Genomic DNA, 72,089 nt, shown 5'->3' on the forward strand with positions numbered 1-72,089 from the left:
ATATTAAAGTGGTACATACTTACTGAAATGCAGGCAAATCATAAGCAAATAGCTTATGAATTTTACAGAGTGAACCTACTCGTGTAGCCAACATCTAGATTGCAAAATGGCTTATTACCAGAAACCTAGGAGGTCAATTCTCTACCTTCCAGACACAAACCTCCCTCCCTCACCCAAGAGTAAATGGTATAGAATGATCCATTTGTTAAACCACTACAAATGGAATTATTTGGTAGATTCTCTTCTGTGTAGGGTTATTTCATTGCTTATGATGCTTGGAAGATTCATACACGCTATTTAAATATAATTGTAGTTCATTCATTTTTTTTTTAAAGATTTTATTTTTTTCCTTTTTCTCCCCAAAGCCCCCCAGTACATAGTTGTATATTCTTCTTTGTGGGTCCTTCTAGTTGTGGCATGTGGGACGCTGCCTCAGCGTGGTCTGATGAGCAGTGCCATGTCCGCGCCCAGGATTCGAACCAACGAAACACTGGGCCGCCTGCAGCGGAGCGCGTGAACTTAACCACTCGGCCACAGGGCCAGCCCCGTAGTTCATTCATTTTTGTCGATGCACTGTACTCCATTCTACTGTTAATGAGCGTATTTGTTGTCTCTGGTTTGGGGCTGTTACAGATGTGCTGCTAAGAAATCCTTGTACATGTCTTTTATTGAGTGCATTTACTTTATGCATATCTGTTGGGCATATATCTAGAACTTCAGTTTCTGGATGGCAGTGTTTGTATATTTTCAATTTTAGTGGATACTGCCAATCAGCTTTCCAAAGTGGTTGTGCAAATCTACACTCCCTCCACAGTATACGGGATTTCCAGTTCCTCCACATACTCTTCAACACTTTGCATTGACTGTTTCTTTCATTTTCGCCATTGTGATGGATGTGTCATGGTTTTACTCTTCTTTGCCCTGATGGCCAGTGCAGATAAGTACCCTTTCACATGTGTATTGGCCATTTGGATATTCTCTCTTGCAAGGCACCTGTTCAAGTCTTTTGCCCAATTGTTGATTGCATTGACCGTCTCTTCTTATTGACTTGTGGGAATTCTTTATATATTTTGGATATGAGGTCTTTCTCACATATATAAACAAAAAGTCTTAATTTAATGTAGTCCAGTTTATCAATTGTTTTCTTTTATAATTAACACTTTTCTGTCCTATTTAAGGGATCTCTGTCTACCCCAAAGTCATGAAAATATTCTTTTTTGTTTTCTCCTGAAAACTTTATTTTACTTTTAACATTTCTTTCTATAATTCATCTGGAATTGATTGGTGCATATAGTATAAGCTAAGAGGTCAAGAATTTTCATCTTGCTCTTAGCTAGTTGATGTTCTTTTGATGCTATTAAATTATATATTTTTTAAAATTTTATTTTCTAATTTTGTTGCTGAAGTATAGAAATATATTTTTTGTTTGTTCCTGGTATATGAAAATGAAATTAACTTTTCTTATTCTTTGTCTTTTGCATTTTAATATAAAATTTTAGAATCAATTTACTGATTTCAAAAAACTAATTAAAACACTACCGGAAGCTTGATTGTGATTGCACTTGATCTATATATCACTTTGGGGAAATGAACATCTTTAAGATGGAAAGTCTTTGAATCCGTAAACATGATCTATCCCTCCAGTTATCTAAGTCTGCATTACATTTTCAATAATATTTTGTAATTTCTGTGCAGAGGTCCTAAACATCTTTTGTTACACTTATTCCTAAGCAGTTGATGCTTTGAATGCAGTTTAATGGTTTGGCAGACAAACTTTAAGGAGCTGTCATGATACCCACCTTCTAGTGCTCAGCCCTTGTATAATCCCCTCACCTCGAGTGTGCGCATGACCTGTGACTTACTTTTAACCAACAGATTATGGCAAAGGTGTTGGAATGTCACTTTGATGAATATGTTACATTTTATAAGTCTTCATTATATAAGTCTCCATCTTGCTGGCAGACTAGCACCAGAGTCTCTCTTGATGCATTGCTGGCTTTGAAGAAGCAAGCTTCCATGAGTTCTATAGCCTCAAAGAAATGAGATCTTCCCGTAAGTTGAGTGAGCTTGAAAGTGGACGCTTCCCCAGTTGGGCCTCCAGATGAGAGCCCAGCCCCGGCTGACACCTTGATTGCAGTCTGCTGAGGATCCAGCTAAGTCATATCCAGACTCTGACTCACAGAAAGTGTGAGATAATAAATGTGTGTTGCTTTAAGCTACTAAATTTGTGATAATCTGTGACCCAGCATAGAAAACTTTTACAAATTATACGCATTTTAAATTTTGTTTTCTATTGTGGGTTGCTGGTGTGTATGAAAATAAATTAATTTGTGTATATTGTTAGAATCCTGATAGCACCTTTCTAAATCCACTTATTAATTCTAATTAGTAGTAAATTATTTTGGATTTTGCACACACACAATCATATCATCTTCAAGTAATGTCAGTTTTACTTCTTCCTTTCTAATCCTTAGGCTTTTCTTTAATGTTTCTTCTTTATATTATTTATTTATATTTATTTTTTATTTTATAATTTACTATAAATTATTTTTTATATTTTATATTTTAAATTATAAATTATCTCATAATTTATATTATATTTATTTTACACTATTATTTTTATTCTTTATGCTGTAGCACTAATTAGGACTTCTAACACAGTGTTAAATACAAGTAGTGCTAGCAGACATCCTAGTCTTGATCCCTACTCTCAATGGAAAGGTTTTTAACAATTTACCATTAAGCAGTTTTTTGTAGATACTTGATATCAGATTAAGGCAGCACATTTTGATCATTTTTCATGTATGCCTTGTTTACTTCTGACACTTTACTAAGGACGTATAAGTAAGAGCAAAGTGGTTGGTCCACAATATATAATTTAATAGAGTGCTAAATAATTAATTCTGATTGACCATAATGGCAGAGACTGTTAATGGTCACCTTTGTCCACGTGCTCCTCTAAAACTCTAAGCTTCCTTTGCAACTGGAATAAGCAGGTAACTAGTTCCGGTCAGTGGAACATGAGTATCAGTAAGGTCTTTCACCTCTGGACCAAAGGAGTTAAAAACACAATGTGCCTTCCCCACTCACTCTTCTCCTGATCTGCCCCTTCCCACTCACTTCTTCTTCCCACCTCTTTTCCCCATCTGCTAATGGATGATACCAAGGCAGCTATGATATGAAGGATCCATAAAATCAAAGCCTCCTGGGTCCCTGAGTCACCATTTGCAGGAGAGCTGTTGGAAGAGATGACGAACCACATCAGATTGTGACCTGAGAAAGAAATCGACTTCATTCTATTAATCCACTGACAGTTTGGGGATGCTTGCTACAGCAGATAGCATTACTTATCCTGACATAGAAGTTTCTCTCTTATGTAAGAGTGGTACATGAAGAAAAGGAGCTAAGCCTGATAGGAATACCCAAAGTCCTCAGTGCTGCAATAGTAGACCATTTTTAATAAATGAGGAAAATGCTCAGTCTTCCACACTGATAAAAATCATTCAAGTGACCAGCAGACCCTGCCGTTGATCATCTTTCTTGTGGTCAGTACAGATTACTCTTTATGTCTCATCTCATCCTCCTTCTCTAGTTTTCAGTTGCCTCATTTTGCCATATTATGTTCTCAGAAATGCCAACATATAACCTGGCTCTCCCACTAGATATTAACCTGAGAATGCTCCACAGAGCCCACCTTGCGACCACTGGCTATGGAAAAACTAGACACCAGTGCCATCATCTTACCATGCTAATGAATCATACTGAATGATCTTGTGAAATTGTTTCCCCAGAGAAACAACAGCAGAAATATTATTGGCAAAAGTTTGTTTGTCAAAGAGATTCCAGATTATTTCTAAAGGCCAACTATATACCCAGCGACCAAAAACTCTTAAGGCAACTTAAAAATTGTAGAGCTAAGGGAATTTGTATACCTCAACCAACTGTTTTGACTGCTTTTAATTAAATACAAATGAAATAATTGACATAAAGTGCCACTAGGCAATTACTTTGCTGGTATTTTGTCTCTTTTGAGACATAACTGCTTACTGCATTGATCATCTAGAAAATTCATTAACTCAGTTGAAGCTGGTTGTAACATAGCTAAAGAGTTAACATCAACTTAGAGTTATCAAGAACTTTTACGTGAATATCACATTTGTATTAATAGTATGCACTTTAGAGCCCAGAGTATTGCTATTTTATTCTTTTTTATCCCTGGGCCATCACTGTAGAGATGTGGGATGTTAAGTTTTTTTTTTCTGATTAAATATTTTAAGTAAATGAATAAATTAACAGGGAAAACGATGTTTATCTGAGAGTTTACCAACTTAATGGTTGTTCTCATTTTCAGAATAATCAGAATTTTTATTCTTTTTCCCAAACTGTACATAAATCTAACAAGAGTGCATCTGCTTCATTGGCAAGACCTTAAAATATGTTTCCATCCATAAAGTCATCAGAGAATGTTCTCATGGACCCATCCAAGTTTTTTCATTTTCTCACAGGATGGAGTCAATATTGGCTTTTCATCTTATAATAAACATTTAAAATATTAGGCTAACTTAGATCCATTATTAAATTTATCACAGCCACTATGCACATTCATTGGCATTCAAATAATTTCTCAAGGTAGAAGGTAAATGTTCAAGTGAGATGAAGAATTCATTTGGGTCTAAAAAGATCAGCCATTCTGGATTTTTCCTCAGAGCATAGCCAAAGGTCATGCAAGTGTTCCACTGGCTTCTAGGAAGAGCCAACACATTGCTGTGCGCTTCAGAAATAGAGCCCTTCTCCCAGGGTGCTCAGGAGGATTTGTCTGTATATATTTATATAGAGATGTAATAGGAAAAAGTTCTCTGGCTTAGACAAAAGTTTTGTGGTCATTAGTCAACTTGAATTAAATTCTTATTTAGAAACTCCAGGGCTGTCATTTGAAAGGGCTCATATGAGTGCAGTCTGAAATAAGTAGGAAGGTGTCATGACCAGGGGACTCCACAGAGACATCTATCTACTAGCTTAGCCCTTTGCAGTGGTTGGTCTAATAATCAGATCAAAAGCCAGCTTTGAAAACTTAATATTTTTTATTGTGGTTCTGGCTTGATAAATTATCTTGATGAATTACCTGACTGCTCCAAATTCAAACCTCTTAGAAAGAAATGGCGCAGGCTCCAGGCCAATATATTCAGAACAAAACCAAAGTGTTTGCCAGCTTCCCAAACTATTGCAATCAAAACCAGACAAAAGAAGAAGATACCTCTTGGAACCTGCCAACATTTTAACCAGCGCGATTCTTTCGCTGGGCGTGCACCTCAGCCAGAAGTCAGAGTGCTGGGCCAAGTGTGCACACTCTGGCTTCGCCACCGTGCTGACTCTTCAAATGGTTGTCGTTTTCTCCTCTCCTGCTGCCAACTGCTCCCGGAGCTCTCCAGCCTGTGTTCTGAAGCCAAGAGTTCATAGTAAACCTTGCAATATCTCATGCAATCGTAATGCAATTAGTGAGGCCCACACTCCTGCTGGGCCTCTCCCCTGCACGCTCTGAGCCCCCAAAGAAGTCAATCACTGCGCCAAGTTCAAGGGCCTCCATGCCAGGCTGCAGAGGCTCAGGCTGCCCTGCACTTTGTCATTTCTGATGCCTCCCCTGGGCTCCTCCATCCAGCAGCACAGAAGGTGGGTCTAGTGTAGTGCCTTTCCAAATAGCACCGGGGCAAAACTCCCAGGTCAAGCTATCTCCAAGTCAACACTACAGAGAAACAGCACAACCGGCTTCTCCAGATTGTGTGCACCGCAAAGCAAGCCCTGATGGTGAACAAATTCCCATCAGACAAGTCATCAAGCAAATCTGAGAAATAACCAGTTTCCAAAACATCTTCCCTCCCTCCATCGTTGAATCCTATATTTTCTTTCTGATGATTTATATTGGAGGCATTCCCTAAGCTTTTGCTTGAGTATATTTAAAATTACCAGTTTCCACACCAAGCACCCAGGTGGGAGTTTTCAAATGTTCTCCCCACTAAAAGGAATCAAGACTCTGGAGAAATGGTTGACTCCAGGGCTGGAGCAAGGAAAGAAAAGCCTAAAACATATTTTGTGCCAGAAGGTCAGGAAGTGTTCTGAAAATGATGGAGGTGTGTCCATATAACCCAGAGGCAGCTTGGAGGGGCTCCCATTGGCCAATTCTGGGCAATTTGAGCCTCAGAATAAATAGTGATAGGAATAGATTAAAACCCATTGCTTAAAATAAGAATTCGTAAGTCCATGCTGATATAAATGAATGAATAAATAAATGGAGGAAAAGGACAGCTCTTCCTCATAGTTAAATGCTCAGAAGAAGAAATGCTGGTGTTAGAAATCTCCATTTCCCAGCCATCACTGTACTAATTGGTTAAGGCATGAATTCTCGATGGATGCAAAACTAATGGGTGAAATTTTGAGGAGGAAGAGAATAGAGACATTGTCTCAAAGTATCTTCCCCAAGTTCTTTATTACCAACAGAACAGCAGTAAATTTACAACAGAAAAATCTGGCAGACACCACCCTAACCAAGCGATGGAAGCTAACATCTATATTGACATAAAGTGACCTCATGTGTCTCCTGAAATATTGTACCGAGAAGGACACCACATCACTTGTGCAGTGTTCCTGCCAAAAATGCAAACTCTGAATCTAAGCATAAGAAAATATCAGACAAACCCAAATTGAGAGACATTCTACAAAACAACTGGTCTGTACTCTTCACAAGTGTGAAGGTCAAGAAGACAAAGAAAGTCTGAAGAATCAGCCAGGCTGAAGTCAGGATATTGGACCTGCTTCTGGCAAATGAGGTATAGCTCTAAAGGACTGCAGTAGGACAACTGACGGAGTTTCAAAATGGATTATGTACCAATGTTAAAGTTACTCATTTTAATAACTATATTATGATTGTGTAACAGGATTTTCTTGTTCTTAAGAGATAGACTTTTAAGTACTTTGGAGTAAAGGGAGCTTGCTATCTATCACTTATCTCGATTCATTTAGGAAAAACTGTGTGTGTGTGTGTATGTATGTATATACGTGTACATGTGTGTATGCGTATATATGTATGTATGTGTGTATACATATGAGAGAGAAAGAAAAAACTCAAACGGGGCAAAACGTTAGCAATCAATAACTGGGTAAGTGGCATATGGGAGTTCATTGTACTATTTTTGCAACTTCTCTGTAAATTGGAAATTACATCAAGTAAAAGTTACCCAAAAAAATCACAAAATTATTAGGGTATGTAAACATTTAGGTAAGCCGAGAGTGTCAGAAAAGGCTCTCTACACAGTAAGACCAGGACCTCCGGGCACTGTCTGTGCTCACAGCAGGAGAAAAGGAGGGCATGTGCATTTGTCCCATAGGTAATAAGTCCACGTAAAGCCTCAACAAGTTAACCCAGGGGTGCTCAGCCAGAGGTGATGTTGTCCTGCCAAAGACATTTGACAATGCCTGGTCACATTGTTGTTGCTACACAGGGGCGGGGGTGCTACTGTCATCTAGTGGGTGAGGTCAGGGACGCCGCTCAACATCCTATAACGCACAGGACAACCCCTACAACAAAGAACTCTCCGATCTGAAGTGTCAGTAGTGCCAAGGATGAGAAACCTTGAGCTAAACAGTTGATTTTCAACAACTGCATGGTTAGAAAATTGAATTTAAGAGAAATTTAATTTCATTTAAAAAGTTCGATAAAGCCTCAGAATATATTACAAATTCACAATTCCTGTCATTTTCAAGGCTGGTGATGACAAAGATTAATCGAAAAAAGGCAACACTCCTAATTTAAGAACAAATGAATTTTCCCAGCTACCATCGAAGGTACGTACAAAGTATAAGAGACATATGTCTTTGCCATATTTATGGATTTAATACATATCTACAGCCAGTTAAAAAGGAAAAGGAATAGCCGGAAAGTATGATTCAACATTTTTGTCCTTGAATCTTAGTATCTAAGATTAAAATATATTTAAGCTTTCCAAATATTCTTCTTTACTTTGTGTTGTTATTTGAAGTGACATAAACACATCTATCCTTTGGACAATTACAAGCTCTCTAAAAATAGTTCTTTTTAAGTACATTGGATTTTTAAAAACTGCCAATCCCCGTTATAAAAAAAATTACTAATCTAATTCAAGTTGGTAATAGCGATATGGAGGAAATGCATCTAAATGACGATAATGTGTTTTGAAGAGTTTACTCCAATTTTGATCATGTACTAAAATGCCCTCATCAAGACATGTGATAACACGCTGGGCACATCTGATACCAGGAATCCATTCCTGAAATGAGTTCAGATGTAATTGCAGCTTTTGACATCCTCCACGTTAGCATCCTTCTAAATCATCTTGAAAAATATGTTGGTCTTTCAGGTTCTGTTATTTGGTTGCTTAAATCTTATTATAACCATCAACAACAGTTTGTTAATATAATTTCTTTCCATTCCTCCTCTTACACTGTCATCTGGAGTCATCTGTTACATTGTCATCGGGAATCCCAAAGGGAACTGGTCTCGCTTCCATCCTTTTCTTTATCTAACTGCTACCTTTAAGAACTACAACACCATATCTTTAAAAACATGGATTCTCTTATCGTATTGCAGCTGACAATCGGCCCGCTTACTTTTCTATTCGCAGCACTTACACCCTCGAATGGTATGCTCATCTGTTATTTAGACAAAACTAACTCTGGGTTTTGTTGTCTTGAAACTTTTTGACATTAAAACCTAGAATCATTTGGTTTATTCTCTCCCTTTTGCCTCCTAAAAAATATTATGAAATTATTGTTATTTTTCATGAAGATTTCAGGTTTATTGATCAATTTAGTGTGGCCACATCAAGGGTTTTCTACTATCAATGGAATCACCAGCTGTTGGAATCAGAGTGTGTACCCTGGACTCCTCCACACTCACCAGTACTGATGTCTTCCCAGGATGCTTTGTATTCCCTTCTACCTCTCTAGTTATGAGCATTCAAAAAGGATGCAAAGTCTGCCTTCCTCACATTGAGACAAAAGGAGCGGGGTAGGAAAGAAAATATTTTCTACCTACTATCTATCAGGTGGCGTTCTAGACATTTTAAATATGCCACTATTTTATTCTTCTGATTTCAAATGGCACACCTAGCTAGCAACCCTGATAGAGCCCGTATCTATCTTTAACCATCTTGAAAAGATTATACTCCCAAAACTAGTACATGATGAGTTCTCTAAAAAAATTTGTTAAATAAATAACTTACATCTATGAAGATACTTACAATGTGATTTTCAAATATACTAAAGTCACAACACTACTACTGAAAATTAAGATTGATTAATTGCTTAACAGTAGAATCTGGGCAAAATTTCCACAAAATGTGAGACAAGTGGAGCACTATTTAAAAAGTAAACAATCAAAACCGTCTAATCCAGACTTTGCCTCATGACCAGCTCAGGCTGTGATTCATGAGAGAGACAAGCTGTACAAGGGGGCGGAACATGGAGAGCCCACCCTGTACCCCAACCAGAACACAGGAAGAGAAAACAGCAGCTGTTTTATATAAATTAAAAGACAGGAATTCCCAGAAAATGACAGGACAGAGAGTGTGGGACCTATGGGTGCACACGGTATCCTGGAATACAAAACCCGGGGTAGGACAAGCATGGATAGCAGTGTTAGCTGGGGATCAGGTTTTCCAGTGTACTGTGTCCGTTTAGCACACCAGGTAAGAAGAGGGTGAAAGAAGCAGTAGGTCAGAAGTACATGTCTCCTAGTAGCTAAGAACAGAACTAGACCCTGGTACAACATCCTCCCTCCACCATGGAGGAAGTGATCTGTCCCTACTCGCTTTTCAGGGCAGCTAAAGCATTGAGATTGGGAGCTCTTTCTTTCTTTTCTTTTATCTTTTTTTCAAGAACTAATAAAAAGGAAAGCTACAACATGAGGCAACTTCAAAACACAACACAATAAGACAACATGGATGTTGTTCTCAAGTCAGAGAAAGAACCTCCTGCTGGATGCAAACTGCAGAGGACATCAGACGTAAACTCCTGGAACGTTTTAGCATACTCAAAGAGTTCAAATACGATCCTCACTGAGGAAGGACGGGAAACTGACGGAAGAGAGACTGCAAAACACGAAGATGAAAGGCAGGGATGAACAGAGAGAAATGAGTGAACAGATTCAAAATGCAGCAACAGGATTCAAATCCATGTTGTAGACAGTGAACGAGAGAAAATGTAACCATTAATATGCCATACAAATTTGAGATTCTCTTCTCAACAGAGAGGAAAAAAGACAAAGATAGGAAGATGATTTTTAAAAAAGAACATGAGAAATAAGAGAAAACAGAGTCTAAACACAAAAAAATAAACTGGTAGTCTAGAAGAGATTTCTTGTCCCCGCTCCCCCAAAAGAACAGAACCAATTATCAAATACGTTACCCTCCCGAAGGAAAACAACACAACAATAGCAATGATCTGGATTTGCTGATTGAGAAAGTTCACAGCTTTCCAGTAAAAACCATAGAGGAAAGGCGTATTTATATATTCTGTAGCAAGTGATGAAAAATTGCAAGGAAGAGAAAGAAAGCACAGCCTGCTGTCAGCGAGATAACCCAGAGTTTATCTACACAAGAGAATAATGGAAGACGTCCTCAAGTCTAGCCTTTGGAACATGAAGTGCCAGACCAGGGAGCAGCATCTACGGATGTCAGAGGGGAAAAAAGTTGTGACCTGAAAATATGACCCAGCCAGGTTATTTTTCATTTATGAAGCAATTTCAAGAGCAATTCATAGCCTAATAATTTAATTATTAAACAAAAAATAATAATAAATGATAAATTAAGCCTATAGCTTAGAAACCAGAGGAAATAAGAACAAATACCTAATATGCTAAATAAATCAGATATCAATGAATTAAACACATAAAAACTGATATGATAAACCCAAAATGTAGTTCTTTGTTAAGATTTTTTTTTTATTGTAATCCATCTGATATTTAATTTAAAATGATATGAGGTGGGTAGGTCAGTTTGGCAGTTTCATTTGATAATGAATTGATAAATCAATGTATCCAATATTACACTAAATTTTAAGTTAATATTTGTATAGCAGAGAGGTTGGAAAAACTTTCACAAGAAGCAATAAAGGAAAAGGAGGACAAATTTCACCTTGTGAATATTTTTTAAAACAGTACACCCTATAATTCAACAAACAAAATAAAAGTACAAGTGATTAACATCTTGCCCACCCATGTGATAGACAAATATCAATACTCCTGATCTACGATTTTATAAGTGGAAGGGTGAAGAACAAGCAGAGCAATGGATAACCATCTGGATGGACAATTAATGGAAGAGCGAATTCCACCAACCAGTAAATACATCGTCAAGATAATGTAAACTGAGGTGATGAAGTAATCCTATTCTTCTCACGCCACAGTGGCACAAATCATGAAAATCAGTAACATTCTGTGCTGGCAAGGACACTGGGAAAAGGCCACACTCCTACAATGCTGATGGAGGAATGCATCATTATAAACTTTCGGAAAACAAGCTAGCATTATTTATAAAATGTTAAATTCACATTTCCTTTTAACCAGACATTTTTATTTGTGGAAATTTACCCTACAAAATAAAAATAAATATATATGCATGTATATATTATGGAAATGTAGAGACAGATACATGAAGATAAACAAGGATGTGAACCAAACTGTGAAATGAAATTGATTATCTGATTAGCTACAAGGAGTAATGATGGAATCAAGAGGAAGGAAGAAAAACTATTAACTCTTTCTTCTGATAATTTTAGATTGCCTTACTTGTTCTAGTTTGATAACAAAAATAAAAATACAACAATATAAATATCAAATGGAGAAAACACAAATACATCACTTTTGGAAGAAGAAAGGAGACAACCACAAATAAGGCTATGGAAGAACAGTAAGAGACCATTCTGTGTAGAAACCTATGATAATAGCTTTGAAAATCTAAATGAAATGAAAAATAAACACATTTGAGAAATGACCAAATAGTAGTTATTCCAGGAAGGCAAGGATAGTTTAATTCCAGAAAATCTAGTAATATAATTAATCATATCAATAGATCAAAAGAAAAAACAATGTATTTATTTCAATAGTCTTGAAATGTATGGATAAACATAAATGAAAGGATATTTTCTTGACATCATAAAAATATACATTAGCATTCTTTGTGATAAAATCGTAAAGAAATATTTTTAAAAATTGGAAACATTGATACTTTTGTAGCCAATTCAATAAGTCCAGAAAAAAAATAGTAATAAATGTTGGAAAAGATGAGGCAAAAATATCACTATTAGTGGGTTGTCTGCATTAGGAAAGAAAGTAGTGAATTGCATAACTATTACAACTAACCAGGTAAGTCAGAGATAGTGAGATAGAAATAATTTTAGAAAATTAACATCCTTTCCTATATATGAAGAATAAAAAGAAGAAAATATGATAAAAAGAGTGCATTCACCAAAGAAACAAAAAATATAGAAGACCAAAGAATGACATTAACAAAAGGGTTTAAAATCAACCGCAAAATCTATTGAAGGTCAAACAAGAAGATGTAAATCAAAGGTCACAGCATGCTCATTAAGAGAAAAATTAATAACACAAATACGACAATACGTCCAATCGTCTCAAACTCATTTATAAATTTAATTTAATTCCATTTGTACTCCACATGGGATTTTTCTCCCTCATAAAGTGATTCTAAAATTAATCTAAGAAATGGATAAGGAAGGGCAATCAGAAAATGTTTGTGATAGAATGAGAGGGACTTGTTAAAATGAAGTGTAAACCTACAATAGTTAAAACAATGAGGCCCTGGCAGGAGAACAGAGCAATCAATGGGCACAAATCAACCCCTCAGCCCGCAGGTGTAGGAGAAGGTAGTGTGATGAGGATGGGATTTCAAAGAGAGGATAAAGTCTAACCCCATAAATGCCTTAAGTTCAAATGACTAATTAGAAAAGTTCAGTCAAATCCTCCTTCTCAGAAAACATTGAAATTAATTCCTGATTCATTTTTTATAGTAAAATATAAAAATTGAACCACAAAAGAAGAGGAGAACATAGGCAATACCTGAAACTGAAGGTGGGAGATAGTGTTCATGAACACGTAAGTAGAAGAATATCATAAGAACAGGGATAGTTTCAAACACATATAAGTTTTATACACGAGATAAAATGAATAATAAACAAGCAGAAAGTTCTTGCAAGATATATGTTGAGAGTATATCATTAATCTATAAAAGACTCTTACAAATTAAGAAGAAAAAAATAAACACCCATTCTATAAATAGACCAAAGCCAGAATCAAACAATTCACAAGAGAAGAACGCCAAAGAGCCAATAATGTGTGGTAATAAAAAGTTCTACCTCTAGTAATCAAAGAAATGCAAATTAAAATAACAACAAAGCATCATTTCTATGACACCAAATCCACAAAAATTAAAGAACACAAAATGCCCAGTGTGAGTGAGAATCAAGGGAAATGGGTGATTTCATAAACTACTTATGAGGGTATTTTATGCGCAATCTTTCTGAAATACAATTTTATGAAATGTTTTAAATTGGACACAACCTTTGACCAGGGAATTCCACTTCTAAGATTCTTCCGAAGGGAACATGCAAAGGCAATTGCAACTAATTATGTGCCTTGTCGTTCATCACAATGATATTTATTGTGGCAAAAAATTTTAAGTCACCTAAATGTCCAATTGGGGCTGATTAAATGAATTTGTCGCCTCTCTCAGATAGACTAGAGTCTAGTCCGTGTTTTAGATTAATGTTAGGAATATTTACTCATGTGGAGAAATGGCCACAATCTATTGTGAAGTGCCAATTGCAGGTTACAAAACAGAACAAAACATATGACCCCAATCTGGTAAAGTAATGACCACACCAGTGTTTGAAAAGAGACGAAGAGGACAAGACCAAATCATTCAGAGTGTATCTCGCGGTGGGGTTATTGTCTTCTCTTTGACTTCCAGAAGTTTTAGAATAATATGGTTTACTTTTATGTATAGAAAACAAAAGACATTTTATTTTTGTGGCAAATTTTTGTTATCATTTCCAAATTTTCCTGGCTTAAATAGAACCCTGGGAAACATAAGCAAGATGGAAGCTTTTCAAAGAACAATACTTTGTGTGGCCAGTGTTCCTGGGAGGAAAATGCTCAGCATCCCCCACAGTCGCTTAAGCCAGTCCTTACACGAATTCATACCTGCCCCTTGCAGTTCAGCACACAGTAAAGACCCCACAGCCCACGTGGATCAAGTGCTTGCTCTGTGCTAGTCACTGTGATCAGCACTTTGCCCGTATTAACTCACTGAATCTTCATAACAACATGAGAGGAAGGTACTCCTTCGATTCCCACTTTAAAAATGAAGAAACTGAAGCACAGCGGGGTTCAATAACTTGTCCTGCATCACACAGCTTATAAACTGTGGAGCTGGGAGTCCAGCCTACCAATGGCCCCAGGACTGTTTTCCTACCTCCTGCACACTGTTACCTCGTTCCGTGTGCACATCAGCCCTGCAGAGAATAATTGCTCCTGTCTGCTTTGGATGTGTGATGTTCTTCTTTGTCCCTAGGACTTTGCACAGGCTCTTACTTCTTTCTGAACCATCCTTCTCCTGCCTCCACCGGCCCTCCCTCCACCACCTAAGCTCTGTGCTCGGCCAGCTCCATTCACTTCTTGTGCTTACTCTAGCCTTTGTCTCCTCTTGCCCCACCCAACGTCTGGGCAGGCCTGAGAATTGCCAGCTTGTCAGGAAGTATGCTACCTGCTTATTTACTTGTGCCTCCCTCTATTACAAGCTCCCCGAGGGCTCCAACTTTGCCTATCTTGTTCATTATCCCATCCCCATTGGCACATGCCCCACACACAACACATACACACATACACACTTCAACTGAGCTTGAAAGACAGAATGTCTTGCAAAAATTAAACTGATGCCCATATGCCATCAAAGCACAGCTCTTTCTTTACTTCACCAATCTGCCTGAAAAAATATAAGATTATCCTCAAACCCTGTTTTCATAAGGTGCTACATCAAAGAGGAGAATAAGGAGCTGGATGGGATAGTTCATTTCTCAATGCACATTGTTAGCCGCGTCAGTGGTGGAGGCCCGGCCTCCTTTGCATGAATGAGGGGCCTTGCATAAGGACCCTAAGTCTCACCACCATTTTGATGAGCTGGGCAAAAACTCAAACCAAAACAGCAGTAGGAGATAAAATTGGAAATAAGCCACAAAAATTAGTGGACTGCCATTTACAGAAATGAAGGAAGGGATGTCTTGAAGTGAGACTGGAATGAATAAATGAATGAATAAGTGAATGGTTTAATTTAATTATCATTCCATTTACTAATCTTTAATAATTTATATAGCATAGAGTTTCAAAATATTGAAAGCAATCTATAGCATCAAATACCATATGAAACAGAGCGTTCAAATTAAAGATTCCATGTAGGCATCAGAAGCTTAGGGAGAGGGAGGGATAATTTTACCAGGAAGGTGGAGTGGGAAACCTCCTGCCTGTCATAGACATGATGGCTGTTTAAAAACACTCCTGCTCCATCTCCTTCCAGACACAAGGATTGCACTTCTACCCGTTGAAGTTACGCATGACCACACGGCTTGCTTTAACCAAGGAAATATTAGCAGAAGTGACATGGCACTTCCAATAAAAGCTTTAAGAGTGAGTGCATGCTTCCCCACATTCTCTCTTCCCCTCTACCATGAGAGGAGAGCAGACAATGGCCCAGACAGGAGCTACTGTACCAGCTCGGATCCCAGCCAACCTGGGAGAGGCAAATAACATGAGCAAGAAATACACATTAGCTGTTTCAAGCCTCTGAGATTTGGGGGCTGTTTGTTACTGCAGCACAACCTAGCTTATTGTAACTGTTACATTGTCATTGAGTGATGAATTTAACTCTACAATTTCAGCAGTCAATGAGGAGAGTAAAACAGCATGTACCTATGTGATTCTCCTCTTTCCCGAGAAAAGGAAATACACAAGTCCATTGGGAGCTGGTGCTAAGTCTCAGAATTGCTTTGCCAGGAGTTTTAAACAGGAGACAAGGAGGAACATCATAAGTTATTCACAGAAAGGGGACTCCTCCTGCTCTTCAATATTCTAATCAAGAAGTCGAGGTATTACCTCCTTTGCAGAATTGGGGTAAGGACTGGAGATGATGTGGAGGAGTTTTCCAGCTGTGTGACTGGCCTTCACTAGGCATGATTTCCTGTCTCTTTTATCTACCTGAGCCCACAGCAGCCTGTTGTGCTGGAAGGGGAGAGCAGCTGCACATAAGTTGTCATCAATACAACGACTGAAGCCTGCAAATGCTGTGATTATGTACATAGGCAAGAGCAGATGAAAAGTTATCACTACCATTACTCTCACTCACAATCTGATGTGTTATCCAGAGAGAAGGGGGTATTGTTGTGACTCAAGAGTTATGAACACACAATGACATCATCAACCAGGTACGCCCCTGCAGAAGAAGTTGCCGCGGACGACAGCTCTTACAGATGATTGAGCTGGGTGCAGTGGTGACCTCAGTTTACCATAAATCTCCCAGATTCCCTGACCTGGAACTGGAGTTCACTTATTTGCCTGGCAGGATCTGGTTTGCTCATTTCCTGGAGTTAGGAAACGAGGACCACACAAGTCCTGGCAGACAGCAGGGAAGTCAGGAGAGTCTCCATCAGATTACTTTTATATGATAGAATTTCAGGGAAAAAAAAATCAAATTAAAACATTCATCCAATTAGTAAAATATATGGGTAGAAATGAACCATTTTTGGGTTTTTCTGACTTGCGTGATCCCTTTGGAATTCAATTCATCATCTTCGCCAACGTCAAACCTACCAACCTAGACCCCTGTGCCTAAGTTTCAACTGGAGAATTTGAGAGAATTGTGGAAATTCATAAAAGAGACATTTGAAATTCTTTATAATTATGCCAAGTATATCCAGATTTATCAGAACTGTCTACACTTTGAAATGAGAAAACATAATCTTTAACAGATAAGTTAATTAGCCTGAGCGATGGCCAGGGAGTCAGAAAGTTTAGCCCCATCCTCCTCCCAGAGTCTTCAATTACTGAAATGTGACCACAGCCTCTCCCCTCACCCAGGCCTGCAACAGCCAGCGACTTGGTGACCAGGGAACGCCCTCCAAGAAAAGACCTTGGGAAGAATTACGACACGGATTATCTTGTTAAGGTAAGGCTACCTGCTTCGGGGTTGATGGACCCTTCAAGTGACAAAGGCAGGAGGCTCTCCTGACAGCCAGAAAAGGCAGATCTCAAAGCTTCCATCCAGAGCCTGGTAACCTTCCAAGTGTTGGGCCCGGGGATTTACCCAGACAAACGGCTGCCCTCGGCAGCAACTGTTTCATCCGCTTCATGAATGAATTACAGAAAGTCAGGAACAGCAGATATCAAAGCGCATCTCCCTATAGAAAGTGTTAATAATCATCTTTATTAGGCTTCTGTTTGACGTTATATTTCCCTATCTTCAAAATTTTATCAGACCCACTTTAAGAATTAAAATCCTTTCACATTGGCTATTGTGGGATTTTATCTTAATTTTCAGTTTTTACCTCTTTTCTTTATATGGAATGCTGCAGAGAATGATTTATTGTACTTTAAAATTATAAATTATTTTTGAAATTTAAGGCAGTGTTCTTTCGAGCTTGTATATCATTGCTTTATTATTTATTTAGAGGTATTGAAAAGTCTGTGTTAAAATTAAAAATGTAATATATAAATTCATCTTTCTTTGTTTATTCAAAATGTTTTATTGCACACCTGTTCTGGGACAGTCACTGCACTAGTTTTCAGAAACTGGAGACCAGAAATGCATGTATTTTCTCCAACTTTCTTGCCTCGCAGTTCGAAACTCTTCATAACTTCTTACATTTGAAAAGTTATAAACAGCTCCAAAAACTGTTTCCTCTTCTTTTTCTTCTGTTTTTCTTTTATCCCCAACATCTCAGTCGACACCAGAGACTTCCATGGTTAATATCCCTAATTAATATCTGTTCTCTGAGAACTGCAGACCTCCTTAAACCATCATCTGTAAAGCACATTTATAGGACTAATTTGTTTTTACTTTCACTTAGGTGCACTAATGCAAATTAAAGACATTAACTAATCAGGCATGAGAATAATTTATAAAGAAAAAGAAAGGGGCATGTCTTTTCCAACATAAAGTCTATGGAATTGCTACAGAAATGACCCAAGTGAGCCCTCCTGGCTTATTCAAGAAGAGTCCTCTCAAATTCCATCTGTGAACATTCGGTCAGTCCTTTTATGAAGAGAAGACATTTCTCCAGGTTCATATTAATTTTTGCGCACATCTGTGCGTTCACCTAATCCCCACCCACGTACCACTTCAATTAAAATTAACAGAAGTCAAATCCTTGAGTGGTTTTAATTGCAGTATGTAGATTATAAATGGCGCCCATCTTCAACCACACAAAAATTATTTTCTTCCTTGGCCTCTCTCTCAGGAATAAAATTGAAGCATAGGTTTGGTTATTGTGGAAGAATTTTCGTTTATTGTGTGACTGCTCCAAAGGATACTGAGAACTTAGCAGTGGGCAAAAGGCCAACCAAAATTAATGCAAAAGTACAATTAAGGAGTATTTTAAAGAAACGTCTTTTCATTCTATTCAAGGGCACACAGTGATATGCGTTGCCAGAAAGAGGATAATGTTGGGCCTGCTTTAATGAGGCAAGCATAATTATGTCAGGTCTATAAATGATACAGTAAATGGTTTTTTCTCCTAAGTAGGTTAAATATTGTCCTTATATCTGGTTCACAATAGTCACAAACTACTCGTCTCACAGATTCCTCAAAGATATATTTTAAACAAGACTGTATCCAAATTATCTGCCCTTTAAACTAGCAGAATATGACTTAATGCTCTCTTATTTCACGTACATGCCTACCCCACGTATGCATTTCAGTTTGCTGAACATTTTCAGCCTCACACTGGTCAACTGTCTAACGAATCCTATTTGTATACTCAAATTAGAACAATCGGCAAAACCGCCAGTGAGAGTTCTGCTTTTGTTTGTGTCTTTGTCTCAGCCAGGGCAGAAATTGCTTCCACGTCCACAGCCTCTTAAAAGCAACAAGTAATTTGCTCTTTGTCAACTACGAGCAGCATCGCTACCACACACCATCAGCATTTTTAACTTAAGGAAGCAATTATATTGGCTCAAATAATAAGCTAAGATAAACAGAATTGGCCATTGAAACAGAAAATATTATTAAGAAGGAAAAAGTCAAAGATGGCACCAAGAAATGTCAACCAGGTTAATCACACTTAATTTGAAAAGACGACTATAACTTTAAGAACAGAGCTTAGCTGGAGTTGGAGCTTAGGATTTTATTTTACCACTTTATAGCCTGCTTCACAACTACTTGGACAAATACAAAACAAGAATTACAGTGCACCATAAGTTATTTTAATATCCTGTAGTGGTGCATACTTCCAATGAAATCCCAAGACTATGATTACGGTTCTCTGTTTGTGTGAAAATGTCAAGTTGTTTCGAGTGACTACATACTCTAAATTATATATAACTGTTACTTTATAGCTAATAGGCACTAAAATTACTTTAAAACAGAAATGTAAAGTTATATTTTCATCCTTTTTGACAGATAATAAAACTTATTTATGAGATACAATTTTTCAAGCATTAAAACATCTCATGTTTACAAAAACATTAAAAATATTATTACTTGATATTTAAAGGAACGAAAAGAGCAGAACCATTATGAAAATACTTGTCCTGCTCGATGACTTCTCTATTTTGTCACTGTCATAACTTCGTTTAGGAAAGTTACTGGTTTGTACACTTTTAAAATTAAAAATACTTGTAAGTTCAAATAGAGGCCAGTGATTTAAGATCGGTCTTGTTCCATAATCTGTTGGCATGCACAAAATTCTTTCCTATGTATTTTAGATGAAATAGTGACATGTGATGGATTGTGCCTGTTTATTCTCCTCTGTATCCCAAGAAGACCTGTTACTGGATTGTCCCACAGCTGCATCACTGGGGGAGTTAAACGGTATTTGTTTTTGTTCATAAACAAAGTCTCTTGTTTCTTCTTCTTCAGTGGGACTACATTTTCTGATAATCCCTTAAATTTCTGCTGCCTTCAATCCATCCATCTATCCACAGTGTCCAGCGAGAAGCGCTGGGGAGACCAAGAATGAGGGAGCAATACACTTGCCTGCTCCTGTAAACCCAGCACCCGCTCCGCCCCTGTAAGACCATTCATTTACAGAAGAGGAAACAGCCAAAAAACTCACACAAAGTCACCCAGCTCTCAGTGGCATGTGTTGCTCTTTGAACAGTGGTAAATGTGTTGATAGCTAGCAGGGAGTAGAAGGGGACCTTCATAGAAGGTTCCAGCCTGGAGGAGTTATACTAAAAAGTTACTTTACCAGGAAGCTGATACTGACCTGCTCTGGCTTCTGGGGCCATGGCTGCCTTTTTTCAGTAAAGTCAGCCTGGTTGTGGCAAAGCACAAATAGAGGGGTGTGCCACCTTGAAGAGCCAGGCAGTCATAGCATGCACAACACCAGTGCTGCATTCTTTCAGCAGATGCAAGCCGGCCTAAGGCTCAGAGCCAGCTCCAGGGAAACGCGGGGAAATGCTAAGTGTGCTCTCTGGGCGATGGCTTTGTTCCTGGCACTTCCTGAGGAGTCAGGCCCTCTGGATCTAAGGGCATCCCTACTGTGAGACCGAAGCAAAATGCAAGGGGAAAAGTCCAGCAACAAAGAACCCAAGAAAAGTATCCCTTCCAGAGGGACCTGATGGAAGTCATTTCAAAGGGGAGCTGGGTGGACGCTTGGGGCTCTTGGCTGCCCGCCATCTATGCCCTTCCCAGAAGCACCCACATTTGCTCAGAAGCATCGCCTCCTCCCTGCTGGATAAAGTCAAACCCTCCTTCCCAGGAATCTGAAAGACTGTGGAGTTTTCTCCTGAAGACAGGACGTCTGCGCCATGTTGGAATGTCCTTGCGGGGAGAACGCCCTTGGGCTTCCTGTTTCCAGTGCTCTGGAGAGACTGGTTCACTCTCCAGCCTCCCCACCAGTGCCCAGGCCCCCCACATCCTGCCAGGAAACTCTCTTTCTGTCTAAGGGGGCCAGAGTTCATTTCTCTTTCTTTCAACCAAAGAAGTCACATCCTCTATGGAGCTCTCCTGGGGTCCCTTCCCCACCATAAGCTTCCTGGCAAGATGGCAGCCTGGCATTCTTCGTGTCTGAACTTCCACAGGGAATAGAGAGATCCCCTGATTCTCCTGGGCTCTGGTGTCTGGAAATTGACACACATACCGGCCCCCCACGATCCCCCCGCCCCATGTCCTTTGCAGAGCCCATGTCTCAAGGTGCCCACCATGATGGAGCACTGAGTCCCACAACCTTTCTCCCCAGTAGCTACTGTGAGCAGCAACACGCCCACATCCAACCACTGAATCCTCTCTGAGTTTGTTTTAGGTTGCACATTCCAGGCCCTTTTCACATTGCTTCTAACAACATGCCCTTTGCTAGGAGGATATCAGAGTTCCTGTCCCTGGCAGGTCAACGCTGTCCTCCAAGTGGTCTAACTAACTGTAGTAGCCCCTATATCCACCCCAAGCTCCTCCAGCAACTTTGCGAGCAGAAAGATGTTTTCGTGGCTTCTGTTTCTGACCCTCCTCCTCTGGCAGGCCCATGCCTTCCTTCTCATGGAAGGAAAGTAAAGCACAGCCCCTGAGAGTTACTGGTCAGCAGAAGGCTCCAGCACAGGGAGGCTGCCCACACCAGGCACCATCCATGGCCACCCAGCCACCAGGAATCTCGGTTCCGCTGCCCAGGGCAGGGAGTGGGATCTGTGCTCGAACACCGTGGTCTCTGCAGGAGGCACAGCGGGAGGCCAGCGAGCAGCTAAACCAGGACAAAATGTTTAGCTGTGTTTTAAAAGACTAATCTCTGATCACACCCCACAGACTTTGTTCCTCCTCCCAAGCCTTCATTAATTATTAATCCAGCTCATGGGCAGGGGAAGGGAAACCCATCTCTTCTGTATAAAAGGAGGGAAAAAAGCATAGCATTGCAGAATTTTGAAATGAAAATTTTAGGAAGACACAAACATTGTGAAATCTATGTAGAAGTTCACTGGAACACGTATGCACAGGTGTGTGTGTTTGTGTGTGTCCACATGCACAGGTGTGCGTTCCGGAAGGCAGTGGGCTCCAGGAATACTCACAAATGGAAAAAATTTGCTGCCATTGCTAAAGAATTCTTTGATTTGATATTGAGTTAATACCAGGTGAACCTGAGAAGGCAGGGACATTTTGCCTATTGGGTTAACCTGGGATTGTGTTCAATCTATAAGGGCAGATATAACAACTTCATGTCCCAAGATTTTATGAAGGAAAACACGATTTTCTCAGGAGTTGATGCAACATATGCTATTATGTATCGAGCAGATCAAATGAGGGACCATGAAATGAATCAGCCAAGGTGCAAGGTGGTACAACACAACCACGTGACTTCAGAACTTGGGTAAATAGAGGCACGAATGCAAGTCACAAGATACAAATGATATTCAAATACAGGGTCCTTAAATACATCCATTTACTATAAGAAACATGCAGAGTGGAAACCTTTGTGTTACCCAGGTCTCAGTATTCTCGCTGCTTCTCTTCCGATCTCTGATGTCGAGAGTGTTGTTTGCCCAGTGAGTTTTCCCTTCCTTTCCGCCCTTCTTCTGAGAACAGAACTCCTCACTCTTGCGGGATCTATTCCACGGGACACTGGTAGGGCTGACCCTACCCTCTCCCCAGCACAGGGGTGGCCCCTGACCCAGGCCCAGGCCATCAGAGCACCACGTCTCCCAGCCTGATCACTGGTCCTGGGATGGTCGTGGCACCCAAGTTGGGCTGCTCAGAGCTGTCTCTAAGACATCTGCCATCTTCTCTCTAAGACTGCTAATCTTTGGCCATAGTGTGAGTCACTGTATTTTAGGTCAAATAAGGGGAAAATGCCTGAAAATTAAGCTAACATAAAAGAAAACAGAACCTGAAGATGAAAAGACAGACAAGCTAGATTTCCAACGACGTAGCTTCAATCTCTGATCCAGCCAAATTCCTTTCCAAATTCTACTGAATGTCTGCTTTCGTGTAAGGAGTTATAACAGGGGACTCGGTCACTCGCAACCACAAGGATCCTGGCAGAATGCCATCCTTCCGTAAGAGTTTCTTTCCCCCACTTCAGCTTCTTTCACAATTCCACCAATGTTTCAGTGACCCAGTAGTTAATTCACCTGCTCTTTTAAATGCTGGCTCAATTTGCAGAAATAACCACCAAGAAAAACAAGTGTATTTCTTTCTTAAGTACAGTAAGGGAGAGCTTAACTGTAAATAATAAAAGGTGTTACCTTTCACGATAGTTTATCGAATTCATGTTCATAAAAAATTGAAATTAAAAGTAAATCAAATCTTAACAACCACCACTAACTGTGAGTCAAGGCAGATTTAAGCAGAGAACTTGTGCAAAACTGAAATTCAAGGGGGTGTGTTAGGAGGCCAGCATTTGCTCTTTGGTGATGGGGAAGCGTAGAGCCCACAGATGTGGCACTGGCAGGGACGTGGATGGCAGAGCTTGCCCTCGTCCTTGCAGCACATTGTATCCCCAAAACCAGGCTCCAAGCAGGATGGTGAGCAGCAGCAATGAAGCAAAGGGTGTGATGAGAGGAAGAAATTGGCAGAGGTCAACCCAGACCGGGCGGTATTCAGAAGACCATGCATTCACGGATGGTTTGCCAATCTGCTGGCTGTCCTAGGAGGGACGGTGCAGAGAACCAAATGTACAGGAGAGAGAAATGGAAATCACTCAGAGTTTGGGGTGAGATCAGGAGGACAGATCAGTTAGGTTTATCCTAACCCTTCCCCCAGACAGATGGAGATTCCCCTCCAGAGCTGCCAGGTACTCAGTGTTCATAAGTCAAACGTGGATGGAGAAATGGATGGCTGCCAACCTAATGTTTGATTCAAAACCAGGAAACCACAGGCCGAGGCTGCAGAAGGGAATAACACCTTATTGATCGAAGTGCGGGCGAGAGACTGGAACCAGGCAAGAGCTTTACACGTGAACTTTTGTAAGTGACTCAATCACTTTCACCGAATGGGATGCCTAAGCGGCACTGTTGGGGGAACATGTGGGGTTTGTTTCTACCGGGTAGAAGTGATTTTTCCTTTTGAGAAAATTAAAGCTGGGAAAGCTAGAGAAGCGGACCAGGAGGTTTGACGGAAGTTTACAAGGTGTGACACATGTTATTAATAAGGCTGTGAGTCCGCCACCAAGCTTGGACTTGTAAGTCAGGGTGTGACGGAAGGAGAACAGTATATGGGCTTAGAAGGGGGAAAATGGACAAGTAATTTCTAATAGACATCTTTTGACTACCCACTTATTTTAGAAGAAATACATACCTTCACAGGGCTGAAGAACTTGTGAGAGCAGCATATAACTTTTATTAATAAATTGTTCCTATTTCTACAAAAAATCCTTTAACACACAGGCACTCACACACAAATGCATACACACACTCACGTGCACTCACATGCACACACACATCCCTCCAGCTTGCTCCTGTGGTTCTTCCTGCGTTTGCCTTTCGGCTTGCTTTTCTTCAGGTTACATAACTCCAGTTGCTTTCTCCTGTCCCCTGGGGTTTCTCTCTCCAATTGTCCTCTCAGTTTTGTTGTGTCCTGCTGCCTCCCTGAGTCTGTCCCCTCCTGGATGTCCTGATGCTCTAATCTAAACGCAGCACCAACTCAAGGCCCGTTCTATGCCCTGTACCGTGGGGACAGGAGTTCACGCCTCCTCATTCCTGCTGTTGTCGACACACCGGTGGCTCATGCTCAGATATAAGCCACACAGTGGCCCCTGTGAAGCATGAACAGCCGCTTTAGTGACCAGGACTGTTTCCGACTCTGCTTACTCAGGGGGTGGCATTTCTGACCTTACACTCCATGCTAAAGACCCAAGGTGGGGCAGGCTCCTGTCCCTGAGATGAGAAAAGATCAGAGGTTCGTGCTGAAGGCCCATCTCTCTGTCCCTGACTTCCCCGAAACTGTGCACCAAGGTTCGTCCTTCTTTCGTGCACCATCCTGAGTCCAAGTGTGCACATCTTGGAAGGCCAGAGGGAAAGGGGACAATCGCTCAAACGCTTTCGAACATGTGTGTACTTCGGAAGCCGTGGCCTGCAGCCCACATCCGACCCACAATCGTTCCCATTGCCGTGTGCAGACGCCTATAACAAACCTCCCGGTGGGCCCTATGGACTGCTCGGACTTTCCTTCTGAACATGTGACATCTTCATGCACCCACAGCGTCGGCACCGCCTTCCTCTGAACTTGGTTCTTTTTGTTAGGTGCTGAGTTCTTAGATTTAGTAAAAGCCCAAAAGTTGATGGAAAAGACTGATTGGCTGATTAAAAAGATTAGAACACTTTTAAAGGAGTCCTTCTCATCCAAGTTGCTTTTGCAAATGTCTTTGACAGACAAACCAACATCTTTGACTAGAAACCAGCCACACTTCCTTCCAAACTTATTGGAAACCAAAATGCACACAATCAAGTGGTACCCTTCATCTGAGAAGGTTTAAGTGTGGGGTCAACAAGCAGACTCAGAGGTCTCTTAGTTCACCACAACTATGACCACCTTTGGCATGGAAGTCCATTCTCGGCTTCCTCTGTGTGGTTCGGACACCAATCACAGTTTCCCTGTAGCTATCAGCATAACTCCTACCCAGCCACAGCTTTGTCCCTCTTCCATCTGGGTTGGCCTGATTTCCTCCACTCCACTTCATCTGGTCCTGATACCTCAGTCCTGAATGCTCGCTAAACACAGGCAGATTCTTGATGAAATAGGAAATGGTGTCAGCACTCACAAAGAGCTTAAATTCAGGCCTTTCAGTAAATTTTAAAGATGTATGAATAAAGGTGTTCGCAGCACATCTTGGGCACTTCATCGATCATATGGAAAGCTTTTAAAATAAAGTTACAAATATCTTAAGATGTGAGAATAAGAACCATACTAGTTTGAGACACTGTTTTGGAAACTTTAACAGCTTATCACATTAGCCAAAAATACAGCCTTCACCAGAGAGCCTTTATTGGGTAGGACTGGGGGCACCTGCTGCTTCTTCATACTTTTCCGTATTTGGAGAATTTTCTGTGAGAAGCATGCATTTTCTTTGTAAAGAAAAAGGAACATTAAAATAAATTGCAAAGCTTTCATAAATTATAAAATACTAACAAAGCTAAGCCTCATTCAAGTTGGAAGAAAACTTCTAGCAATACTTAGGTGATGATATAGACCCAAGATACAATCGCTAGGAAAACAATTATTTCATTTGCTTACAAATTGATAAAGTTTAAGAAAGAATGTTTGTCTCTAAATATCGCACTTGCTCTATCTTTAGGAAGCATGTTTCTAGTGTTGTTTTAGTGTGTAATTGCTCCATATTTAAGAAGGTTGACTGCAATCAGAGTGTAGTGTTTAAAATGCATTCAACGCACACCTCGTCCTTGCGGAAGGAAGTTATTCGTCTCTGTCTTCTGAGGAAGCGCATGGCATGATGAACGAAACCCGAGGAGCAATAAAGACGAATGAGGTGCAAATCACAAGACGGATCCAGCTTCATCCCGTCAATTAAACAGATGAGGTACTAAATATCTTGTTCCACGCAGAAATAAGAAAGAGCAGGTAACTCAAAACACATGCTATCCCATGCACACCCGTACCTCACAATGACATGCTTTATATGAAAAGTTGATCAAGTATTTCAGCAGTCATAAGCATCTGTTTTCTCAGCTCTGGAGGCCTGCAGCTAGTAGAATGAGGCTACGATACAAGTGCTGCCATCCTGGCTGATCCTCCTCAGGGAGCTTGGACTGGTTCACACAGGTGAAATATTATTTTAGATCACCAATGACATTCTGATGACGTCACTGGTAACATTCTTCATACACAGTGGTCTTAGTGATGATCATAAAATTCATGGACTCAGTCAACAGACCCCACTGAGGACATCCAGTCTGGAGACTTCATCAGGACCTACTCAATCTGCTCCAATAGGGTTAGTTATTATTCCTGTAAAATATTAACGTATGAAATGAAACAAAATGAATAAGATGCGTCATAACTAAGCCAACTTCCAGGTTTGAGGGAAATATTTAAGGTGCTACGATTGCTAAGGAGACTCTTCAACAGTCATCCTTTGGGCAGGGACTTCCAGGGGAAGTCAGATAAGGCAGAGTCCTTCAAGATCCCTATCAGACTGGGCTCAGAGCCACCTTGCCCCTGGACACCCTCCGGCTCCTGCTCCTGCCTGGGGAGCCACATTTAGAAGAGCCACATTCCTAAGAAACCCAGAACGTGAGCCCCTGTGGAGGTGGGGGCACAGGGGCAGGCTAAAGAGTCCGGGAAGTGGAAATGAGAGGGAAAGAGAGACAAAGTCCAGACCACTGGGGCCTTGTAGGCAGTCGGAAGGAAATGGCTTCTCAGAGAGGCCTGCATCTCTCTGAGGGCGCAGCACAGTTGACACGCCATGACTCCATGACGTGGCAAGAGGTCCTGGGGGAAGCTCAAGGCTGACAGATTTTGCTCCCGACCTTCCGAGTCTGGGCTTGCCCCTCTCCTTCAGCCCAAAGGAGACCTTCGAGAGGCCCCAGAACAAAATTATTTGCAGCGTGAATCACCCCATAAACTTGAGAGATCCAAGACTCCCACTGGCCAGCCAGGAAATGTGGGGCCAAAGAGGGCCAACTGTGGACGCCCTGGTGCAAACTCTTTGTCTGAGGGAGGCCCGAGATTCAGCTTTCCTGATAAGCCCCAGGTGGTGCTACTGTTGCTGGCCACACTTTGAGGACTAAGAGTTTAGAAGCCACTGGATTTTTGAGAAAGTCTAGTGCTTACAGGAGAAGTATTGGGTTTTTTCTTTCTTTTTTGTTTGTTTTTCCTTTAAATCTTTCATTTAATAAATAATCTTCTAGGCAACCAATATGGCACATGCCCTTTTCTGTAGATTGGTGGGAATTTGTCTCAAAGAAACAGAATTTAAATTCATTAATTCTAAACCTATATTCTCTTTACAAAGGACCCTTAGGTACCTAAGCCTAGAATCATCAGTATTGGGTAACTATTTACTGTGTGCTGACAAGTGATAATGGGCAGTTAACACTTAGCTTGAATCCCGTTAATATATGGAAATATAAATTATTTGGGTCCTGAGCCTAAGCAGGACAGGCTTACTGGCAAGGCAGTAGCATCAGAAGCAACTGTTTGAGACCATTTGCTCTGTATGCAATTCACACTTGTCACCACTGTGGCCAGTCACACCAAACATTCAGGCAAGGACTTCTCTTAAGGTCACCTCATTAGTCAAAAGGCCATCGAGCTTCCAGAGGAAGGGACTTGGGGGGTGGGGGACAACAGCTAGGTCTCTGGGAGGGCCATGAGGAGTAGCTATTCATTTGCAGATAGAAACCTTTTCATTTCAGAAGTAAACTAAGAGGCAGGGGAAAATCCCTTAAAATAGCTCAGTCGCCCAAAATCATCTACAAAGGGAAAAGTGGGCTGAACCCTGGGAATGGATGCAACTTTCCAAAGTAGGGATTTATAGTGCAAAATAGAAGGCACGGGCAATCTCTAGAAGTTCACATTCACGTGGTGTGATTTTTTCAAAATTGAAAATGAGATCACTGACCGTGCTCCCTGAGACAGTTTCTTGTCCACAAGCACAGTGCCAATACAGGAGCTTACGGGATGGGAGGGAAGGCGGTATGTCACTTCCCTCCCTGGAAAATGCCAGAAGCAGAGGGGAACCCATTCCATGTCAACCAAAGAACAAGTCATGGGAGACCAATTTGATTGTGCCTCCCTGATAGAATTTCAAGATTCACCAATGCTGAGTGCAATACACATATTCCAGTAAAAGTTTAACAAAGCATTTGACAATAAGATCTATTAGATTGCAGAGCAGACTTCCAAAAGAAGTTGTGGGAGTGCTCTCTCTGGGGACCTTTCAAATACAAGACAACCCATTCGAGGAAGCACATTGCAGAGGACAGTTTTTTTCCTCTAGGTTTCTTGATTTAACTGGCCCACTTAACATTCCTTCGGTGGAAATATGACTGAAATAAGTCTCTTTTCCAAAGGCAAGCATAATCAGAAACATGGGTTTATTGCGCCACTTTTTCTTTTTTTTCTGCTTCCCTAGACATAGAAAAGTGGCCTCTTCTCAGAAGGCCCTTCTTCCTTGAGATACAGGGCACCAGAGAGCCATCACCAGGCCCAGGGAAGGGAGAGGTGAAACTTCCTGATGCCAACAGCACAGGCCTCGCCGTGAGCAACACAGCAAAGGACTCTTAGGCACGCACACACCGCGCCTCCTGCATCCTGCTCCACTGCCAATCCAGCAAGCATGTTAGAGTGTCCAGTAATGTTCTCCACCAGAAAATAAAGAATTGTCGCCAGAGCTCAACAATTCACACAACAGGCACCCGACACAGTTTGAAACCCCTTAAGCCCCCGAAGTCCACTATGATAACATACATAACAGTATGCCATTTCCTATCATTCCTTTCCTTTAACCAGTCAAACAAATATTTATAAGCCAGAAAATTCCAAAACCATGTTTGTCTAGGATATAAACACTAATTGCTTCCCTGGTTGCACTACACTACTTTTGAGGGGGAAAAAATGATTTTTTTTAAACCTTGCTACAAAATGTATGCAGAATTTGTTTTCCAATGAACGCCTAATAAGGCTACCTCTTGAGTCTAGATATGTAAAAAATTGCCCTTTTCACAGCTGATAAAATACAAATTAATCCTTAGAGGATTTCATATGTGCCTATTTATTACTTTCAAATCTGAACGTACCATAGCAATTAATATGGCTCCCATTAGCCTGTGAGAAAATCAGGAACTTTGCCTTTGAAACTAGAAATAAATGCAAAGTTGACCCTGTTTTAAATGCCTCCCACCTGTGTGTGTGCATGAGCCATATTTCCTTTCAAATGTGCTACAAAAGGTGTGATTCGATGCCCTTCAGAAGATCACAATTGCCAGAGCCCCTCTGTAGTTACAGCATTTCTTCTAGAATCAATTTGAGTTCCAAAAGCTTTAAATTGCAGTGTCTTCGGGGTATGAAATAATGTTGTTTGTATGCAACTGCAAGTTCAGTTTATTATGAGAAATGAAAACATTTTAAAAATTAAAGAAACATTTTTCTTTGTGTTCACAGTTCATCATGTTAGTTTAACCCGCACACTTAACCTCCACAGTTCATTTTGTAAACTCGCCTTTCATTTATTTTTGCATGCATGCAAATTTAACCCTTGGCTACCCAGCTTGTTTTTTAGCATGCCAGGTAAATGAAGGCTTCGGAGAGCAAATGCACACATCCCCCATCTCCTGGGCGTGTGCAGCTGGTAGGCTGCAGGACTATGTAACTACATTTGCAGAAATTTGACTATTCCTTACTTCTTAACCCGCTCTTCTTAGAAAGCCACTCATGTCTATTTTTGCCCTCATTTATTTAGCATACGGATTTCAGTTTTCTCAATTGGATTCAAAGCATCTGAGACCATAACAACTTATACCCTAGGCCAGACTGAAGTTTAAATCTGTGTAATAATTTTATCCAATCACATTTCTCATTTTTGATACCAAGCACTTTTCGAAACGAGCTCTGCTTTTTTTTTTTCATCTTGGCCTCAAAATTTTAGTCTAAAACCAAAAGGATCATTTCCTGTTCTTCTTCAAAAATGAGCCCTTCTTAATTACCACAGCACTTATTCTTTAAGTATACATGGCAATCGGGCAGGTATTATTCACTTTTTTTTTTTAAGGCTAGGATGTCTGTTTGATATTCTGCTTTTGTGTATTCATCAGCAAAAGTCTATATAATTTCCTGTAATGGTCATGATTTATTGACAATTTTGGCCGTCGTATTTGTTTAGGCTAAAAGAACGCCTCTGCGGAGTTAAGAAGAGCAGCCCTCTTTGCTCTGAGAATTATGTCACCACTTCTGTCCCATTTCAGCCCATGGAGTTCTTTTGACAGACAGCATGAACAAATCTGCATAAGGAAAAGTAAGTGACAGCTGGGGTCAGGCTCTCTCTGTTTAATGACACTGCCAGTTACACATTTTGAATTGTTTAAATATGAGTCTACCGCTTCCACAATCATCATTTCACTGGTTCCACTTTTCATACCCAACAGCCAGGAAACTGACACGTAATTACACACTTGCTGATGGTATCGCCGGTGCCGATAATTAAAACTGCCACCCGAGGATTGCGATTGCTAGTCTACAGCTGGGATGTTGTCAGGAGGCAGCAACTCCAGCAGCTTTTAACGCCAGCTCCTTACAGGTGGACCTTGGGTCCCAGCGCTGGAGGAACCGGCTGGCCTCTGCACATCATTTGCAACGTCTCGCACAAATGAAGAAAATCTATTAACAATCCAATAAGTGAAATACAAACAGGATGACCCAGGGGTTAAACTGTCTGCTTGGACTCAGGAGTTGGATCTGTTAGGTACTGTTCTTTTTTTCCTCTCTTTTTGCTGCATTTCCCGAAAAGATCACCAAATAGTCTCCCCCCTCTGAGTGTAGCTTCAAGTCTCCTAGTGAAGTTCGAGGTGACACAAAGAATGGACAGCTCAGATAGCTGCTTGGTTTCCTACCTGTACCCGAATAAAGAAATAGGGGAGGCTCTGGGGAAAACAAAAAAACTTTAAACCCTTACAAGTTTATCAACTAAAAGTTGATTTAATCTCTTGGGAGGAAATGAGATTGGAGTAGAAAGAGACTGTGGGTGGGGACACTGGGACCTCCTGGGGTTAAGTGCAATCCCCACACTTCTGCCCAAGAAAGTGGTCATGCTGATGGCATAGCATCTGTGACTTCTGACATCCCACTTTCTCCTTCCTCCATGCAAGGACACACAGAGGGGGCAGAAGTGTGAAGAGTTGCTAAAATAATCTAAATAGGACGGGCAGGGAATGCAAAAAAAGGAGCCATCATGAGTAGGCAAGAGCTATGGATTTATGAATGCTAAACATTAAAATATTAGAAAAAAGTAACTGGAAAAGTTAAAGCTGCCACAGACAAGTGATAATCCAAATTTTAATAGGCCCCGACAGCTTTGCCTAGAATGAACTATATTTATTCAATTCAAAAATCAGCAATTTATTCATTGTATTAGACCCAAACCTATTCATCAGCCTGAGTTTATGTGTCTTTCATGGACTGCCTGCCTTTCAAAATAACCTCCCAGCGCATCTGCACCGGGAAGACGAAACGCGACCTCTGCCTGTGCTCTCAGCTGAGTTTAGCACAGCAGAACTAAATCTGTCTTGTTCACCAGGAGAGATTCTCCCAACACCCTCTGCTAGCCTAACTTGTCATCCTGGTTTGCTGGGATGGAGGGGTCCCCAGGTCTCAGGACCCTCATGCTAAAACTGGAAAGTCCTAGGCCCCCCAAGACAAGCCAGTCAGCTGCCCACTCCACCCCCATAATATTACAGAGAAAGTTGGATTGAGGTTTTTTTTAACCTTTTTAAACCCCAATGCAGAATTAGGGATTTTGGGCTAATAGATCTGGGCACCTTTATCCAGAAGTGGCAGATATATAGTGGGTGGGGGTGACCACAATACATTTTCTAAAAACTCTAATTTTAATCCATGGCAATTTAAAATATCTTAATATTAAAACCACGGTTTCATGGTTTAAGAGGAAAAAGTGACTAAACTGTTTTATGCACATACACCTCGCAACTTTGAAATGTTATGTTGATTATGATTGTCACAGAAATCTCATTAAGTTCTTACTAACTGGTGTTTTCTTAAATCACATGCACCAAAGAATCTCACTGGCTGGTTCTCAGTTAACATTCAGGAGACAGTGCCACACACCTTGCCTAGGATATTTCACGGCACTTGTGTGTTGCTTACATCCATCACATGGATATTTGTCATTACAGCAGTGCTGTGCCATCTCCCCAACACTCAAAATGGATCGATGGCCCAAAAGTCAACATTTTAAAATACTTTTAATAATAAATATTTGGTTTTTAATATTTAATAAAGATAAAAAATAAAAATAAATTAATTTTACTGTAAAAATGAATGGTATTTTTAACTAATCTTTTAAAAAATTTTAATAAGAAAATAATAACCTCCATACTCCAACACGATGATTGTTAATAATGACAGGACTCTAGTACGAACACAAATTATGAGAAGTGAATCTGCCATCAATGATGATTTCCATCAAGAATCCAAAAATAGTCAAGAGCTGTGAGTGGCATAGAGGCATCAAAGGAGGAAAAAAGACCAAAGCCACAGAAACAGCATTCAGGATTACAGCTTTCCCTGCAGAAACAGGTCAAGCCACACATGTACTGAGAAGCTTGTAAATCTGGCCACTAGTTAATGACAAATACGATGGTTGAGGAATGAGAAGAATAAGCTATAGGTGAAATTCCTTTATGATGTCGCTCTTGGATGTCACACAGTATCAGTGGCAGGCACCATCACCAGAGCCCTCTAACAGGTGTCTTGCTGTACGATTAGGCAGAGCCCCTTCATATGCAGAGCTCAAACCAAGTCTTGCATCCATGTGAGAAAGACGAGCTCGACAACGGGCACCAGCAGCACACTGCACACGCCATCGACTACTCAGAGGGACATCTTGAGATCACATGCTGCAAGAGAAGGGATTTTACATTTATTTAATAACTGTCTTGTGGGCAATGACGGAGACCGGAGAAGGAGTGTGGAAGTCGCCCTGCTGGGGCAAATGGGAGGTCGCACCTGAAGCCTGATTTATACACTGTTTCGCTCTTGGGGAATTGGGGGCCTCTGGTCTTGATTTAGGGTTGAGGATATAATAAAAATTGTGAATATTATCAAGTCATGGAAGCAAACTATGTGTGTTATGAAAGAAATGGACAGCAGAGTTCTGTTTCTCACACTGCAGGACAGTGAGCTCCTCACGTGGATTTTTGAAATGAAAGATGAAATAAATTTTTTTCATGATACTAAAATGCCATTAAAGACTATCGTCTGCTTTTAAAAGGCTTATTGAAGTGACCTAACGAGAGACGTATTCAGTATTTTGAATAGCTCAAGCCTATCACTTTAGGACTAAATTACCACATTTGATAGTGAGGAAAAATGGTTAAATCTGTCAGTAAGACCAAACTGTGGGATAAACAGGGTATTTGTCAGAAGTTTGAGTCTTTCTAAACACATGATGCTTTATTGCACTATGAGCAAAAGAAATTAATGACATGCTTTGGGGGCATATTTTAAGACCACATGTAAATATACAAACAGGGCATGATAAAATACTTTTCAGACCCAAAGGCAACCAAATATTGGGTTTCACCACTATTTTCCCAAACTGGAAGGTTCAGTCTTTTACTTGTGAGTGACACAGGCTCGTCCTGCATCCGGGAAACCCGGGAGTCCTTAGTGAGAAAAAGGCGCCTTTCTGCAACTGTCGAAGCCGCATTCCTCCTGATGACCAGAACTGTGATCTGATCTTCGAAGCGCTGGAGGTCACTGGTCCAGGTTACAAATGGAGGTGCTAACACAGCCAGATCCCAACCAGGAACAACACACAGCCCATTCCCAACAACCGTAACTGTAGCTTAGGGTTTTCTAATTTAGAATTTAAGAGGATGAGAAAAGAAACAGTCCGCAGGTTGACCTAACAAAAGGCTTAGTTACCACCTCGCTGATGAATACATAGTAAGTGTTCCTGTTCAAAAGAAAACATGATGTTTTAAAAATTAAATTGGGATGCGTTATCTTCATTAACCAAAAATCGAGTCGCCTTGCTCTATGCATTGAATTGGGGCAATTCTGTGCCCTGGAAATCTGGGCATTTCTGAGTGTTAAACAATCAAAAAGCAAAGACAGGCCCCAGTGCCCATATGTAAGTCACTGTCTGGATGCAGCTGAGCAAAAACCACACGTGTGACTATGCATTTGTGAATTTTATGGGCTTTTTCTTTTTGAATCTGGCAGTCAGAGTAGCCATTCAGCCCAACAGCAGACCTACAGGGAAAAGAGATGCACGTACAGAAGCACAGAGTCAGAATCACGCCGTTAATATCTGTGTTTGATGCGCTGTGAATCGTTCTCCATCAGACACCGAGCTATGCCATCTCTGGGTCCCAGCCAGCCAGCAGGCAACAGGGCCTTCAGAGACGCACGGCGCCCGCAGGCAGCCACCCCGGGTTAATCCTGGAACAGGTCAGCCCCAAACAGGACCTCACATGTGCAAAATTAACAACAGCAATAAACAAACAAACAACAAGGAAAACCCTGTAGGAAAGCAGATGATGAGAAAAGGGGAAGATCCAGGGCCTTTACGCCTTCCACGATCCCTGTGATCAAGAGCAAACTGTGAGGTCAGGGCTCTGGCTCCTGCCGGGGCGCCAGGTGAGGTGTGATGGGTTTAAAAACGGACGTGTTGGTGCTGAGTTCTTGGAGACTTTCTTTTATTTTTCTTGTTATGAGTAGGGGTCCCTGGCAGGAAGTGGGGTAGGACCAGCTTGTATGGCTCCTTCCCCAGGCCCTCCAAGAGACCCCTTCCTGTAGGTATAAACACTTCTTTCCACACTATCCTGGAGCCACCCAACCTTTCAGCCAGGTCCTGCCGGGTGGGGGGTTATGCAGAGGCAGGGTGGGAGAGCTGGGGAGTGGAAAGGAGAAAGCTTGGAAGTCGTGCCAAATGCTCACCTAGTCCCAGCGAAGGAAAGCCAGAGGTGGCAGTAACCAGACAGCCAGGGCTCAGGGACCATGGACATGGTGTCAGGCCAAGGGCTCAGGGTGGGGAGGGAGAATAGAGCAGAGGCAGCTGAGGGCCTGGAGGAGGAGCTGGCCACATGCCACCAGGGAATGCACTGACCAGGGCCTGCTGTGCGCCCAGCTGAAGGGCAGTGGAGTCAGGCTGGACAGGCTGTGGGGACCCACCAGGAGCTCAGGGTCACAGGATGGAGTGGGGGGAACATTACCTTGAGAGCTGCTTATCCATGGGGACTGCAGCCCTCTCCAAGTGCCTCAATATTGGCCAGCTGGCAAAGATCAGGCAGCCCCATTAGAAGTCCCCCAGCAGCCTTCTCACCCCACATGGCATTTCCAGTCGCATTGCTACGCTGTCCAAAACAGTTTCCATATGCAATCAGGTTGTGCCCTCCAGAACTAGAGATTCCAGAGCAGCAGGGAGTTTTCCTCAGAAGGCACTCATTTTAATTACATTAGACAGGATGACTACCATGGCCACTGTCTGTGGGGGTGGAAAGCTGATCAACCCCATTTACCAATGCCGATACGTTGGCAGCAAGTGGGAAGCTGATGGAGGATGGAACAGCTTTCTCTCCATCAAAAACTGTTTTTAGAGAGTTATATAAACAGACAGACAGATTTTTGTGTCCACAAATCCTGGGGCCCCTGCAGGTGTGGGCTGGGGGCTGGAGGTGAAAAAAAGGGGCTGGCTTATTCTCCTCAATCTAAGGAAACCGACAAAGGAACCCCAGTGTCCCATCTGGGATCTGTCTGCATTTCCAGTTATAGACGCGGCGTTTCCCTCTGCCTGTCCGTGCCCTCAGCCCCGACCCAGTAGGAAAAGGCGGCTGACGTGCAGGTGGCCCATCCCCACCGGCCAGCTCCTCAGGGCCCGGGAGCCAGGCGGCTTAGGGGCTGATTCAGGGACATGCATCCCTGTCCAAGACCTTCAAGGCCAAAGTAGGACTTGCATACTTCATGCTTTTTGTAAATTTTTGATCATGTGCATTTCCTCCAATTTTTTATCCTGAAAATTTTCAAATGTAAAGAAAAGTTGACAGAATACTTCAATGAACACCCAAGTACTCATACCCAGATTCACCAGCTTTTAATGGTTTGCCACCCTTGTTAAATCAATTGAGAAGTAGTCACTCCATCCCTAAAACCTCCAGTGTGTCCCCTAGGAACAAGGAAGAACAAAGGAATAGAACTTTCCAGGGCTCTATGCCCACCTCTCGAATACATGCCATTTTTCTCACTGCTTATGGAACTTAGGGCTTTGGTTTACCTGCATTTTGTGGCACTGAAAATGCAGCTTTATACAATGGAGTGATCAGCGACTTGGGGAGCATCAACATCTGCCCCTGGGTGCCAAGGTCAGCCCAAGGTCGTGCCCATTTCCATTTCGGTGAGCAGCCCAAGGCCATGCTCACCGTCTCACAGCCCTCATCCTCCCACAGTGATTAGAACAAAACAAGGACAGAAGCACCCACAGAATTCTGTACCCTGAGCACCGTGTAACAACCTTAGCACCACATAAACTACAGACACAAGTGGACGAGACCCTAACCCCCTCCGTCAGTAAACACGTCCCTTGAATTATTTGCCTGGTGAGAAACATCTTTAAGAACAACACAATATGGACTTTAAGAAGTAGTCATGGACAGCAGTACATGCCAAGAAACAACCTGAAGGACTATGAACTGTTGTCTGCGAGGGATACTGGAGACCTAAGGAAACAGAAGGACAGCATTACTGGAATCAATGTCACTTGCTTTGGGCAATAACTAGTGCAGACAGCAGAAATTTCTGGGCCTGTTCCTCACACCCTTTTCTCCTTCTTCCCTAAAAGGGGGTCTATTTTAGAAGAAACAAGTCAAGGTCCCTTCCATAAAGATCACACACAGAGTCCCAAACATCCCCTCTTCTGGTCCTCTCCCAATGGCTGGTGGCCCCGCCAGGACACTGACTCATGGATGACACCAGGGCAAGCTGTGTCCCGGGGTCTCCAGGCTCGCCAGCCTCCTCCTCCTCCTGCCGTGTCCGCCTCCTTTCTTCCACAGCCTCTGCCCATCAAAAATTGCCCCTGGGAAAAGTTTTGGTGCTCATTCATACTATGGTGTAAACAGCTTAGTGTCATCTTCCCAAATGAACTCACATTTTGGAGGATATCAAAGTCTTAAGCTAAAGAAGTATTTCCCTAAAAATCATGGGAAGAGTCAGACTTTCATTCACATCGCCGACAGACATAATCAGCCCAAATGCCCCCAAATACTCCCTAAAGAAGTAATAAAGGAGAAAGACAGTGGTGGCCATTACAACCCTGGTAGGGACAGAAGAAGGAAGAAGGCATTGGACAGGGCCTTCTGCTCTGCTCCAGGGACCCGTCTGAAAGCCTTCGGCCAGGCAGCCTCCACCCCCACAGACCCACGTGGACACACAAGGCCCTGCCACCGAAGGACACCATTTCAAATGCAAAACAGCAGTCACTTCTGCAGTATTGACTGCCAGCTGCCGGAGTCCGCTTCCCTCTGCCACACACTGAGTGACTCCAGTCACAAGCGGTCACAGCCCAGTAGACGAAGGTGACAGGGCATCTGGCTGCACACAGGAGGCCTGCCTAGACGGTGGCAAGTGCCCATATCCACAGAGTGGGGTGATCATGGCCATGTCACAGTACTGCTGACACTGCTGCCCGCTCCCACAGAGGATGGAGTCTGGGCTCCCCGCAGACTCCTCCACAGGATCTGTTCCCGTCCTAGGCTGGGGCAAAGCTGAGCACACCCTGTGGGGCTCAGGCAGAAGTTGTAGCAACCGCACAAGAAACCAGATCGGGGGACCCCACTCCCACTTGGGTTGGGCGCAGGGAATGAAAGGGCAACTGCTCCTGCCACCCGTCTGCCAGCTCAGGGCTCCTCTGAACGGGATGCCAGCCCAGGGCTGCTGGTGCACTGGGGCCCGTGGGCCAACTCACAGGGCCAGCTCTCACAGCTTCCCCAGGGCCAGCAGTAGGTGATCTGGCTTCTAAAGTACTGATGGAGATGGTTTTCCTCCTGGCTGAACCTCTCTGTGCCTTGCCACCCACAACTACTCCCAAATATTCTGCAGAGAAGCCTGGCTCAGCCCACCCCAGCCCACCCCTGCCTGCAGAGCTTCTCTGACCATCTCCCCAGCTCTTACTTGCCCAGGACGCATGAGGCTTCTTCAAGGCCCAGTAAGGAATATATTTCGGTTGCCTTAAATAAGGTGAGAGATTGAATACACAAATAGACAATGGCCAGACCACAGATGACAGTGGAACTCTGACCTGCAAACTGCAGCCACCAGCTCGGAAAGCCAAACCACAACCTCACAGGACACAACCACAACCACAACTGGTCAGGACGTGGTTGGGACGTGCCAGTTTCCCTCATCTTTGCTCCGGTTTCCAACTCAGGCCCAACCAGAGACAGCCAAATATGCTCCCCAAAGTAATCCCACAGGATGCTCTGCTTCTGGGGAGCTGCCTCTGGCTTCCCCAGGCCACTGCCTCCAGGCGGAGCACACCTGGAGCCTCCCCCTTTTCTACTCTAAAGCTCCCCGCCCCTCCGGCCTCTGAGTCTCTGCCAAATGCAAGTGATGGGGGCTGAGCCCCTTGCCGTGGCAGCTCTGAGCAAGTAGCCTCTGTTTGTTATCACTTGGGTGGTCTTTGTTTATTCCCAAAAAGGACGTGCAAGAACCTCAAACAATTCACTTTACTCTCTATCTTCAAAGCACCAACTCAAAGGAAATATTTGCAAATTACATATCTGATAAAGTACTTATAGCCAGAATATACAAAGACTCTCAAAACACAACAAGAAAACAAACAACTGAATAAAAAATGGGCAAAAACTCAGACACCTGGCCAAAGAAGCCATAAAAGTAGCACTAAACAGATGAAGAGATATTCTACACCATTAGCCACTGAGAAATGCAAATTGAAACTACTACACAGTTATTAAAAGGGTCAAGACAAAACATACTGATAATACCAACTACTGACGAGAAGGTGGGTACCTGGGACTCTCCTATGTTGCCAGTGGGAATGCAAAATGGCACAGTCACTTTGGAGAACAGGTTGGCAGTTTCTTACAAAGTTAAACATACACTTACTGTACGACCCAGCATGCCCAATCCCAGGTTTTTCCTCAAGAAAAATGAAAACTTATGTTCACACAAAAAAATCTGTACCCCAACTGCTTATAGCAATTTTATTGCCAAAAACTGGAAGCCACTCAACTAGAAAACAAACTGTGTTCCATCCATATAATAAAGAGAGCAGCTACTGATGCATGCCACAGCATGGGGACGTCTCAAATGCCAGAGAAAGAAGCCAGACCCAAAGGCCGCATCGTGCAAGAGTCCATTTATATGACATTCTGGAAAAAGCAGGACCATAGGGACGGAGAACAGAACAGTGACTGCCAGGGGTTGGGATTGAGGAAGCAATCCACTACAAAGATGCAGCACACGGAATTCCGGGGCGTGATGGAACAGATCTGGGTCTTAATTGTGGTGGCTGCATCACTCAGCATTTGTCACAACGCACAGAACTGTCCACCACAAGAGAGAACTTTACCCCACGTAAGCTTAAAATAATGACATTTTTAAAAAATCCTCTCTAATAACATAGCTTTTAGAATACTTAACTTCCAGCAAGGTTTGCAGGGCGGTCATATACTCTATAGTCACACGTTGCATTTTTTATGCTAAAATACCAATAGTAACTCAGTCAAACACTAATTGCAAAAAGGGAAAAAACAGCAGAGCATCCACTGCCCATCAGCCTTCTAGCCCTGCTTTACCCACCCAGCCGCCCAGCACACTTTCAAGCCTATTGATTTACTTATGTTTAGAACATGTAACGTTTTCTGATGACAAAGGTAAGATACACTCACTATAGAAAATATTAAAAAGAGGAAGACACTAACAATACCAACAGCACCATTATAGCCTAAACTGACTACAATTTTCTTTTTTAAAATATTCACTTTTTTTTTTTTTTTAATTTTATTTTTTCCTTTTTATCCCCAAAGCCCCCCGGTACATAGTTGTGTATTCTTCGTTGTGGGTTCCTCTAGTTGTGGCATGTGGGATGCTGCCTCAGCGTGGTCTGACGAGCAGTGCCATGTCCGCGCCCAGGATTCGAACCGACGAAACACTGGGCCGCCTGCAGCGGAGCGCGCGAACTTAACCACTCGGCCACGGGGCCAGCCCCGAAAATATTCACTTTTTTATTGAATGAAGTTATTATTACTACCAATAAGGAAACACTAAAGATCACTTATCACAAATAGAAGGTATCTGTAAAATAAGCATAATTAAAATAAAACAGCATAACTATATTTTAAAAGATTAAATTTAAAAAATGAAATACAGGTAATGATAAATCTAACTAGTTTCCCTAAAATACATACTTGAATATAAGCTCCTCAACAAAAAGAATGGACTTCTTTACGATCAGTCATGAACGAGGGTTATTCTGCCTCTCATGGGTTCTCAAAGTGAAGGCTGCAGCTGCACCCCTGAGAGGGCTTGTGAAAACAGATGCAAGGCTGGCACCACCCCATCCCCCTCCCACTCCCATTCCCACCCCCACCTCCCACCCCACCAGAGTTCCAGATTCAGTAGGCCTGGGGAAAGGCTGAAGAATCTGCACTTCTAATAAGTTCTCAGGTGTGGCTCTGCTGCAGATCTGGGGACCCCACTTTGAGAACCTCTGCTTTAAGACGTCTTTCCATCTTCTAGGTGATTCCAGTTCTCAGTCTGAACATAGGTAAGTTCCAAGGAAGCCAATTCACATTGTTGCATTCTCAGAAGTATTTCACCATCTCACCTTAGTAATGGTGGACACACAGAATTAATTCTTAGCCAACATAAGGTAAGTAACTTTGGGTTTAAGGCACAACCTCCAGACTCTGTCCTCCTGAATGAATGATTCGGCCAAGTCCTGGAGGTGATGGAAGTCTGTTCTCTGTCCACTCACCACCCCCATTGTAGTGGGGAAACTCATGAGTACCTCTATCAAGTCTTTCAAAACTGTCTCTTCATAATGTTCAAAATATTTTCAGCAGGTTCTTCAGATGAGTTCATGGCCGGGTCACCTAAACCAGGAAAGGAATCCCGCCCTGCCACCAGTGGCGGGAGCACCCCTGCAGGCTTCCAGTCACCACCTTCTCTGGTCCTGCACGTGGAACACATGTCAGCTTAAGCCGCCTCCTCGGAATGAATGCAGGTTGTTCAAATGAGCTAACATGTCTGCAAGATATGCTAATTTGCAAAGCTGGCTGTAATCATGCATACAATCTCACAGTTTGGAGAATTCATCCAGAAAGTTCTTGAAACATAAATAGAGTGAGGACTTTCTCAAGCAAAAGCCAAAAAGCAGCAGTATTAAAGAGCTGTCTGCAGTCAGTGAGTGTCCGGCCAGTGGCCTCGTCTTACCATGAGTGACAGTTCAACAGCTTTGGTGCGCTCTCCTCTCCAGTCCCCACCCCATCAAGGGTTTCCCTGCGAGTGTGCTTCCCGGTGGAGGTGTGTGTCCAGAGCATCCATTTTGCAGCTGTGCAGTCAGGGAGATGGCAGAGACCTGCACAGGGCAGCTAAAGGGAAACAAGTGACAGTCACCAAAACACCACTGGTTAGACATGCTCCGTGCATATTTTTTTCCTAAATTCATTACAATACTTATGCCCAATAACATATTTTTCAAATTCTTTACATGCTAACAATCCATCTCACACCATCAGTGGTAAGCATCAAGGTCTCATAGCATGACGTTAAAATACACGTGCTTCCTGAATAGGTTCCTGAATAAGTTAAAAAAAAAATAACTGGGAGTGGCCAAGGTCACAGACAAATTAAAGATAAAGATGATCTCAGGAGAAGAAAACCTAATCAAGCCATTATAATCTTACAAGGAAGAATCCACTGGGCCAAGATTCAATAAATATGTTCATTTCCACATTTTTTTTGGATCCACATTTATTTTTGAAGTGTTTGATTCCTGCATTCCTTTGCACATTCTGAGTAATAAATGATGGATGGAAAGAAGGAAGGAGGGAAGGAAAGTAGGAAGGAAGGAAGGAAGGAAGGGAGAAAGGAAGGAAAGAAGGAAGGAAGAGGGATGAAGGATGGCAGATGAAGCAGAATCATTGTCAGGTCTGGAAGCAGATCTGCCTTTCCTGCTTGCTGGTTGTGTAATCTTGGTCAAGTAATTTCAGCTCTGTGAGCTTCAGTTTCCCCAATTTTAACAAAAAATACAATAATTACTGTCCCACTGAGTTTTTGAGGTTCTTGTGAGAACCATGTTAGATAATAAAAAGGAAGGGATTATTACAATATACATTTATCCATTGGCTTAATTTCCCTTTTATTTTGTTTTATTTGAAATTTAATGTGAACTAGGCTTTGTCTAACTATACAATTTATTAGCACACTTAAACCAAGCCACTGACTGACATGACAATTCACAAAGCATCGGCCCTAAGGTGACAACAGCAGCTAATGTTTCATGAGGATGTCCTAGGTGCCACAAATTGTTCAAAACCCGAACTTGCATTGACTCATTTAATCCACAAACAACCGTCTGAGGTAGACATTATTATTATACCCAGTTTCCATCAAGAAACTAGGATATGAGAAGATTAACCAGCATGGCCCCAGTCGTGCAGCTAGTTATCACCAGAGCCAGGGTGCAGACCCAGCTCCCTGGCCATTACAAGCACATCACAACCATGAGCTGGTGTTTGGTGTGACTCAGACGGGCAGTGGGGTACCAGATATGCACAACACGAGCAGCACAACCTTACTGAGACCCCAACCTACTTTCTCATCTGTAAAACGGGCATAGCATCTGTTTTACTCAATTTTATGGATTAAATGAGATGACACAGGCAACTTGATTACACTTCACCTAGCACATAATAAGAACTAAAAAATGTTTGCGGTTTTTTTCTAAGTTTTATAACAGGCCACTCTGAGTCAACAAAATTACCAAGCACAGGCAAACTTACACAGGTGAACATCCACCCAGTTCATCTGTTGCTGAATGGAACATTGGGGAGCTGTTAGAACTGTGTGTGCATATGCGAGTGAGGGTGTGCACGTGTGTGCGCAGGCTCGTAACTTTCCTTCACCTGAGCTGCTATCACTATTAGCTGGTCAGGAAGAAACTCTGAACCCAAAACAAAAATGCTCATATGCTTCTGCAGCTGTGTCAGGAATTTAAGTAGCATGTGTTCTGCGTTCAGAGAAGACTGTAAAACGCCTGCAGACTCTCAAACGGAGGATGGAATGAGGCGTTTTCTGAATCCTCATCCAACGGCTGCTTTGTCAAACTCACCCAGACAGTTCTTGGTGATTTTACTGGAGACGGAATAATCGCAAATGAGCTGAACTGTGTTTTCTTCCCGGCCTTCTCAAAGAGGACCGATGATCTGCCTTCCGAGGCTGCACAATTGATGTTCTCTCCCCACCAGCAGGTGGGATAACAACGAGACCAACTGAGAAGTCTTCCTAAACCCAGATGAAAGCCCAAGTAATTCGCTCACAATGCAGGCCAGCACAGGGACGATCTCAGCTCATCTTTGTTCCAGATGGTGAAGTGGGGCGGGCATTTCCACCGCAATCCCAGCTTTTTCAAACTGCGTCCACTTACCTCTTGGTTTCCTACTGTCGCTGTAATAAATTACACAAACTTAATGGCCTCAAACAACACAAATGTATTATTTTACAGTCTTATAGGTCAGCAGTCTGATATGGTCTCACTGAGCTGAAATCAAGATGTCGGCAGGGCTGCATCCCTCCTGGAGGCTCGGGGGGAGAACCCATTTCCTCGTCTTTTTCAGCTTCTAGAGGCGGCTGAATTCCTTGGCTCATGGTCCCTTCCTCCGTCTTCAAGGCCACCAACAGTGGGTTGAGCCCTTCTGACACTGCATCACTCTCACCAACTTTTCCGCCTCTCTTTTCCACTTTTAAAGACCCTTGCAATTACTGGGCCCACCCAGATAATCCACAATAATCTCCCTATTTTAAGGCCAGCCGATTGACAACCTTAATTCCATCTGCAACTATAACTCCCCTTCACCTTGTAACAGCGTATTCCCAGGTTCCAGGGGTTGGGATGAAGACATTTTTGGGGGCCATTCCACTGAATTTACCCACCTCCTTCAACTCTTTCTCCTCCCATAACTCTTCCTCAAGTAAGAGCTCTTCTCAGAGAGAAAGTCTGACATGGAAGAAACAAATAACCAAGCAGATTTTCGATCTTACCCCTTCACAGAGTACGTGTTCTTCAGAGAGAGACACAGCACCACATCTGTGACGGACACGTGGATCCAAGACATAAGCAAAAGAAATGACTCTCTCACTGTGGAGTTAGGGTGGTAGAGTTATAAGAGGGTAAGTAGGCCTTCAAGGGTGTGGGCGGTGAATTCAGAGCCTCTGCTGACTTCACCTATCATTGACTCATTAATTCATTCAACCAACATTCACTGAGCCCCGTGCCCTGCAGCACACTCTCTGCATGCTGCAGAGGTGAGGGAGTCAGGCAACAAGACAGTTGTCCAAGGTCCCAAAGAATTCACAATGTGGCCTGCGGGGAGACACAGACGAGGACTAGGGGCTCTAGAGGCATGAGGTAGCCCCGCAGCCTTAACTACTCTGTAACAGGCAGGTGAGAACACACCACTTGGTTTTTTTTAACTGCTGTCTTCATCCTTTCCGTCCCACAGCCTTAACCCATAGGTAAGATCACTAGGTAACCTCTGTGTTAAGACGTTCATAAAGATGAACACAATGGCAAACGTTTTATTCACTTAGGCTCCAGTAAGGCCAAATGTTGCTAAGAAGGGCAAGAAATGGTAATGGAGACATCTCAGCACAGAGGACCTCAGGGTTCAATGGAATTAGCACTTGCTGCAGAATCAGATCCCAGTAGGAAGGCAATCTCCAGCAAGGTTCCTGGTGCACTAAATGGGGATAATAGTACCCAGCTAGTAGGCTTGTTGTGAAGATTAAACTGAATGATAACAGATGTAACGCCATCATCACCTAGTAGGTATCCATTAAATGTTAGTTTTCTCTGCCTTCAGCAGTTACTCACAAATTATGAGCATTTGCTGAACCCCGAAATACCAGCGAGTTACTCAAAACAAATCATTAGAAACACTATGCTCGTGCTAGCTGTAATTTCTTTCCAATTTTAGCAAAATCATATAGAAGTACTCAGGGACATATGGATCTAACAAGAGGAGCATTTGAACTGGGCATAGTTCCATCACTGGGTCCCACCGAACAGACGAGTGGATTTCGATCCACCTTTCTCAAAGTTGCTCCCATAAAAAGGGGTGAAAAAGGGGTGATTTCCTTTTCTGAAACCCACGGGAAAAAGCAAAAACAATGGAAAATTAATTCCAGCTTCAGTGAAGGCAGGAAACGATGGCAACCTCAAATAGTAGATTATGAGTAACAGGGACACACGACCACATCTATGATGGATACCCAGAGCCAGGACGTCTCTAACAGAGACATGTGACCACCTCCATGATGGATGCTCAAGGCCACAGCATCTCTAACAGAGACACACAACCACATATCAGGAAGAAGGCCAAGGAAGGACATACTTTCAAAGAATTGCTCTAAAAGCAGGAAAAAAAAAATCTTTCAGGCAATTGTTTCTTTATATTCTTGAGTAAATTTAAAAGAAAATGGAATATGGAAGAAATAGAGAAGAACTATGAGAGATAAAAGAGAGAACATTACAAAATAAAAATAAAGAATAATGAAGGGGATAAAATTTAAGGTAAGAAAATTGTTATGGAAGTGAAAACCTCAATTAAAGCAGCAGGAATTTAAACAGACAATGCTGAGAATATAGGTACATGGATAAGCCTATGGAAAATTCCACAAAGTCACACGGAAAAATGAAGGGTTATAAGGAAAAGGTGACAGAGATGAAAGAAAGACACGGGGTTCCAATTCAGATTCCGTTGCTTCCAACATAGATGTGATTTTTCATTCATTCATTCACTTAGTCAATCATTTTTTCATTCTAAAATTCTTAGAATAATTGAGTCCTGACTACTTTATGTGCAGACGCTGTTCTAGGACCCTGGACATAAGCAGTGAGGAAGCCACCGGCTCACCAAAGCTCACATTATGGTGGGGACAAGACAGGAAGGAGCAAGAAAATGAACGAAGTTCAGATACTGTTAACAGCCATGAAGAAAATCAATCAGAGTAAGGAGAAAGAGAGTGGCTGGGACGAAGGGTGCCCACAGGGAGAGGACATGGAGCAGAAAATGAAATCATTCCAAGATGTAATGGAAGGAATACGTCCCTAAACTAAAGAAAGACCTGATTCCCAAATCCAGGGGGAAAATGACACAAGACTATAAACATTAAGTTTATATCACTTCAGAGGAAGTGACTGAATTTCAAGAATTTTTTAAAAACCCTTAAGGACAGGAACCAGAACAAGGAAATCAACTACCAAGGATAAATTCCTGGCTGGCCCAAGATGTTGTACACACGGTTCAGAGCCAAGACCCACAGAACGCTCCAGGCAGCACTGATTCCATAACCTCAGCTGCAAAAGGGGGTCCTAGGACACCTCTTTCAAAGGGCAGAGTTCTCAAGCCCACATTTGGAACTTCTGAATCACTAGGATGGAGTTGCTGGCCAGGAACTGGCACATGACACAAATGTCTGATAATTCTGAGGCAGGGTGTCCAAAAGACCCATACATTGAGAAACGCTCTTCCCCAAAGCTTTGCGGGAGGACGTAGGACTCAAGGATTTTGTACCCAGCCCATTTGTTTGTGTATACAGTGAATAAAAAAATCTGTCCTCAAATATAGCATACATGAGCTCTTCACAGAAAAAAGAAAGCTAGATGAAATCTGGGAAAACAAATAAGGAAATTAGGAATGAGGATAAACAAACTGGTGGGTGAGCTTTGAATACATTTAAACATGGAATCAAAATAAAGCATTTGCAAGAGTTATGGGGATAAAGGAGAAAGGAAGTTTTTTTTAAAAAATCAACATTAAAATTATAACATAACTAACAACAATCCAGAGACAGGGAGGGAAAAGAAAACGTAAGGCCACACATTTCCCCATCTTTCACAGGCTGGGGCAAATCAATACTATCTGAAGTTGATCAATCAAGAAATAGAAATGCAAGCAATTTTTTAAAAGTAACCACTAGAAGAAATAAAATGAAATTTAATTTTCCCAATACTAGACAGACTCTCTTTCCTCTCCAATTCTCTCTCTTCCCCCACACACACTCAGACTGTGTGAGCAAAAGAAACAAAACAAAAGAAGCGTAAAAAATGGAAACAAGAACCTAAAATTAGGCATACCACATTCTATAAATACGTCTGTCACAATAGATGTAAATTGGAGAAATTCACCCATTAAAAAGTATTTTATACCAAATGAAAACTCTACTATATGCTGTAAGAAGCATTTTTCAAAAGTTATTCAGAAAGGTTAAAAGTAAAAACATGCCAACGAAAAAGAACAATAATGATACACAAGGCAGATTGCAAAGTCAGGAGCCTGCGAGCATTCAGCTCTGTGCTGGACCCTCACACACTTTCTCCAAATGTCCCTGGCCACTCCGTAAGGTCTCTGGCACCTTCCCTTCTCCATTTCCTTCAAAGAGCCATTTACCTCTGCGAATTGTCAAGTGTCTTGTTTATCCGTGATTTCTTGTCTGTTGCACATATAAATGTCAGCCTGGCAAGGGCACATATTTTCCTTTTGCTCACCCCTGTTGCCCAGAACAGCACATGGGGGATGCTCAGAAATATTTTTTCTAAGAATGAACAAAGGATAGCTAATGAATAAGTTTCATTTGGACCAAATACTTAACTTGTGTGTGTGCACTTTACTGAGGTGTAATTGATATACAAAAAAACCCTGGACATATTTAACGCATACAATTTGATGAGTTTGGAGGTAAGCATACACCTGTGAAACCATCACCACAATCCAGGTAATAAATATGTCCATCACCTCAAAAAGTTCCCTCCTGCTCCTTTGGGTTCTGTTGTTGGTTTGGTTTGGGGTTTTTTTGGGGAGGAGCGGGGGGTGGTAAGAGCATTTAACATGAGACCTATCCTCTTAACCAGTTTTTAAGTGTACAGTACTGTTTGTTAATTCAAGAGCAGAATGGTGGTTGCCAGGGCCTGGGAGGAGGGGAAATTGGAGAGTTTCCCAACAGATGTAAAGTTTCAGCTATGCAAGATGAATAAGTTCTAGAGATCTGCCATACTTACTTTTTCAATGAAAGCATGATAGTTCTAAAAGAAAAATGGACTTTCCTAGAAATGGCTAAAATGATTATAATTGTATACCCAAAAAAGCCAGATGAAATAAAGGAAAAGAGTGATAACTCTGACTAAACATAACGTGTAAAATTCTGTAAAGCACAATTTCTGCGCACTAAATGGGTAAAGAAATGAAAATCTGGGGGAAATACTTATAACACCAATGCAGGTGAAAGGGAGGCCTCCACAAGGCAAACCGAATGCTGAGACATCTCGTTTGTTTGTTTAAATTTGATGAAGCCAAAAGGAAAATGTCCAAAGACACGAAGATATATGAAATAATGAAAGTGAATCAATGCAAATCACAGCAAAAAGTACCATTTTCACTTACGGATTTGCAAAGGATGACCAGCATATTAATAATCCTCTTCTGACAACAGTGTGGGAAGGAGGCACTCATGACTTCTCAGTGATAGCATGACTGGGTGCACGTTTGAGGAGGGTAACTTGGCAATATTCCTCAAGGTTTAAAGTGCACGGGTGCCTTGACCCAGCAATTCCACATATGAGACTTAATCTTACAAAGCACTCACTTATTTGTATAAAGATTCTCTCTCTCTCACACACACACACACACGCAAGTGTTTATTCCAGATAAAATACGGAGAAAGCTGTCTGTATGCAAAGCCCTGGTCTTTGCTCTCTATGTGCATTGTTTTAATTCTCTCAACAAATACACGACATAGGTTTGCTTTACTCCAATTTTACAGATGAGGAAACCGTTTCAGCGAGGGTAAGAAGCGTGGCTGACGAGCGCTGAAGCTCGGATCCGAACGGAGTCCCTTTGTATCAGAACTTAGGTATCCTTTTTCTTGGCTTCCTTTTGTTTGTAATAATGGAAAACTGGAAACAACTTCAACATCTATTAGCGCGGGACAAGTTAAATAAATTAGTTTCTGGAATACTAAGCAGGATTAATTTTCATCAGCTTAAACTTATGTACAGAAATGAAAAAAACGCCCAAGACACATCAAGTGAAAAACAGCCAGGCAGCAGGACATAAACTGCGATTCCTCCCGTGTACGTGCGGGGGCTGCTGGTGGTTAACTGCAACTTACCAGATTTTGTACTCTTTGCTTCCTTTAGTAATGAGCATGTCTTTCTGCTATAATTTTTTAAAAAAACTAATTTTGAAATAAAGAATAAACATTTCCTGGACACTTCCCCAGGATATGAGTCTGTTCCAAGAGGTACACACCCAAATCAGGAGGGCCGGTAACACTCTGACAATAGGATTTCTAGAAAGAGAGGAAAAAATGACTTCAAGATGCGATGTTTCCTCATAAACAAGAGGCAGTCGGAGCTGAGTTCCCGGTCTGATATTTGAATGCCCCCATGGCATTTTTTTCTGGCTATTACAAAGAGAGGGCCATTAGGAAGCCCTGCCTTGCGGAGGGCTTCAGCTGTGAGCGCAGGTCCTATTTTTACAGGGTGTTGGCCTTCTTCCCCTCACATCACTCATTTTCAACGTGAACGTGCCCCACAGCTCAAGGAACAGGAGGCAGGGTCACTTTTCTATACCGGGCGCAAGTGTCTCATGTTTTCCTGTTTGGCACGCTCTCCACTCCCTGGGAGAAATTCTACAGCCAAAGACAATCTGTTTTTCCCTTTAAATGAGGGGAGCTTCACAGGGTTTCAAAGGAAAAGGTGCAAAATGATGAGGGATGGTCCATACACCCGGGCACCCCTCGTCAGGGGTGAAGGTTTTCAAAAGAATTAGACTAGAAACTTGTTGGAGGTGAAAGGGCAATGCTTTGGGTAAACCACCCAATCTACTGTGGTGTTTTTACAAAAGAAAATAGAATTTCAACACACAGGGCTTGTGAGAACATCGGCTATGTTTCAACACCATGTTTCTCACATAAACATCAGCGATGTGGTCATTTGCCTGCTTGCGACTTTTCATTACGGATAATTAAAGAACAGACCCCACTTCAGTGGGGGAAGATATACAACTCCTTATCGGAGGACTGTAGATGTTCTTCTTAACAGTGTACAGACACGGAGATTAAATTTCAGAGAGAGATTTATTTTGTGCTATTGTCCCGTTATTCACCAGAGGATTGTGCAATGCAAGTAATCTGATCAGAATAATGCATAGGGACATATTTCAGAAAACCAATAATTGTGGTAACATTGAGCTCTGCCAGGTGCCAAAATAAAGTCCAGAATCACTCTCACCCTTTTCCCCCAATTCCTTCATCATAACTTCATGAGATGGTGCAATGTTGTCCGTTACAGGCACGAGCTGGTGGAAATCACTATTGGACTTTTAGAGATTTACTGTAATTTGAGATCTATAGCACTTCTCTAGACCCAAAATCAAAATGATATTTTATAGATGAGTCCTGGCAAGATTTTACAGCTTTTATATCTTAAGAATTCTTTGTCCTTGGCTGGCTACTGCAGGGGTTTTTTATTATGTTATGAAGCAGTTCAGTCGAACAATAGAAAAATTACTAAAACTGGCTGTATTTAAATTCTGTTTACTTCTTTAACCTTTTGACTTACCTACATAAAAGGTAATCTTTCAAGAACAAGTCCCAAACAGAATCATCGCCTCTTTGCCCTTCTCAAATCCTTATGGGATAAGCAGAATCTGTAACAAGATCCCTTTAACCATTTTTTATTCTGCTCATATTTGCAATGATTTTATAACAGACGGCCGGTTTGCCTCTCACATTATCACAATCAGTGCATCCTGGGATTAAAAACCATTTAGGGCCCAAGTCTTAAACATACTCCCCACACAGCAGTATAATGAACATTATGCATTGTTTCTTTTTATTGTTACTAGCTTTATTGGTTCAACCAAGAAGCTGGGGAGTTTGGTCCTCATTTTTAAGCAGAGGAGCGACCCACTTACCAACATGGAAAGTGGCATCAAATGAGATTGCAAAGGTGGCCGGGAAGTGAATGCATGAGCCCTTGATGGCCACCATCCCCATTTTATCACGAAATGGTCATGCACTAGATGCCTCTCCAGAGACTTTTCTTGGAATATTTTCTTTACAAACATGGGCTGATGTCTAAATTGCTCAAGAACAAATGTGTTGAGTGGCTAAAAAGATTGCATTAAGAAGAGCAAGGTAATCAAACAAGTGGCTTAGAAGCCTAACCATATGGAAAATTCCAGGCAATTCTGGGGAGGTCCGTTCAGCTGCCTGTGGATGGATTCTAGGCGCGAGGGGGCCACAGGAGGACGTGCTGCCCCCACCCATCTCCAGTGCGGTAGTCCAGGGTGGTCCAGGGGCAGGAGGGCCTCTACTCTGGGCACAGCTCCTCCACTAGAAAAATTAAACAGGGAAGGTCAGCTACATCCAACCAGGATCTCCTTTCAGGATCCCACAGCATGAAATAGGGTGGAGACAGTGAATTCAGCCCTGCTCAACCACAATTTCCCAGCCTTAGGTCAAAGATAGAAACTGGTCTACTGAAACTGAACACCAGAGAAGATCCTAAGTGACTTCTTTTGTTGTTACCCACCAAGTAGAATATGCGTCCCAAGATAATCGGACTTGCAATCTAAGGTGAACTTGAATTTGGACAATAAGATCAAAAGATATATTAATGAGCTCTTATGTTTCCTGAGCTGGTTTTCTATGCCAACCTAAGAATGACTCCGCTTGCAAACGGTTAACAGAGAAAGAAAGAACTCCATCTCAGGAATCAGTATTAATCTTTAGTTTATCTGTGAAAACAGGAAAGGGTGGTTTTTAGGGAAATGAATGCCTTCTGATTTTTACATTGTTAAGAATGTTCAGTTAGTCTATCTTAGTAATTAAATAACATTACCACCTTATATTTATATAGGGTTTTACAGTCATTTCATTTTTTCTGGTCCTTAACCCTGTGAACCAGATAGATAGTACAATCATCATTTTAGATGATAAAATGAAGCTATGCAAAAATATTGACTTTATTCCTGTTAAAATTAGAAATAATACAACGATGTCTATTATCACTATCTGTTTAATATTGTTCTGATAGATTTTCCCAATGCAGTGACATGTGAAATATAAAAAAATGAACTATTATAAATGACAAAAATCATTCTTTGCACGTAATATACACATACATAGAAACCCTTAGAACTAATTTAAGTGAAGTATCCAGAAATATGTTAAATATAGGAAAATTAATTCATAGGTTATTAGAAAACAGAATGGGAGAAAATTACTTTCATAATAGCAAACCCAAACATAAAACGCAAGCACGAATCCTAACCAGAATTATACAGAATTTGCAATAGGAAAGCCACAAATATTTCCTGAGCAACATTAAAACATTTTACAGAAATATATGATGGTCACCAAAAGGAAGGCTGAATGCAGTAAAGATGAATATTTTTCCCAATTAATTTAAAAGAGGAATGTAAATGCAATCATAGTCCCAGTGGGTATTGTTATGGCACCTGACAGAATCATTCTAAAATTTATATCAAAAATAAATAACAAAGAAGAGCTAAGAAATTGCTGGGGGAGGGGAAGAGCAAGATGGGGAAAATGTTCCTGCCAAGAAGTCTCATTTAACTAAGGACTTTTTCATTTAAAGGGGAAATTATAAAACACGAGAAGAGGTGTGCATACAAATAGACATATTTAATAAACAGTGTTAAGAAAAACGCCCCTGTGTTTAAAAAACTGGCATACATTATAGGCACACCTCACATGATATAACCAAATAAATTCCAGATGGATAAAAATAACCCAGTAAGTAAATAAAAAATAAATATGCAAAATTTAAAAAATAAGACTAGTTTTTATATTCTTAAGCTGTACATTCCATGAGGGGAGAATCATGTCTGTCTTTTTGAATGAATGAATGAAAAAACACCAAAATAATGGGGGGGAATCACAAAGAAAAAATGGATTGCTGTGATGGTTTAAAATATCTTTTAAAACAAGAGGCAAATAAATCTGGGAAAGGATTGCAAATAGTATGATCAAGGATTAATATTCTTAAGATGTAGAGATTTCATTAGTCAATAAGAAAAAGACAATGGGAGAAAAGTGGAGAATATTGCAAATTGTGGTTTGGGAGTGTCAAGAGAGACGGGACCTAAGACAGCTATGCAGTTCCGAGAGGCTGCTGTGGTGAGCGATATAAATTTCCATCAGCCTCATCTGCAGGGTGCTGGGCCTTCCTCCAGCAGCCCAGACACAGAAGCATCGATCTAAACACACTTTCAATACTTTGACATCATCATTATCTAGGGATGGTGTTGCCTTACTAAGATTCCTTGATAAAGATATTCTTCCAGTCACTTTTGCTAAGCTGAGGTTTGGTAAAAGGATCTTAAAGCTAGAATTTCATGATAACTTGGCTCACAAAAATAAAACAGAATAGTTTGGCTTTTCTGTGAGAACTAATCCATTTATCTTATAAATAAGTTAAAAAATTACTATGTAAAAATGATAAAAAATCTATGACAGTGTTAATTTTTGTGATTTGGGTGCCAAGAAAAACTCTTCTATCTCGAAAGTTTCCAGACGTGAATGTACACACACGCGCGCACACAGCATTAGGAAGGAATATATTGGCCAAACACCCAATCTAACTTCTCAAAACCTTGATACTCAATTCATGGGCGTTCATTACCTTTGTCGTCAATAAAGAAGGAAGATGAAGCCACTCAAGAGTTCATGGAAAATTAAGGATTGAAGGAGGACAGGAGACAACAAAAAATTAAATTGTCTAATTTACAGGCAGAATTTAGGAAAACATGAAATACATAAAGAAATAGATAAGAATGCAAAAACTCAGTCATTTTCCTTTAAAAAGATAATATAATGTAATGACACAGTATAAGGGCAAATGTCTTGAAATTTTGTTCTGTTTTTCTGATTTACTAATGGAATAGATGCTCTTTATTTAAAAAGTAGAAAACAGGATTCTGATATCTATGGCTGACTGAAGATATATTATTCTTTCAGCCCTCTCCAAACCCTGTTGAAATCACTGAAGAAATATTTTTTAATTCATTATGGTTCTGGAAGAAATGGACCCTTATCAATAGATCAAAACAGGAAGGAAATTCTGGAAGATGTGGAACACATGAATATTGATCAATGGCAAATCCCAACAAGCTAAAGTGCCAGCATTACCAAACAGACAAAAAAAGGGCCATCTTGAAAATAAGTTTCCCAGCAGAACCCCGTTACACCCCAAGATCAGAGGAGGGAAAAGATCAAGTCATGGACCGTCAGCCCAGAAATTATTCAAAGGCAGCCTCCAATGTACCCCAATGAGCCACAGTGCCCCCTGTTTACTTCCTTGTGTAGGTACCTCCCTCATCCAGTCTGGGTGGCCTGTGACTTGCGTTATAAAACAGAATGCGGGGGAGCAGCCCTGCACCAGGCACCAGGTCTGAGCCGAGCCCTTAAGAGGACTGGCTGCATCTGCTTCTTCCCTTTTGGAACTTGCACTTTGGGGACATCCTGAGCTGTCCTTGTAAGAAGTCCAGCTCCCCTGCTGAGGAGACCACCTAGAGAAATCACATGAGGAGAGTCCACGTGGAGAGGAAGAAGCCCTGAGATTACATGGAGAAAGAGACAGAGAAGTGCATCCTTTGTAAGTGCAGCCCTGCCAAGGCTCTGGGCATGTGAGTGATCCCTCCTGGGCGTTCCAGCCCAGTGGAGACCCCAGACAACTGCAGACCCCGCCAGCAGCCCCGGGAGCAGAAGGATGGCCCAGCCGAGCTTTGTCATCCTTAGAATCATGAGTAAATAGGATGGCTCTCTTATGTGGGATTTCTGATGAGGAGGTCCTCAGGGTGGGGTCTATGGCCAGAGAAGCTGGTAGCCACCTGGGTAACTTAAGCTGCCGTGAGAATGATATGCCTGGGACCCATGAGGTGCCCTGCTCACCCTCCCTGAGGGAAAGCTCAGCTGGCCGAGTCCCTGAGCCCCATCCCCTGCACAGACACCAGAGCCATGGCTTCTAAGGTCAGAATTTGCATTCACTGCCAAGGTGACACAGCACAGTCATCAGTACCACTTGGCTTACAGTCTCATCTATGATGTGAATAATTACAAATCCTCACACATTGGGGGAAGCAGCTTGAAAGAACAGTGCCCCTCACAGAAGTCGAGAGAAGAGTCAGAATGAAGGCAGAAGAAAATGTTGAAGTCCAATGAATGAGCTCAGAGGAATATGAAAGGATACCTGTTGGCTAATCTCAAAAAGCCTATAATACAACTTAGGAAGATAAAGAATATGATTTCCAGGATGAAAAACTCAATAAAAGAACAAATTGACAAAGCTGAATGTCCAGTTAGGAAAGTGGAAGACTGAGAGAGTTTCCAAAAACTCAAACCAAAAGGACAGAGATGAAAAATAGGACAGAAAATTTAAAAGATAACACGGACTGATTCAGAAATTTCAACAGCTGTCTAATAGAGTTTTCAGGAGAAAAAGATATTGGAGGAGAGAAAAGGAACAAAGCATTAATGAAGTAATTCTCCCTCTTGGAAAAATGCCCTGAGTTTTTTGGTTTGTTTATTTTCTTTTGTTTTGTCTTATTGAAAGGGTTGATCAAGTGCTGTACAAGAAGAATGAAAAATGACCCATTCTTGGGGCCAGCCCAGTGACGTAGTTGTTAAGTTTGTGCACTGCTTTGGTGGCCCGGGGTTTGCGGGTTCAGATCCCAGGTGTAGACCTAGCATCGCTCATCAAGCCATGCTGTGGCAGCATCCCACATAAAATAGAGGAAGACTGGCACAGATGTTAGCTCAGCAATGGTCTTCCTCAAGCAAAAAGAGGAAGATTGGCAACAGATGTTAGCTCAGGGCCAATCTTCCTCACCAAAAAAAAACAAAAACAAAAACAAAAAGGACCCATTCCTAGATTCATCCTGAAAGTGTCCAGAAAGGAAAATATTATCTACATGAAACAAAAAATCAGCTATCTGATCCACAAAAATAGGTCCTAGAAGATAATGGAGCAATGTTGCAAGGATGAGAAAAAAGGAATTTCATACCTAGCCTAAAACCAGTCATGTGTAAGGCAAAATAAGGATAAGTACAGACATTCAGTGACTCCAAAAGTTTGTCAATCTTTTTAGAAGTTACTTGAACATTTGTATTGGCAAATTTGAAAAATGAATCTAATAAAGAAGTTAGTGGATATAAGAAATAATGGTGAGAAAAATACCAAAAAGATACAACTTTAAAAAAGAATTATCTTTATAATATGGCCATAGTTGGTATGATTTTAAAAGGTAAAAGTATAAGGCAAAAAATAATAATTTTTTGGTATTTTTTGGTATTTTGGAACTAAAACTCTAAATTACATCAACAGAGTACAGGAGGAGAAATAGAGATGACGAAAGAGGCTTATCATACTTGCGGGAGCTTAAACTTAATATTAGACCCAAAAATCAAGACAAAAAGGACATTTAACACAAGGAATTATGTTTTATATAAAATATAAAAGTACAGGCCTTTTTGTTTAATAGTATAAGCTCCTATACATTGAACAGCAAAACATCAGACTATATCAAGCAAAATATATAAAACAGTTATATACAATATATAAAGCAGAAACTGGAAAACCAGAAGAAACTAGCTTGTTCGCAGACATAGAGTGAGATTTTAAGTTACCTCTTGAAAAATTACATACGCGACAACTGAATAAAGAGGCAAGATTAAAATATCTTGATAAAAGCTTGATTGAAATGATCTAAAGAAAGCATTGCCCACAACAGATGGAGAATCCATGTGTTTTTCAAACACTTTTGGAATATTTACTTTACAAATGTGCCCAAGTTTTGGTGCATAAAGAAAATTAAACAGACTCCACAAAAGTAGAAATCACAGAAACAGCTCTCTCTGAGTCCAAAGCAATAAAACTAGAAACTAATAACCAAAAGATGGCCTCAAAATGTCAAGCTACTCAAACACGTGAATCAGAACCTCTGAATAACTTATGAATGTAAGAGAAAATAAAAACTGAAATTAAAAATGTGTAGTAATGAAAATGTTCCATATTAAAACCCATGGGCACAGGCAAAGCAGTCCTCAGAGGAAAATGTAGAGCTTTAATGCATTTTCAAAAAATAAGAAAGACTAAAAGCGAATTAACTAAGCATTCCATTCAAGAAGTTAGAAAAATAACTCAAAAAATCTCAAGTAAATATGAGGAAATAATTAACAACAAAAAAGAGAAGCTCCCATTTCTAATATCCCATACTAAGTTATTCGGACCAACCCTTCCATTGAAAACAACTACAAATAATAGACAATTTTAATACCCCTTAAATGCATGAAAAAGTTGTCAGTATTGTAAAGAAATACCTTCTGAAGTCTAAGGAAACAGAGAACTCAGAGAGCCAAGAAAAAGAACCTTAACTTCATGAAACTACACAACTGCATCCACGGTGCCAATTCCTAGGGTCCTACAACACAACTTTGGACCAACAAATTTTTAATGTTAATGAACAGTTTTTTACAAAATTCTGAGGGTTCCACAATTGACTGAAGAAATGTAGAAAACCAGGATATATATCAATGTCTACAAAAGAAATCAAAAAGTAACCAAACATACATACCCCACTTCTCACCAGTTCGACCCAACCTTCCACAAGATTTCCTGTGCTGTTTAAATTGTTCCCAGCAGAGGAGACGTATATCTTCTCACCTCATCCGCAGGACAGCCTACATTTTTATTAATTCCTTTTCATTTATTCTTTTCTAGCTTTTTTAGTTGTATATATAACTAATTTGTTTATTTCCATTTCTGGTGATAGAGGTACATAATTAGATGCTTCTCCTCTTAGCTTTAGTTTAACCGTATCCTCTAGATTCTGAGATACTAAGTTTTTCTTATTATAGTTTTAGAAATTCTGCAATTTTGTTTGTTTCCCCTTTGACCCAAGAGTTGTTTAATAGAAGGATTTGTTTTTCCAGGTGGAAGGACCTCTTTGTGTTTTTATTTTCTTATTAATGCCTGGTTTTATTGCACTTAGGGTGGTTTGTATTACTTATATTTTTGGAACTTATTGAGGTTTTCTTTATGGCCTAATATATGGTCATTTTTTGTAAATGTGTACTTGAGAAGAAAGTATGTTCTCTATTATAGGAGTACAAAATGTTAGATCCACACAGTCTACCTTATTCACTCCCTTGTTGAGGTCTTCTACATAATGAAGGAGGTAAGACGAGCATTATCCACACTAATGGTTCCGTCTCCACCTGAGACTGAAAGCGTACATTGTCCTTCTGTACGTGCTGTCTATTTCTCCTATTCCAGTGTGTCCATGTTTCTTTCTTTTTTTTTTAAGGTAACCTTTTTTTGGTGAGGAAGATTGGCCCTGAGCTAACATCTCTTGCCAATCTTCCTCTTTTTTTTCCCTCCCCAAAGCCCCAGCACATAGTTGTATATCCTAGCTGTGAGTCATTCTGGTTCTTCTGTGTGGGATGCCACCACAGCACGGCTTGATGAGTGGTGTGTAGGTCCACGCCCAGGATCCAAACCAGCAAACCTCAGACCACCAAAGTGGAACACATGAACTTAACCACTCAGCCATGGGGCTGGCCCCCTCTTTTTTCCTCTCTCATGGTTTCTGTTACACAAAGGTCGCTTCTGTGTAATCTCATGCATAGATAATAATAATTTTTGTATCTTCAGTGTGAACTGTGCCTGTAGCCTTATAAAATAATCTTTTTTTTTTTCCTTTTAAGGATTATTGGCCTGAATTCTATCTTGTCTATTATCAAATTGCAACACCTGCCTTCTTTTGATTACTATTTGTATCCTTGCCAGCCTTTTATTTTTCTTCCTCAATTACTTTGTATTAGGCATCTCTCTTGGATGCAGCTTTAAGTTGTATTTTGCTTTGTTAGCCAATCAGACATCTTTTCCTCTTAATGAGTGAGTTAAATCTGTCAATATTTATTGATACGACAATATGTTGAGCTCAGTTCTTTCATATTGTTTCATGTAATATGACATACCCATATGCTTATATGTATGTAGGTATACATATGTTATGGATGTTATGATACATACACATGCATGTACAAAGTCCTTCACTATGAGGTCTTTTTCTTTACTATTCTGGTATCATTTACCAGAATTTTGGTGAATTTATTTTGGTATTTAGGAAAGTTTATATTTTTCTTCTAGTGTTTTTCTTGTTACAAATATCTTTGCATAATAGCCTTCGTCTCCTCTTTCTTTAGTTTAATATCAACGGAGACATAAGTAAACAGCCAAAATTAAATATCAGATTTTGCAAGAGAATTAGGCCCTCAGGCATCTCTATTTTAGATTGGAAACAAAGACTTATCTCTTAAGCACCTAAAATCATGCAGAGCTCATACGTACCATCCATGGGAGAAGGAGAAAATCAAACAATGTTCCATGTGGCTAAACTTCCCCCTGAATCAGTTAAAAATGGTTCTCAGTTATGAAAACAGGCACTAACCAATAACTCTGTCCCTTTCCTGTCCCTCTTCCCGACCACCGAACCATTAGACACTAGTGTTGGTGTTAATCCTCGTACTCCAAGATTGTACTCCTTGATTTATCAGTTGCAAGTGCTATTTGACTGTTAGCTAACATCCACGGGGTAATCAGTGAGTTGTTCCACTTTCCTCTTCCTCCTCACATTTTGCCCTACATCATTTCTCCATCGTCAGAGCATACAACCAACACAGAACCATTTTGTTCACCCTCACTCCCATTGTTTGGTCTCAGTCCTACAGTCAAATATCTTCAACGCCTTCTCCAACACTCTACATAAAGCTTTTGTAATTACTTTAATATGTCTGAGGTTCATTGTCTCGTAGAATCTCCGGGAAGGGCTCACAGGAACACTTGCCCTTCGGTTCTTGAATGCTCAATGCAGGTTACATGTGGCCTCTGTATTTTAAGGGAAACTGGGCTGGATATGAAATCCTTCAATCACATTTTCTTTTCTTGATAATCTTTAAAACGTTGCCTTCTTGCATAAAATGTTTCTGTTGAGAAGATTGATGCCAGTCTTATTTTCTTTCTCTTTCAAGTTATTTTGACATTTTGGCTGGATTCTCAAAGAATGTTTTCCTTATTTTTGAAATTCAATACCTTTCCTAGGATCTATCCAGGGCTTTTCCATTCTGGGTCAATTTGCTCATGTTTGCAGTGCCCTTTTCAATATGTAGATTAAAATCTCCGTTTATCGCAGGAAACTGAATGGCTCAAAACATGACATCTGTGGAGCCACTGCTCAGTCTCCAGCTTAAGTCTGCTACAGGAATGTTTCTCATCCTGATTCAGGGTTTCCAACCCAATGTAAGGCCTTACTCTCAAGACAGTGTTCTCACGTCTCGATTTTGGGTTTGGTTGTTACAATATTCACTGGGAGGGGCTCCCTCTGGGCCCTCCCTCCATGCCGCACGAGCCTTCTCTCTCCCTTACCCCACTATACCTGCTTTATGCAAGTTGGCTTCTGATTCCGATATTCTCCCACACAGTGAGGCTCCATCCCTCTGAAAGTGTCTGCTGGTCACTCAGCTAGACTGTCGCAGCATCTTTGGAGTTCCAGCACCCACCTGTACAATCATTTCTGTCTCACCAGCATCTCTGAGTCTGAGGACTTCTCTCGGCCTGACCGGTTGTGGCCACATCTGCAAATTCAGAGTGAGATGCTTGCTTTGGGGGGATACGTTTAGTTTCCACAAATCATAGGCAAGACTTTAGCCCCTTCCCCGCTGCATCTGCCAGCATACAACTGACCCCTCTCTGCCATGGCTCAGGGTGGTTTGGCCACACCCATCCATATTCTTGTCACCTGGCTTTTGTTGTCTGTAGTTTATACCCTTCATACTCTCTTTTGTTTATCTGTGTTTCAGAAAGCATCTTGGGGTGATTCAGAACCACAGTGAGGCCAGAACTCCAATGCAAGAGTCTGATAGATTTTTAATTGTTGATAGAATGGACTATGCTCTAAAACAATTTTAACATTCCACAATTTATTTAAGAAAATACAGAAAATTTATATATAACAATCACCATATTGAGTCTTTCCATATCTAGAACATAGTATATCTCTTTTATTTGTCCAAACCTTATTTTGATCTTTCTCAGCAAAATTTTGTAGTTTCCTTCTTGTGATTTTACATTATTCTTCCTAACATTCTTCATAGGCACTTTATATTCTAGATTGCTTTTGTAAATAGGAATTTCTTTTCCACTGACTGCACTAACTGATTATGGCTTATATGTAAGATTGCTATTGATTTTTATATGTTTAATTAGAATCAACACACTTTTATTTTATATTGCCTTGGTTGGATAAGATAAAAGCTAAAGTAGATTTTTTATCACCAAGATAAAGATCAAACACATATATTTGTTTAAATGAAATATCAATCAGGAATTTAGAGAATAAGATTTTAATGACTAACTTTTAAATCAAAAGATCTTTTTTATTTTATGGTTTGTGTTCATAATCTTCAGATAAATCACAAGTGATTTAATCAGTAGAATTTAATCAGGGGAAATGTGAGGATTTGATCCACTGGTCTGAAATATCTTTGAAAATGACATAATTCCTTGTAATAACATATTGCTCTTTGAGCAAGATGTTGTAAATGGCCCCTTTGGAGATGTTCTGAGAAATGGTATCTGTTTGTAATCTGGTATTGGAATATGAACAGAAGTTTGTATATTAGAAGAAGAAATTCTTGGGAAAACTCATTCTGCATAGTTTTGGTAATAAAAATTCTGTGAAACAACGAAAACACACTTTGGGCATCTGAGCAACCACCATCTGCTTAAATAGAAAACACCCAAAGAAGCTGAGGCACCTCTCTCTTCCGTATCCCTCCTGAATATCTGCCTGCGCTGAGAACACTCCAAGGGCGTGGAACTTGCCTACCCTATAGGCCTGTCATCATGGAAGTACCGGGTGGCCTGAGAAGGGCCTGTTCCCAGGCAAAGAAGAAGCTAATTCTGTAGGGAAAGGAAGAAATAAAGTTAAGCTGCTTCTAAGAGCAAAGAGCAGAGGACGGGAGAGGAGACAGACCAGGGCAACGATGGACCCCAACATCCCAACTTCATATATAAAGTCAGCCATGAGTATAAGTTGGCCAAGAACACCCCAGATCAGCCAAGGCCGGGCTCTGTCTGTGGGGTGGAGCCACGGTGGCTCATCGAGCCATATGGACGGTGCCTACAATACCAGCTGTTAGTAAATCACCTGTCAGCATTTGGCTTTCAGAGTTCATCCTGACTCTAGAAGCAACTCAAAATGTGTCTGTTGGAACCTGTGCTTCCTTTTAGGTTAAAACCACATTCACCTAACCTTGAATCCCAGTTTCTAATTAACCCTCATTACCTACATGGTAGACTGCTAGTTAGTTTCCTCAACCACAAAGAAAAAGTTTAGACTAGATGAGCTCCCGTGGGTCATTTCAGCTTTGACATTCCGTAGCCTCTGAAATCCATAATAGAAGTCCAGGTACTCAAATTCATTCACTGCACAATTACAGATTGAGTGCAAACAGCCGCCAACGCAGGATGTGAACCAGAAGAAGAATAAACAGAATAAAAGAATAAACAGAAATGAGGAGTGACTGCAAATGGGTACAAGGTTTCTTTTTGGGAGTGAGAGAAATGTTCTAAAGTTAGATGATGGTGATGATTGCACAGCTCTCCAAATATACTGACAAATAATTGAATTGGACACTTAGAACTGGTGAATTTTACGACATGTAAATTAAACCTCAAGAAAGCCATTAAAAGAAAAAGGAAAAACAGAATAGCTGGTTCTAGAACGCTTACAGCAAGGAAAACAAGAAAGGCAGCACGGAGAGCTGGATGCGACACCAAAGGATGTCCAGTGCGGGTGGTCATGGACCCGTCCAACCTGAGAAGCAGCAGCAGATCCCCTGACTTGGTGATGACTTGGTGACTCTCAAACATTTCCTTTCCGTGGGTCACACTCCCTTCCTCTTTGTCAAGGCCGGCACGGACAGTGGCGGGTAAAATCAAAGCCAACTTCTGTCTCTGGGGCTGGTTGCTATCCGGGCTGGCAACCATCCAACAAATTGTCCGTGTAGAGAGAAGATTCCTCTTCTCTGCTTCCTTTTCACATCCCCCAGGAAAACTAAACCAGGAAGGGAAGCCTCAGAGGGCAAGAATGCATAAGAATCCTAAAATGGCTACTCATTACAATGTTTGCAATTATTTCAAATTTTGATTTTCATAATAACTCTTCATGGTTGTGTTGACCAGAGGGAAATTTTATTCCCAAATGTGCCCATGTCAAATTTGCCATTATCTTCCAGGAAGAAAAAATCAAATGAAAAGGCTTTTAAAAAGAGATAAAGTTTACTCATTGGAAATTAGAAATGAATATTTATTGTCAGATCTCTGTCTAGATTAAAACCTTTTATTTAACACCAGTTGAAAGTGTAAATTATTCACATGTTTACATTTCAATGACTTCTGTTCTCTAATGATTCCATTTTCTAGAGTGTATTAGTGGTAAGATAATGAAATGCCTCATCAGCTTGGAGTATTAAGCAAACAACTAACTTCAACTTTTTCAACAACGGATAAAAAATAGAGTGGCCCCAACAATTTACTTCATCAATTTATGCAACATACAGCTAACTTCCCAAAAGACAGCAATAAAGAGAGAGCTGCCAACAGCAATGGAAATGCATTCCAGTCTCCCGTCAACATGCAATGGGACCATGATAACAAATACACTCCTCTCACACAAATCATGATTTTTGGCAAGATTAATCTTTTGCCAGAAGGGAGGAGAATTAGAAAAAAAAGAAAGAGCATAGTATTCTCCACTTCTCCAGCCAGCAAAGATGATCTCTTGCTGCTGGAATAACATTATATAATTGTTCACTCCATTCTTCTCTCCTAGGTTATTACTTAATGTTAGGAAATTTTATCATTAGTAATAGTAATCCCACATCTGTTTATATTACTCCAAGTTTACAAAACACTTTGCACATATGTTATTCCATTTAAGTGATGTGCTCTTTCTGGAATATTGGGGGAATCTTTATATGCTTAAAGATCAATGAACATATGTATTGACATTCAAGAATTTTATTTAAAAAATCTGTTCTCTAGAACTTTCCATGAGGATGTTATACAAATCTTTCAATAGCACCACGTTGCTCACACATTTAAGGGCTAATAACCTACGACATTTTATACATCCCTCTATTTAACAAATCTCTATTTCCACAGAAATAACTGTAATTTTTTTTTTATTATGCCAAGCATAACTGCTGGCCTTGAGTAAGTCAGAGAAATGCTTTCTTTAGAATTACAATAGGCATTGGGGCTAAAGAGTTAAGACACAACACCGATCCGAAAAATATTTAGTCTAATAGGGAAAACAAAACGTTCATAAAATGAAACCTAACAAAACATGGTAATGAGTAGGCATGACTAAGCGAATGACAGGGAAAGCAGTAGAAGCATTCCTCCGAAGGGGAAATCCTCATGGCCTTGGAAGAGCTGGAGACGCCCCTGCTGAATGCTGTTGAGAGAAAGCAAGGAAGGAGGGTGCCCTCGCTGCAGGGAGTGGGCGTAGCAGGAGGGAAGCGAAGGGCAGGAAGGCGCCGGGCGGCTGCAGGTCGACCACGTGGCTGGTCTGGGTGGGCCATATATTTTGAGCAAAGGGGGAGTAAAGAGTAAAGGTGTTGCACAGACTGAGCTAGATTGTAAAGAGTCATGAAGTGCAGGCTAGATTTTTTATTTGATCTTGTAGTTAATCAAGAATCCCCCCCAAAAAAAGAATTTCAACCTTTTTAAGCAATATTTTAGTACTATTAATCTGACAATGATTTGTGAGATGAATTGAATGAGGAAGAAGTTTGGGTAGGACAAACCAACTGTGACAACCTTCTAATAATTTCAGCGTCAGGTGACTGAGATCGAAACTGGGTGGCAGTGGTGATGGCAGGGAGGGAGAGATAGGTGTGCACGGTCTACAGGGAACAAGGAGGCCATGCTGACTGGTTGGTAGGGCAGGTGAGGCATGGAAGGAGCTAAGTTGACTCTGAAGATCCCAACGCAGGTGACTCAGAGATAAAAGATGGCGCCGCTGACGGGAGCTGGGACGTAGCTTGACTGGAAAGAGATGAGGAGCTGGTGTTGGATGTGCTGGATTTGAAGTGACAGTGTGACACCCAGGTGAAGACGTGCAGCCGCGCTGTGCGTGCAGAGCGAAGTTCAAGAGAGAAGTCGAGACAGGCGGCGTTGTCGCTGAAGTCGTCTGCACAGAAGTAACAACTGAACCCACAGAGCAAACGAGAACTCCCACAGGGAGGGTGCTGGGAGACGAGAGTTGCACGCCAGACATCCAAGTTCAGGGAGAGCTTCAGCGAGGACAAACCAGAGGCCATGGGAAAGGTGGAGAAGTGGCCGGAGAGATGGAACCAGAGCCACACAGGCCGGGAGTGATGGAGCCAGGAGAGAAAAGGGTTTCCAGAAGTCAGTGGTTCAGAAAGATGTCGTCTCTGGTGTTGCATCTATCCCATTTATTCTGTATTGGGGTGCAGATGCTGGTTTCCATTTTTAGCCCCCCAAGTGACCTTTTGACCCTTTAAATCAAATATGACATAATGTGTGGAATAAAATTTACCAGATTAAGATATTCTGCCGTCATTTCCTAGGTCATTAACATGCAGCTTTTCATCTAATAGGATATGCAAGGCGCTTGGTGTCTTTCCTTTGACCTCCCATGAAATAAATTTAGCCAAACCAGCTCTATCCTGGAACATCTCTTTAATATGCAACAGAGTCTTTCAACTTGAGAAGAAAAATCACCTTTCTAAATGGAGTCCTCTGTGAAAGGGGTGCTACAGAGGCTGGTCCAAAACGGATACCGGGGAAATCCCTGTAGGCCTGTGTCCTCAGACCCATGTCACCTGGTCCTGGCTTGCTGAGCCCCCTGGGGAGCGCAGTGCCTGGCCCTGCCTGGGGTCTGCATTCTGGGCTCCCCGAATCCCATCTGACTCACTCTCCATTTCTGGACGGGGTCCAGATCACACGCACTGCCCCCTCAGGAACCACACGAGATCTTCCCCAGGACTGAGCACAGCATGTCCCCACAGTTAGGACCACGTCTGTCTCTCTGCTCGGGCCACTCTGCTCCCGGTGCCAGCAGCAAGCACCACCCCGGCGTCATCACTGGAGTTCTCTTTAGCCAGAGAAACAGAAGCAGGTAGGAATCCAGATGACTGACTATTTATCCCTGTGCTTCTCGGAAAGCTCTGCTCTTGAGCCTCCCTACAGAGTGCATGTTCCCCCCACAGGTGGCTGCAGCGATGACTCAAATCCATCGGCATGCAGCATCCACAGCCCTCACCAGGGGTCCAGCCGCTGGACTCCCTGAGCCACTTCTGAGTTTATTGACCGTAACACAATGCAGGGCACTCTATCATATTTGCTGTTTTTGTGATTTGTCATGTATTTGCCACATTTCCCAAGTGGCCTGTAAGTTCTTTGCTTGCAAAGATGGTGCCTTACACTTAGCGCCCTAGAGCCCAAGCAAGGCAGAACTGGGAGGAGGAGCCATGTGGATTTTTCTCATTAAGCCCATTTTATAAAGAAGACAGAGTTAGACCAAGGATATGGAGCTAGTTAGCAGTGGCAAGGACTCCAACCCCTGCTTTGGGGCTCTTTCTCCTGCATTGGTCTCTCTCTTGTTTGGGGTGGCCAGGATGTGTCATCTGAAAATTGTTGTAAGGCAATTTGGAAATTTTTATGAGGAAGTCAAGAAGGCAGAACCTCTTGGTGGTGTGTAATTCACAGTGAAGGAATCGTTATTTTTGGACAAGCACTGTCTCTAAAGATATAACTGGGTCCATAGGGAATGGTCTTCCATTTCCTTACACTGACCCTTTAAATTAATATTGGGGTTGCCTGCAATGGTTGGCTTGGGAAAAGGAGCCTGGATCCTTTTCCATGGAGCTCGTCCCTGTTCTCATCATTGTCGTGACCCATTCTTCCTTTCAGGTTTCAATTCCGCCTCGCTATTCTTCCAGGACAGAAACTTCCCTCACTGTCTTCCTCTGAGCTAGGGTGACCCTGTGTCCTGATTTTCTAAGGGCAGTCCTGTTTTATACCCCTTATTCCAGCATGATTACAAATAGAGCCTTCCTTCACTCTCAGAAATGTCTGTTTGGATAATAAATTAAACAATTACCATTTATAGCTCATGCAACCAAGAGTTAAATGTACATTAGATTACTTAACCAAGAAACTCACAGTGGATATTTTTTCTTCTGTCAGATCAGCACCCTACCTCCTACCCCACTTCTCAGGGAAGGTTGCTGGTTCTAGTTGGGAGCTGCAGCCACCCACATGGGCAGTCACATGACTGGAGCTGGGCCTGCTTATTCAAGCCAATAAATGTCCTGTTAATGAAGCTCGGTCAGATTGACTTACCAATAAAAGAGAATCCCATCCACAGAAGATGTCTTTGTTACACATCTGCTCTTTTTCTCCACTGCATTTTGCACTTACACAGATTTGCGATTTCATACTGTGACTTTTGTTAGGCTACTGTTTATACACTGGACTTGAATTTTGTTCTTAATTTTGCTGATTCTTCATTTCTTCAGTTCAAATTGCTTCCTATACCTTCTCATGGCCTACCTTCAATAAAAACATAATTTGCTTAATAAATGGGTTTGTCCATTCGTTTCACAAATATTTACTATGCACCGACCAAACTCTGCAATATTGGCAATACAATAAGAAATGAGATGGGCAGGGTCCCTTTTTTGATATAAAATAAGTCTAGAAGGGAAATTTGATTTACGTAATAATTATTAAATTATAAATGTGATCAGCGCTACAAGGAAAAACACAGGAAGTTGTGTGATGGGAAGCCTCATCTCCTTTTGGTGGGAGGAGGGGTTATCGACGTAAAGAGTGAGTAGAAAGTAGCCTGCAACAAAGGTTGAGTGTGAAAGGCGTTGAAGAGAAAAGGAGCAACCAACACAGCAACATGAGAGATGAGACGGGAACAATGAGGGACTTTAGAGAAACCATGGGAAGGGAGAGAGTGGTCAAGGAGGTCATCCAGAGAGGAGCTCTCAAGGACAGCAGCCATTTAAAAGGCTCCGTGGAAGCCCATGCAAGACGTGCTGGTGGCCAAGGCAAGCATGATGGCAGTGAGGATGGCAAAGTACAGACAATCTGGACAGAAGCTGGGGGCAGAAGCATTCAACCTTGAATTGGTCTCACTGCCTCGTGAGGCCGCAGGAGGTGGCAAGTGTGATTCCCGAGTGGAGGGTGAACCGGAGCCGAGATGAAGAATGCAGGAAAAGCTGAGTTGACCGGGGAAGGTCATGAGTTCTGTTTTGACATCTTCAGCTTAAGATACCTGGGCCACATCCATGGGGCAATGCAGATGAGGTGCTGATGTGCAGGTTTGCATCTTGGACATGTGATGTGAGCTGGGGATCCATTCACAGCTTGTACACAGTTAAAGCCGTGGGCTTGCACAAGGTCACTTGGGAGCATTTGTAGAGAGAAAAGAGGAAAGAGGCCTGAGCACAGTCAATGTCTAATGTCTGAGAGTGAAGAGTGATCTGTAAGGAGATGAGAGACGTAGGAAAGATCCAGGAAAGAAGACTGTTGAAGAAGAGCAGGGCCAAGCATGTCCAGTGGGTGTCCGCTGGAGTCAGCAAGAGAAGACAGAGAACTCACTGAGAGGGAGAGTGGTGCAGAGGTGGAGGTGGAAATCAGATTAGAATGTGTGAGAGAGCCCAAGACCGGCTGCAGAGAGGGGGGAATCGAGAGTCTGCCGGAAGAGGACATGGGGTCCAGGGAGGGTTATTTTGTTTTAATAGGTGGATGTGTGGATGTGGGGTGGGGAGGTCTTTTAAATGAGAGGAAATAGAGTGTGTTTGAGTATGGATAGGAAGGATTTAGTAAAGAGGAGGGAGTAAAAAAATAGAAAAGTGGGGATAATTAGGTGCTTTTACTGAGGAAGTAGAAAAGACGCAACCCAGAGTCTTGGACGGGAGGGATACTTTCAAAGCCCTTATCAGGGGGCGGGTAAGAGCCATGGAGAAGATCTTGTAGAGAGTAATTTTCCCTTGTTTTCAACTCGGCTACTCTGTAAATATTTAGAGTAATTTTACCACTGACCAAGGCTGTTCTGGTTACTACATTGTTATTTGCATCACACTTTGTAGGAGGTTTTTTAACACATTATTTCATTTGATACAATAACTCAAGAAAAACATCCTAAGCTTCTGGCACTGCCTCTGATCTTGCCCCTGATCCATAGCTCACGGGCTCAAACTTGCCTACCACGGGGCAAGGAGCAAAACAGAGAGTAAAACTAAGGAGTCTCCATGCTTCGAAAACATATTTTTCTTTCACCCGTTTCATTCCACTGTGATGTATATTCATAAGCCCATGTAAATAAATAACTAAAGCGCAGTGATTAGGAGAGTGGTTAGATGAGAGAAACACAGGGGAAACTTTGTTACCAAAGGGACCATCAGTCACCGCGGCTGGGCCATCAGAACAGGGCTCCGGGGAGGGCACCGCACCGGGGACTCTGACTTCGCAGCAGGAGTCAGTGGATGCCAAACAGCCCTTCGCTTCCAAGGTTCTGTCACTGGCGTTACAGTGAAACTAAACAAAAGTTATTATTTTTTTCTTTTTGTCTGCACTTTAGAAAACTGTTTGTATATTTTTCTAGATCCAAAAGCAGTTTGGATATTTAATGCTAATCTGTATCACACAGTATAAATAGTATTTCAATCAGTAAATAATACATAAAGCTGTGTATATTGTTATATGTTTGTATAAATCTCTTTTTAATGAACAAGATTCTTCTGAAAAAAAACAGTACTTATGGTTTTTAGTGTGTTTTTTAATGTTTCTGAGCAAACATTCATGATTTTGATCTTGACTGTTTACTTGAGCTGCAAATTATCTGGAACTTCCTTAACTAATAAGACATTTCACTTTTTTTGTCATTTCAATGTTCTGTTTGTGGATGTTAGGTGGCTTGGGCTGTTTTTAATCAACTGATAAGACTTAGTGTAAAATCAATTAAAGACAGCACCCAAACTGATGGATTTTTATGTTTGTATGTTTTTTCATTAAATAGAGACAGTGACTTCGTAAGGAGTAAAGTAAAGTGTTCAGCTCTGCAAAGGCGGAACTCATTTGACTGAGCATTCACCTTGCCACGCCATCCTTACTCTTCTCCTTGTGGAAATAAACACATTTACTGTGCACAATCACTAAAGCAACATTTTACCCTCATGCGCGCACTCGCTTTTTAATTTAGAAGAATCTTGAAAAACATGAAGCAGCAGGATTTTGGCATGCTCTTCAGAATGCACACAAATAAATCTTTTTCAGCAAATCTCTAAGGGTTTCAGGCAAAACTTTGTGACTGCCAGAGCAGAAAGCTAAAAACAATTTCGGGTTTGTTTGTTGAGCCAAAAAAGTGGACATCACGTCCAAAGTACAATTTAAAGCATTATTTTTTTGTATTAAAGAATTTAGTAATGTGCATTTCCAACTCAAGAATTTGTCTGCAGAGTTTCCCAGGCATGGACTGCTTCTCCAAGTTTTTAACTCTTAGCAGAGAAAGCCAAACAGAATGGACTCTAGCAACTATCAATGTTTCTGCAGGACCCTCTTTAAAGAAGAGGATCGTGTGCCCAAGTGCACTGCACTCAGGTTTTTCCCTGCAATGATTCAAACCAGGAAAACAACTACCATGGGCACAATTTTCTCTCTCCCCCAAATCTTCATAACACGTTCCTTCCCATTAACAGGAATGAGCGTCTTTGCGTAGAACAGAACAC

This window comes from Equus quagga, chromosome 2 (assembly GCF_021613505.1).
Source record: "Equus quagga isolate Etosha38 chromosome 2, UCLA_HA_Equagga_1.0, whole genome shotgun sequence".
Lineage (NCBI taxonomy): Eukaryota > Metazoa > Chordata > Mammalia > Perissodactyla > Equidae > Equus > Equus quagga.